The sequence below is a fragment of the Neofelis nebulosa genome, chromosome 13 (assembly GCF_028018385.1).
Source record: "Neofelis nebulosa isolate mNeoNeb1 chromosome 13, mNeoNeb1.pri, whole genome shotgun sequence".
Lineage (NCBI taxonomy): Eukaryota > Metazoa > Chordata > Mammalia > Carnivora > Felidae > Neofelis > Neofelis nebulosa.
Genome location: NC_080794.1, coordinates 772,488 through 823,650, shown reverse-complemented (window position 1 = coordinate 823,650; position 51,163 = coordinate 772,488). Strand labels below are relative to the sequence as shown.

The 51,163-nt window shown below is 44.2% G+C and overlaps 1 protein-coding gene and 1 long non-coding RNA gene across 3 annotated transcripts; both read right to left on the bottom strand.

Moving 5' to 3' along the window:
* Nucleotides 1-2,697: 2,697 nt before the first annotated feature.
* RAB4A (RAB4A, member RAS oncogene family) lies at nucleotides 2,698-49,383 on the bottom strand. 2 transcript variants are annotated; one of them, XM_058696079.1, is made up of 8 exons: nucleotides 49,090-49,380; nucleotides 23,684-23,764; nucleotides 21,355-21,469; nucleotides 16,472-16,534; nucleotides 14,552-14,706; nucleotides 12,975-13,070; nucleotides 8,543-8,679; nucleotides 2,698-4,423 (listed from the first exon to the last, which is right to left on the bottom strand). In XM_058696079.1, exons 1-7 carry the CDS (start codon nucleotides 49,118-49,120, stop codon nucleotides 8,564-8,566), a joined length of 657 nt encoding a protein of 218 aa, XP_058552062.1. In that variant the 5' UTR covers nucleotides 49,121-49,380; the 3' UTR covers nucleotides 2,698-4,423; nucleotides 8,543-8,563. The 2 variants fall into 2 exon arrangements, with proteins under 2 accessions (XP_058552062.1, XP_058552063.1); XM_058696080.1 differs by lacking the exon at nucleotides 2,698-4,423 and adding an exon at nucleotides 5,460-7,488 and having other exon boundaries at nucleotides 49,090-49,383.
* LOC131492495 (uncharacterized) lies at nucleotides 35,109-37,500 on the bottom strand. The gene is made up of 2 exons (XR_009252069.1): nucleotides 35,870-37,500; nucleotides 35,109-35,779 (listed from the first exon to the last, which is right to left on the bottom strand). It is a non-coding gene; the product is annotated as an uncharacterized LOC131492495 (long non-coding RNA).
* Nucleotides 49,384-51,163: the final 1,780 nt, after the last annotated feature.

Sequence of the window (51,163 nt, the reverse complement as noted above, 5' to 3'; positions counted from 1 at the left end):
CTCATCATGTGTCCTTCCCACAAGCACTCCTATGTGCCAGGCAGCGGGCGCACAAATGCAGCGCTGTCCCGGGGAGGTCTTAGCCCAGGAGAGGAGACAAATAAGGATAATATATAGATAAATGAAAGGTTAGACAGAAGAAAGGTTAGGACAGAGAATGACAGGAGCAGAGCATGTTTGCAGGTGTCGGGGAGGTGGGAGGGGCTTAGAGAAAGCTCCCAGTGGAGAAGTTCTGCGCTGCCCCCTATCGGGCAACAGGGCCACAACCTGACTTGGAGAGCCAGTGGGGTGCGTTCCAAGGGAGGGAAAACAGTCCATGCAAAGGCACGGCGGCAATGAGAAAGCAGGGGGCATTCAGAAAAACACGAGTGTCATATAAAAGCACCATTCTCCCCGGGGAAATGGGCGTAACATGTACTATGGGGTATGTGATGTAGATTTATGGTCATGGAAACTACTACAATGACTTTTCTGGAAAAGAGAATAATGTGAGAGACTTACTCTGACTTACCAAAACAATTCAGTGTAAAATGATTTGAGGGCCCTCCACCCAACATAAAGAAATCAGCATTTCACTTTCATACATTGTTAGCTGGTCCTTAAATATTTAGTGAACACAATTATTTCCACGTTTTGGATATTTTCCATATTTGGGGCTGCAAAATACTCAGAAACTTAGCAATGTGTGTGCTTCACACCAGCTTTCTTTAAAATGAAACTTACACATCACCCAGAAGTTACAGAAACGAGTAGTCAGAGCAGAGGCTTATCTACACAGAAGTTGAGGGACGATGTCCTCTAACACAAAGACGTTGACATTATTCCAAGTTTATGGTGTGGCTCAACCCACCTCATAGTTGGCTGGCGTAAGTCGAAGTCAAATGCATTCTTCATAATGGGATATAAGCACATTAGGATGATTTCAATGAAGTATTTCTCATGCTACTGCATCGGCAGGGGGGATACTGAAAATAACCAATACGGCAAGGTCACCAACCACTCCGATGCTATGCTGGCCGTGGGGAGCAGGCCCGCTGCCCTGCTGTCCCTGCTGAGGGACAGAGCTTCTGGTACAATCAGCCACATGCTCTGATAATACTGCATGAAAGACGTGCATTTTGCTTTTTCCACACACGGCAGAAAACTTTATGTAAAGTGCAAGGTAACAATAAACATAACCACTCTTGGCTTTGTTATCAATGTCTTTCGAGAAGTCCCCAATGCTCTGGTGTTATATAAAATCACAAACTCTTTTCAGAGATGCACACTCAACTATTTTTGGGTGAAACGACAGATGCCTTGGGTGTTTCCAAATGCTACAGCATTAAAATGTGGGGCAAAGGTCGATAAAACAAAGGTGATCCCCTGATCACACTGTTCTTTTCCAACAAGAAGCAGTATTTTCTAACCTGAGAGGGCGATGGCCGTCATTTCCTCAGCCACGGGTCTTCCTGAGCCTGGTGAGTGTTCTTGGCTAAATCTAAAAGTCTACAAACAACTCCTTGAAGAATTTCATACAACTGGGAATTAACCAAGCAACGGCTAGCTGGGACAAATTGTGACTGTCCATGAACAGGCAGAATGATTAGTCTTTAAAGAGATTCACTCTACAAGTGGCACAGAAAAAAAATTATGAAAAAATTCACAGGTGTTTTAAAGTCCTTCTAATCCTCTCCTCAAAAAAACAAAAAAAACCCCCCAAAAAACCCAAAAAAAACCCAAAAACAGATAAACTTCACAGAAAATTAAGAACCCCCTACTGGCTTGCAGTGTGAATTGCTAATCATTTAAGTTTTTTTTTTTTTTTTTAACATCAGATTCTTCACTCTGAGTAATACCACTGTTCCTTGAGACTTCAAAGACTCTTTTATAAGTCCCCAAAAATGTTTTTTATAAAAAAAAAACCATTACAGATTCCCACCCTGGGATGCTCTCATTTTCACTAAATGCTGGGCTTGTAAAATAAACAATTTCAAATCTAAATGGAGTTTAGAGTATTTTTCGAGGACGACTGAAAAAACGCTTCTCTAGAAACGTGAATTGAGAGCATCCTGAAAACGTAGTGAGTCGTGGAAAGCGTACACATAACATTTACCGGCGTATGATGTAACAACATGTATTTGGTCTTCGTCCTTGATTCCCAGCACAGAGCTCCTAAAACCCTTGGAATTTCCACGATGGGGGTGTCTGTTAATCACCAAGTGTCACTTTTGAGCACATTGGAGTTTATGCTAATGAGGTGACTTAGGGTGGGGTCCCGTGCGCCTCAGGATGGGACTGGTCACCAGAAAGACCAAACGATTAGAGGGGCTGGAACTTCCAGGCCCACCACCTCAACTCGGGAAGGGTGGGGTGCAGGCTGGAGATTGAACTCTTGAACAACAAGATGTGATGAGGTTCCAGGTTGGGGAACAAGAACACATCCTTGTGCCAGTGGTATCTGAAGTGTGTGTGTGTGTGTGTGTTTGTGTGTGTGTGTGTGTGTGTTGTGGTGGGGCAGACGAAGCCCGTAACCTGTGGGATCTGATGCTATCTCTAGGTATAGAATATTGGAACTGAATTGTAGGCCGCCCCCCTCATACCTCTGGAGAATCAGAGAACTGGTTGAGGGCGTTGGAAAACACTCCACTGACCAATATACTAAATTATCTCCCTTCTTCATTTTTCCTGAAAGGCCTTTATTAAGAACCACCATGGTTTGGTTCTCCAGCAACTTTTATTGGTCAAACGATGTGGAATTATATGCAGTACCTGTGGTTTAATTAATAGGCTCATTTGTAAACCAAGTTAACATCTTATTTTAAAAATTCTTGCTTTTGAATCAAGCGATGTGGCAGAACAGACATGCTCCTATCCCATGCAAAGAGCTGTTCAAAAATGAGCAGCCTGCAGAACTATCATAAATGAGACGCCGAATCGAACATTCTTCCAGCGAGGTCCATGTAGTAGTTCAGTCTGAAAACTTACTTCATTTTCTGACTTTTCAAAACAAAAATATTCCAGGCAATAAAAAAAAAAAAAAAGCAAAATTAAGACGCCTAAAACAGATACATACTGATCTTTTTACCCAAGTCACCTCCCAGAGTTTCTAGTGCCACTGTGCTCTGTTGATTAAATAAAACAACAAAAGCAGTAGGCAGCTTCTAACTGAAAGGCAGTGAAACCCACCAATCAGTCTGCAGCGAAAAGTCACAGTGAAAGAACATATATAAGGTGAAGAATGCTTTTTAACCTTTTGGCCTTAAATAATACTGTATTTCAACTTTAAAGAAAAGTTCTATTGTATGTTTTTTGCATCGACATTTTAAAATATTAGAACAAGTCTTTGTAATACAATATATATTACACTTCGATATACCTTATGTGAATTAAAAACATGTCAACTTGATAACCGTAGTAAGGCATTTCAGTATTCAGCAAAAGCTATACAGAAATTTCTTGATGAGTGGTATTCCTTTAATATTAACTTGATTTAGTGGGTTTCCTTAAAATGAACACAAAACAATAAAAGACTTAAAAAAGAGGCAGTGACGTCATACACCGAATCCTAGGAAAAGCACAGTAACGAACAGTGTTTTCCAGCAGGGAGACCAGACAGAGCAGCAAACGGGGAACAGGTGAGCGGCCCCAGTTATACCGTCCGTCGCATTTACCAACAGCCGAAAGCAGAATCGATTTCCTGGTAAGTTTGGGTAAAGGTAACAGAATCCTTAGTGCTGATCACAGTGCCTAAAACACAGCAGGTACTCTGGCTACACTTCCTGAATCGATCTGGACGAAGGTGCTGTAAAATCAACAGAGTGCTGGAAAGCGTCAAGTTCATGGAAAAACTCCATTTCCCATTTTATTTCCGTGTCTGAGTAACTACTGGTCTAGTATTTCAAGCGTGGGTTACGTAAACACTTTGTGGACCGTGGCAAATGGGAAGTAAAGAAGCATCCCACTGGCCGTCAATGCCAGAGTCTTCGAATACCGGGTCATCAATATAACCAACTGTGCAATGTAGCTGACAGGATGATCAAAGTACACTCGCCATCGACAGGTTTTAGTTCAGACGATTAAGAAAAATAAAATTTTAGACTGCACTGGGAGCAACGTTCTATCAGATCCTACATCAGATACCATGCTGTGGAGACGTATTGAGTAAGAGTCTATATACAGCACACAGTGAGGATTTAAACCAAAGATGAAAGGGAAAATATGGACCAGAAAATTTTTACATACATGTATACCTCTAACGGTAACCGTCCATTTAATGAGATTTATTATATGATTTGCTGTGCCACATCTACTAGCTTGCATATCACCCCAAATTAATTCTTCTTCGCAGGAATATCTACTTCTGTATAAAGTAGAAAAAGACGGTGGTAAAAAACTTCTTCTTCAAGCTCCGACAACTGTGCCCCAAATAACACCTGAACACCTAAAAAATATGAAGAACAATTTAGAAATCCGCATAACTATAAATGTGCAGACAAATACAGCTTAAAGTCCCATGGGGACTTGGTGAACAGATCTTCCTACTCCACTTAAACGTCACGTACACCTGTTAGATGATGTTGCAGGTGCATAAAAAAGTCCACTGTGGCAAATGGGAAAAGGGAAGCTTTACGAAGCTACGATCTCTACTTGCAAATTTTATTTAAAAAGCCTATTTTAGCAACAGACACATTTAGACTTCAGTTAACCCAAAAAAGTCTCCGTATTGATACAAAGGCAGAAGAATCTCTATCTCAATTACTCCCATCAACGACCACCCTTCCTCTCTTTCTAAGAGCCTAAAGTTTACATTCTTTTAAGCAGAACATTTTTTTTTTTAATTTGTAGAGTTTAATCTACCATTTCCTATTTGTTTTCTGTTTGTCTGATCTGTTCCTTACTCTCCCTTTCCTCTTTCTGCCTTCTTTTTGGTTATTTAGATTAATTATGTGTTTATTTCCTTCTCATTCCTATGTTGGTTAATGAGCCAAAACTCTTCGTCATGTTATTGTAGCGGTTGCTTTAGGACTTTCTTCTTACTTTTACTTTTTGGGAGCAGTTTGAAGTTCACGACAAAAGTGAGGGGAAAGTTCATAGATTTCCCAGTTTCCCAAATACCCGCTGCCCCTCACACATGCAGAGCCTCACCCGTGATCAGCATCCCAGACCAGAGTGGAACATTTGTTACCAGGGATGAAGGTGCACGGACACATCGTCAGCCCCCCGAGTCCACTATTTACACTACGGTTAACTCTTGATGCTGTACATTGTATGGGTTTGGACAAATATATAATGAAACATATCCATCGTTACAGTATCACAGAGAGTATTTTCACTGCCCCAAATATCCTCTAGGCCCTGCCTATTCATCCCTCCCAACCCCAACCCCTGATCTTTTAATTATCTTCATAGTTTTGCCTTTTCCAGAATGTCATCTTGTTGGAAGCATACAGTATATGTAGCCTTTTCATGGTTTGAGAGTTGTTTTTTTTTTTTTTTTTTTCCTTTAGCGCTGAATTGTCCATTGCCTGGATGTACCATACTTCAGTGATCCATTTGCTGAAGGACATCTCACTTGTTTCCAAGTTTTGGTAATTATGAATAAAGCTGCTTTAAGCGTTCACGTGCAGATTTTTGTGTTTTCAACTCCTCTGGGTAAATACCAAGAAGTGAGACTGCCGGATCACATCGTAGGAGAATGTTTAGTCTTCTAAGAGCTGCCGTGCTGTCTTCCAAAGCGGCCGGACCATTTTGCATCCCCAGTAGGGACGTATGACAGTTCTCCCGCTCCACGTCCTCACTAGCATCTGGTGTTGTGCGCGTCTTTTATTTTGGCCATTCTAGTAAGTATGCTGTGGTGGTACCTCATCGTTGTTTTAATTTGCATTTCCCTGATGACATATGATGTGCACGATCTTGTCGTATACTCACTGACATCTATGGTACGTCGTCTTTGGTGAGGTGTCTGCTAAGGTCTTTGGCCCATTTATAAACTGGGTTGTTTTCTGTTAAGTTTTAAGGGTTCTTTGTATTATTTGGATAACAATCCTTAACTAGATGTCTTTCAGAAATATTTTCTCCCAGTCTTTGGCTTGTCTTCTCACTCTCTTGATGTCTTTCCTAGAGCACAAGTTTTGTAATGGAACCCAGCTTATTGACTGGTTCTTTCGTGGATGGTGCCTTTGGTGTATCTAAAAAGTCATCATTACACTGAAGATCACCTAGGTTTTTTCCCTACGTTATCCTGTAGGAGTTTTATAGTTTTATGTTTTACATTTAGGTTTGTAATCCATTTTGATTTAATCTTTGCGAAAAGGGGGGTAAGGGGTAGGGGTGTGTGTGTGTGTGTGTGTGTGTGTGTGTGTGGTGTCTAGAGTCCTTTTTTTTTTTTTTTTGCACGTGGCTAGCCACTTGTTCTAGCACCGTCTGTTGAAAGGACCATCTTTGCTCCTTCATCAAAGATCAGCTGACTATATTGACGTGGGTGTATTTCTGAGCTCTCTGTTCTGGTCCACTGATCTCTTTGTTCATGCTTTCATCAATACCAAACTGTCTGGACGACCATAGCTGTATAGTGTCTTGAAGTCCAGGATCTATGGTCGTCCAGCTTTGTTCTTCTCCTTCAATACAGTGCTGCTTGTTCTGGGTCTTCTGTCACTCCGTGTCAACTTTAGAATCACTTTGGTTTTTCCTAATATAGATCTTATACATATTTTGTTAGAATTAGACCCAAATATTTCCTTTTTTTGAATGCTAATATACACAGTATTGTGTTTTTAATTTCAAACTGCGCTTGTTCATTGCTGGTATATAAAGAAGTGATTGAGTTTTGTCTATTAACCTTGTATCTTGCCATATAGCCTTGCCGTATAACCGCTTGTGTAGGATCTTGTGGATTCTTTTGGATTTTCCACATAGATAACCATGTTATCTGTGACAAAGACATTAATTTCTTCCTTCCCTATCTGTGTACTTTTTACTTCCTTTTTTGTCTTACTGCATGAGCTAGAACTTCCAGGATGATGCTGAAAAGGAGTGGTGAGCGGAGACATCCTTCCTTGTGTCTTGTTATGAATTGGAAAGCTTCAAGTTTAATGATGTTAGCAGTTTGCTATAGATACTCTTCCCCACGTTGAGGAAATTCCCCTCTATTCGTAGTTTGCTGAGAATTTTCATCATGAATGGGTGTCGGATTTCGTCAAATGATTTTTCTCTTGATGTGATCGGGTGATTTTTCTTCTTTAGCCCATGGATGTGATGGATTACATTAACTGATTTTGGAATGTTGAACCAGCCTGGCATACCTGGGATAAATCCCACTTGGAAGTGGCATAGAATTCTTTTTGTACAGTGTTGGCTTGATTTGCTAAAATTTTATTGAGGATTTTTGCATCTATATTCATGAGAGATACTGGTCTGTAGTTTTCTTGTCATGTCTTTGTCTGGTTTTGGAATTAGGGTAACGCTGGTCTCATAGAACGAGTAGCAAGTATTCCATCTGCTTCTGTCCTGTGGAAGAGATTGTAGAGAAATGGTGTAATTTCTTCCTTAAATGGTAGAACTCACCAGTGAACCCATCTGGGCCTGGTGCTTTCTATTTTCAAAGATTATTAATCATTGGTTCAGTTTCTTTAATAGATGTAGACTTAGTCAAATTGTCTATTTTTTTTCTTGGGTTTTGGCAAATAGGTCTTTCAAGGAATTGGTCTGTTTCATCTGTATTATCAAACTTGTGGGCATAGTGTTCTTTTACTATCCTTTTCATGTCCATAGGATCTGTAGTGATTCCCCTCTTTCATCTCTGATATTAGTAATTTAGGTCTCTCTTTTTTCTTAATTAGCCTGGCTACAAGGTTATTGATTGTATTGATCTTTTTCAATAAATCAGCTTTGATTTTGTTCATTTTTCTCTATTGATTTCTTGGTTTGAATCTCCTTGATTTCTGCTCTAGTTCTTATTATTTCTTCTGCCTACTTTGAATTTAATTTGCTCTTCTTTTTCCAGTTGCTGATGGTGGACACTTAGATGACGGATTTTTAGATCTTTCTTCTTTTCTAATTATCCATTCAATGCTATAAATTTCCCTCTAACAATGCTTACACCACATTCCACATTTTGATAAGCAGTTTTGATTTTCATTTAATTCCAAATGTGTTTAAGTTCCTCTTGAGATTTCTTCCTTGACCCACGAGTTATTTAAAACTGTGCTGTTTAACCTCCACAGATTTTGGATTTTCCAGTTATCTCTCTGTTATTGATTTCTAGTTCAATTCCATTGTGGTCTAAGAGAAGACAGTGTGTAATTTCTATTCTTTTAAATTTGTTAAGGTGTGTTTTATAGCTCTGAATGTTGTCTATCTTGGTGAATGTTCCATGTGAGCTTGAGAAGAATGTTTCAACGCTGTTGTTGAAAACACCTAATTTTAATGATACAATCACCTCTCCATTTCAACGTAGCTGCAAAAAGCGACAGCAACCTTTACAGCTAAGCATGTATAGAACGCCCAAGTAACGAAGAGTACAAGGTTGTGTCAGCCAAGATGCTGTGATGTGAGCACCTACCTGTGCACTCCCGTGCTGCTTTTAACAACCACACTCCTGAGCACTTGGGGCCTGTGCGCGACGTGGTGACCTCAGCTGTCTCAAGGCAGCATCTCCGTACTGAATACCAGAGCCCATTCTTTCTGGGTCCAGCTCACCTGAGGACCAAGCAAGTCTTCTTTAAAAGAAGTTTTTATGTTTCTGTGGTGCCCCAAATATATTCAGTGAAAAAAGCAAAGTGCAGAACACTGTGTGTAAACAGTGTTTTGAGGGGGGTCTGGGTGGCTCAGTCAGTTGACCATCTGACTCTTGATTTTGGCTCCAGTCATGATCTCATGGTTTATGAGTTTGAGCCCTGCACCGGGCTCTGCACTGACAGTGTGGAGCCTGCTTGAGATTCTCACTCCCTCTCTCCCTGTTCCTCCACCATTCACACTCTCTCAAAATAAATAAATAAACATTAAAAAAAAAACCCAATGTTTTGAATAAAGGAGTAAAACCATATACACATTTTCTTGCATGGGCATAAAAATACCTTTGGAAGGATATACAAAGAGGTGATAATAACGGCTGGCTTTAAGAAGGAGTTTTAGGGGCGCTTGGGTGGCTCAGTCGGTTAAGCGGCCGACTGCGGCTCAGGTCATGATCTTGCGGTCCGTGAGTTCAAGCCCCGCGTCGGGCTCTGTGCTGATGGCTCAGAGCCTGGAGCCTGTTTCAGATCCTGTGTCTCCCTCTCTCTGACCCTCCCCCGTTCATGCGTCTCTCTCTGTCTCAAAAATAAATAAACGTTAAAAAAAAAAAAAAGAAGGAGTTTTAGATGGCTAGGGGCCACGAGAGGGGTGTGGAGGGAGACTTTCGCTGTATCCTCTTTTGTATTTTTTGAATTTGGAATTATGTGAACGCAGTATGTACACAAAACTAAATTAATTTCCAATTAAACTACAAGGAGACCACTGCCTACTTACCAGAATGGTACGAACCCAAGTGTGGTAATATCCCCCGTGGGCGTGGCTTTAGTGAAACAAGCACTTCTATTCGTTATAGTGGGGCTCCATTCCTCATATATAGCAGGAATGTGACAGCCTCGACCTAATATCCAAATGCTTAGGTTCTTTGACCTGGCAATTCCACTCCTGGGAACTTATCCTACACACACACACACTCCGCATATGCGAAACGAGAATATAAAAGGTTATTTACTGCAGTATTATCTGTGACAGCAAATGTCCAAAGTAGACTGGTTAAATAAATTATGGCAACACAGACAACTGAATATTACATGTGCACACAAAATACGTACATGTGTACCTTAGCATATGTATGTATAGGGAAGTCTCTGTACGTTGATTTGTAATCATCCGTAGATCTAGTTAAGTACAAAAAGCAAGATGCAGCAGAATTTATAGCAGGCTAACTTTTGTGTAAAAAAAGAAAAAAAAAGAGGAGGAAATGATGGCTTTTGAACCGTATTTTAAAAATACTGCTGAAAAATTTTAACTAATACCTTTATATTCTTTCACCTAGACATAATTATGATTTTGAGGATCTCAGAAGAAATAGACCTTGAAAGTTTTATATGCGTCAACTTATGTGTACTATATTCATGGATGCAGTATTAAGGCGGCAAGGTAATTAAATAAAACCTCAGGCTGAGCTTGGCAACACTCAACACCAAGTCAATTTTAATAACATATGTTATAGAGTCTTTAAAAGTAACAGTTTTTGTGCCAAATTTCATAAAGAAAAAATATTCTGTTTTCAGATCAAGAAAATCCAGAAGGATGAAGTGTCCCTCTCTTGTATCTGGGCCCTCGACCCTCTCTCCCACTACCTCACCCAGTGCCCTACTCTCTCTGTCATGCCCTCTCCCTACCTCCTCTCCTTTACTTTCTACCTCATATTCTCTTGGCACTTAGAAATGCTAAAATGTCTTCCATCACCGAAACCTCTTTACCCCTTTGTACCCTGCCATACCAGTACCTTCTTCCTTAAGAGAGGAATCAAAACTCACTCTGCTTTCTCACTTCCTCTTTGTTCCTCATTTGCTGTCTTCTATTTTCATAATTCTGCTGGAGCTGTTCTTGATGAAGATGATCAGTGACTTCCTATTACCCACCCCTGTGGCTATTTCTTAGCTTAGTTCTTAGCTTATCAGACTGGTCTCCATCTCACTCGATCGCGAACAAGTCTTTGACTCGCTTAGTGTTTGGGCTGAGATGATACCCACTTTCCCCTGGTTCTTTCCAGACATCTCTGACCATTTCCTTCTCTTTTGTAGGTTCCTCCTCTTCTCTCTCGGTCTCCAAGGCTCTGCTTTTGATCACTGCTTTTCTCACTCTCAACTGCTCTCGGATGATCACGTTCCTTCCGTAGTTTCGACTACTCCTACGTACTGATGACTCCCAAATGGATACCGCCAGCCCAGACCTCTCCCCAGAGCTTGTAACTGCACGTGCTTGTTGTGCCAGTGGCACTGCAAAGGGAACCCATCTGAAACAGACTCCCCTTCATGTCCTTGAGCCTGCTTATCCTCTGGCTTAATGACATCTCTTTACCGAGTTACCCAAGTGTGACATCTAGTTATCCTTGGCTCCTCATGCCTTCCTGACCCCACCGCCTCACCGCCCCTCTCACCCCAAAACCAACTGCCCTACTATTTAGCGTTGGAGTCACATGACGCTGCTACCAGCGTCTAAGAAATATTTATTTCTTAGATTCATCTATATCTCCTTATCGTTACTTCCACATCCTCCTTAAAGCTTTAATCAGTCATATTTTACTTGGATTACTCAAAAATGCCTTAATTGCTCTCCTGGTCTCTAGTCCTGTTCTTTCACTCTGTCCTTGACGTGGCCGCCTACATGCATGATGTATCTCAGGTCCCGACCTGACCTTACCACTCGCTGCTCCCATCCCTGAATAGCTTCCCATCCCGTACAGCCGTGGTTCTCAATCCTGGAGGAGCGCTAGAGTCAATCACATACGAGGGCTTTTAGAAATGCTGATGCCCAGACTATGCTTCAGCCCAATTAATCAGCATCTCAAGAGGTGGGGCCTGGGATCTGAATTTTCGTGTCCCAGGTGACTCTAGTGGACAGCCAGAGGTGAGACTCAGTAACCCACAGGACAAAGTTCCAGATCCTTGATGAGAATCACTGGCCTGGCGGGTGCCTGTCTCCAACCTTCTCCTCTGCCACCCCCCCCCCCCCCCCGCCCCCACTGTAGTCTCTCTGTTCTAGTGATTTCAACTTTGCGGTCATTTTCTGCCAGTCTCAACTCCTGCTGTCCCTTCTGCTGGACTACCCTCCTCTCCACTCCCTAGGCTGGCTCATTCCTACATTTCGAAAGACTGGGCTCGGTTATCACCTCCTCTTGGAGGGACACCACCTCCGCGACCTGGCTGGGCAGGTTCCCCTTCTCTGTGCGACCCCAGGATTCTATGCGCCTCCCAATTATTGTATCCTCCACACCGTATTGTAATTCTTTTGATGTGTCTCATGAAAGACAGTTTCTTGAGGGCAAAGGTTGTGATTAATTCGTTTTTGTATCCTAGCACCTGACAAAGAACCAACTTCAGATATTTGAGTGAATCAATTAAAAAGTGAACATCTACATATAATTTTGGTATCTTAATAAAACTCAACTTTAATAATGACAACTACATACTATTTTGTCGGCTGCCTAAACAAGGGTTATTTTATTTTTTTATGTTTTTTTTTAAAAACTGTTTATTTTTGAGAGAGAGAAAGAGAGAGAGTGTGTGCAAGCAGGCGAGGAGAGGGAGACAGAGGATCTGAAGCAGGCTCTGCACCGAGAGCAGAGAACGCAAGCAGGGCTCGAATTCACGAACCGTGAGACGATGACTTGAGCCAAAGTCGGACACTCAACTGGCAGAGCCACCCCGGGGCCCCAGGTTATTTTAAACTCATTTTTACTGAAGCGACAAATACAACAAAATAACGAGACACGTTACTACCGAAGCACGCTCAGTTAGCTTCAGGAATAAACTATCCACGAGGTACAAGCTTCAAGTACCAACATCGTGCATGTACCCATAACTTCCTTAACCTCACGCAGGCGGTCCACCATCACGCCACATGACCGTGGCCCAGCAGGGCTAGTGAGCTGTGGTCAGAGAGCGAACAGAGCTCCAATCTTCCTCCTCGAAGCGATGGATCCCAAAAAGGCCGGGGTTCTGAAAGCCAACACCCACTGAGGCCCCGACTGCCCATCCTCTGTCACCAGTGGGCCATGGAAGCCACTATGAACAAGGGTGGGGTTTCACCTCAGCCATGTGCACAACGCCTTCAAAACCGTAAGTGGCAATTTTAGGTTGGCGGATGTAGAGAGAACACTCCTAAACTAAATCACTCCTGGAAAACTGAAAGGTGATACTACTGGGCTAGACAGTAAAATACGCTGAAGAAAAGTTTATTGATGGAAAACTTTTTACCTGATTCAATTTTGTTAAGTATTTTTCTTGCACATTGTACAAAGGCCTCTTCCACATTCTCCCCCGTTAGTGCACTTGTTTCCAAGAACATCAGCTCTAAAAGTGACATCAAACAAAACACGAAGCCATGTTTAGAGGACGATCACAATTCAATAACGGACAGCCTGTTCAGAATTCTCTTCGAACAGCAGGCAAAAAAGGAATTTATTACTTAGGAACCACATATTTCTGCAAATAAAATCAATAAATGTAAATACGGCTTTTTAAATGTTAGAAGACATCTACGCTTTCCTGAAAAGCGGGAGACACATTGTGTTAGGACTTAAGTCTACTGGAGAGACTGTGCGAGCTCCAGCGTTTGGTAAGGAAGCAGGCTGCTAGAGAAGGCCCAGCTGTCGACACGAGATGGAGATCCTCCAAATATTCTTCATGTCACCATGGATACAACCGAAAGGTTTTTCATTTTGGAAGGGACTACACGGCAGCTTGTCATTCTGACGGCGAAGAGGCCTTCTATGAATTAATACTCTTCGTATCCACCGGGGCGCTTACTACCCCAGTGGGGAGGCCGGCTCGCCTTGCTTCTGTATTTCTAAATGGTTTCTTTTTTTTTTTTTTTTAAATTTTTTTTTTTTTTCAACGTTTTTTATTTATTTCTGGGACAGAGAGAGACAGAGCGTGAACAGGGGAGGGGCAGAGAGAGAGGGAGACACAGAGTCGGAAACAGGCTCCAGGCTCCGAGCCATCAGCCCAGAGCCTGACGCGGGGCTCGAACTCACGGACCGCGAGATCGTGACCTGGCTGAAGTCGGACGCTCAACCGACTGCGCCACCCAGGCGCCCCTAAATGGTTTCTTTCCAAACTCACGATGGCTTAGGTTCTTCTCCCATGCTTATTTTCTTAGCACAACACCAATCTGTAAGAGTATAATTTGGTAGTCCTAGACTCCAAGGGACAATTGGCGCTAGGATATTTTAGTTCTTGACTGGTTCTAAAAATTATTTAAAATGTCTAAATTCTGATCGTTTTGTGATCTATAAGCAACCATTAATTTTATGTGTCGCTCTCTGGTGTTCTGTACGGAAAATCATAGAGGTTTCAAAGGCATCTAGAACCAAATGACTTTAATTTAATGTAACTAAAATAAAGCCAATAAGCCTAGTATCTCTTCCACTGCTTCCTCTTCTATTTAGATCTAACATTTTACCAACTTAGCCCCAAATTACATTAGAGGGGGAAAAAAAAAAGGACAGGACATCACCTGATTAGGGCCTTTAAAAATTAATATTATAAATTTCACTTTAGACCAAAGCCTGGGCTGTTCAAAGACCTTGGACTGAAAGGTCATTACACAGTATTTGCACATTTGCTTTTATCCTCATCGTAACCTGGTGGGCAGAATACAGTGAAAATAGGTTAAGTAAGTCTAAATTTACTAAAAAACAACAGGAAATCTCACATTTCTTAAGTACGGCTTAATCCTAAAATTTCAGTAGATACGGTAAACCCAAAGCAATGTTGTTACCCCCGGATCCGCCCATTTGAAAAGCGGTAGTATTAAGTAAAAGGTCACTTGCCATTTTCTTGAGCAAATCTGGAGGCTTCTAAGAAAGTAACTTCACGATCTGCGTCCAGGTCCTTCTTGTTCCCACAGAGGATGATCACAATGTTCTGACTCGCTAGCATTCTGGCATCTGTTAACCAATTAGTAAGCGCATTGTAGGTTTCTCGGCTGCATAATATAAGATTGTGAAAATAATACATGTTTTTTATAAAACTAGCAACTCTTTCCAATCATTCACACTACTCACACTGCTTTTAAACATGTCAGGGTAAGGTCAACAACCTTTAAGGTTACTCAGGTAACCTGAACGCTCAATTACACACCTCGCCATAGGGTTTGTTTGTTTTTCTTCCAGAAAAACGGCGACAGCAAGTCAGATACTCTGCTATTTGTTTTTGCCCAATCGGTGCAAAAGGAAACAGAAGTTCCTTTATTCATTTTGCTAATATTTATTGAGCTCTTAGCTCTAGGCTCAGTTGTGTGCACCGTGGGGAAGCAAGTTCTAACAGGTAGCTTATCATGTAGCAGGTCCGTGCGGCATGCTCGTACTTTGTAGGAGTTTATCACATTCTTTATAAAGACTGTGTGCATAAACTCTACCTCCCTTTCCCATGAGAAACCTGAGGCCCGGAGAGATTAATTAAGTTGCCCAAAGTCACACAAGTAGCCAGTGGCGGAGCCAGGACTTGACTGGGTCCGTCGGACTCCAGGGCCAGCTCCGCCATCTGCCGTCTTCTGTCCTGATACATTCAGGGACACGTCTGCCCTGCGGGCAGATTACTTAGCCTGACGACTCTGCAGTTGGCAAGCCGAGCCTTTCACTGCCTGAGCGAGTGCGGCAGGGCCGGGCCAGGAGCTGCCACCTCATTGCCAGTGTGCCTCCTTCCGAACACACAGACTGGGTGTCACAGCAGCAAGGTGACACTCTTTGGGCAAGTTCCTACCGGAAAGAGCTGCCAGATGATAGGGTATAGATGACATTTTTAAGGTGGTGCCGGGGGCGCCTGGGTGGCGCAGTCGGTGAAGCGGCCGACTTCGGCTCAGGTCACGATCGCGCGGTCCGTGAGTTCGAGCCCCGCGTCGGGCTCTGTGCTGACGGCTCAGAGCCTGGAGCCTGTTTCGGATTCTGTGTCTCCCTCTCTCTGACCCTCCCCCGTTCATGCTCTGTCTCTCTCTGTGTCAAAAATAAACGTTAAGGTGGTGCCGGCACACACTGAGATCAGTGCTGTCTGATGGGACTTCTGCAAGGACAAGAATGTTCTATAATCTGTACCGTCCAATTCAGCAGCCACCAGTCCCAAGAGGCTACTGAGCCCTCGAGATGGGGCAAGTGAGACCAAGGAACCAAATTTCTAATTTAATTCGTGATATGTGGGTGACAGTGCACTCAGATCCTTATGATGTGCCAAGGGCCTTAACACCAACCGATTTAACCAGCTGCAAACCTCCCAAGTCTTATGCAACTATCAGCGCTCCCTGTAACGGACCAGGACATTGAAGTCCAGACGCTACGGCACCCTCCCCGAGGACCACCCAGCTAGCCGCCCGGAGCTGCATGCGAACCCGGGCGGTCAGAGCCCAGAGCCTGGGCCCTCACCTTTCATCGACATCGATGACTTCTCATAATTTACCACACCTAAACGTTCACTTTGGGAACCTTGAGGAATGTGTCAAAGCATCAAGCTAAGAAACATAATGAACCGCTGGGGATGCTTTATCTAAAACCTCACTGATGCATTTCCTTACGTGGCAAAGGGGCGGCAGCGGCTGGCTCAGACACCTCTAAAGCCCCGGATGAAGGGGCCGAGGGGATTCCAGAAGCCCAGGCACAAAGCACACACTGCACGCAGGTGCGCTTTGGCAAGACCAGGCTCCGGGGAGCAGGGCTGCCTCTTCCACCAGGGGTGGGGATTGGGGGAGGGGGTCACGTTACCTGGTGATGTCGTAGACGAGGAGTGCTCCCGCGGCACCTCTGTAATAACTTCTCGTCACAGACCTGAAAGAGTTACACTACTCTTACTTCCGGCCAATCAAGATCCTCTCCCACTGAACACTGTCACCTATTTTTGCTTTGCAGACCACCACGGGGGGACAGGTGTTGCATTAAAACAGAAATGATGCAGACATCTGAGCGAGCGCACGACGGGCTCGCCTGTCTGAAATCACGTCACAGAAACGCTGGGGAGGTGGGGGGACGTGCAGCTGAGACAACGATGACATTTCCTAACAGGTAGATGAAGCTCTCCCCCAGCACCCAAGATCGGCTCTGAACTTACAAGGAGGGGCAAAGCGTCTTAGGGAGCCATCAGAACCCCTAGGCGGGCGCTCAGCACCCAGCACTCCTGCCCTGCTTCCTCTGGGGAGTTTCAGGCCTTCTCCATGGCCCTGCGTAGCTGCCGCCCTCTTTTCCCGGGAAAAGGGAAGTCCTCGGGTGGGAATCCACTACATCTTCCAACCGGGAAGCCACTGCCCCCACCGCCCCCGTACTCACCTTCTTTTCCCCTCCCCGCTCCTAACAAGGAAAGGCCGCTTCGCCTATGCCAACTGAGTGCCTCTGACACATCTTATCCGTTCTCACGGTCCTCAGGATTATTTTCTCTCAGTAACACGCTTTCTCCCCAGTAGTATCAGCCTCTCCTTCTCTGTTCGATTCCACCCCCCATCAGCAACATAAAATGTGCCCCGCTACGTCCCATCTTGAACGGCAAGACGTGCGGCACAGTCCTTTCGGCTACCGTCCCGCTGTTTGTTCCTCTCTGCACCCCAATTCCTCCAAAGCAGTTGTCCCCAGCAGCTGTTTCCTTCTCTTCACCACTGCCCTGGCGTCCGTGTCCGCTCCTCTGTGTCTCCGAGTCCGGCGGCATTTCTGGGTCCTCATCCCTCCACCCCGCCTCACCCCTCCCTGAACCAGCCGCCCCCCTCTCCTCCCTCACTGGCCGCTTCTCCTCCTCCAGCTCGGGGTCACACTCTCGCGAGCCAGCCTGCCCTGTTTGTACCAGAGTTCCTCGGAGCTGGGGCTCAGTCCCGGGTTCTCTCTTCTAGTCACACCTTGACCCGAGAGTAATCTGCGGCTCGGGCTACTTCTGGAAGATCCGGCTGCTGCCCCAATGCCCCCTCGTGACCGCCTAATGAACACGTCACACTTAACATTTACAAGACAGGACGTCTTGGCTCCTACCCGCCACGTCCGTTCTGGTTTGGGGGGTGGGGAACGCCACCGCCCCTCTGTTTATCAGCCAGAAAACTCTGCTTTTATCCTCAACCTTCTCCACACTGGACCCACCAGTCAGGTCTTGGCTCGCTAACTGCCGTCTCCTGTGTCGTCCATGTTCTTCCAGCTTCACCAGGGCCATCCTAACCCAAACCACCGGTCTCCGCCTGGATCCCTGCAGTCACCCACTACCACGCGTGTCCCCACTGCCACTTGTGCCCCTTGGTCCATTTTCCTGAGCAGCCAAATTCCTCGTCAACACCTACAAGGCTTCCTGTGCTCAGACGCTGGAAATGGACCTCAACTGCCAACGGTCGATGATTGAATCAACCGTGTCCACCTACCGACACCTCCGTAAGAACCCCTAAATGATAGGGTTCAGAGCGCTTCCGAGTTCATGATCACTTGCAGGGGCAGAGAGGGCAGAGCACCCAGAGAGGGCCTGGGAGCTCAGCACCCGGTTCCCACATACACTGCCCAATGCATCTCTTGGCTGTTCCTGGGTTGTATCCTTTATAATAAACTGGTGACAGTGAATGCAGTGCTTTCCTAAGTTCTGTGAGCTGTTCTAACAAATTACTGAACCTGGGGGATGTGTTGTGGGAACCTGTGAATTTGTATTTTGCTGGGCAGAAGGGAGGATGGCTTGGGCACCTAATTTAGGACTAGTGTATGAAGTGGCAGCAGGTCCGTGGGACCCCTTAGCCTGTGGGGTCGGATGCTAACTCCAGAGAGAGTCAGAATTGGAGTTGAATTGTTGGACACTGAGTTGGTATCGGAAAACTGGAGAACAGGTGTGGAAAACCCCCCGTTTGGTGTCCGAAAATACACATCACAGAACAGTCCCTATCTTTAGGGCAAAAAGGAAACTGGGGAACTTATCAAAAACAAACAAGATGACTCATGATTAGTTTGATACTTTGAAAAGGGCAGCTATTTTTGAATGTATTTTTCGGCTCTTAAACTCCAAAGGCACACAGATAGCTTGAGGCTTCTCCTTTCTACCCGTAGACCGTGCTCTGCAGGGCATATGCTTGGAGATCTGGCGGACAGGTGCAGCGTGGGAAGGGCCGCATTGTGAGTGCTTCCTGGGGCCGCCTCTCGGACTGGAGGGAGGCCTCTTCTCCACATACGCGGAGGCAACTCTTTTCTATTTTAGTTTCCAGAAACTAGCAGACATCTAGTTTCCAGAGAAAGGGGTAAGAGTTTTCCTCAAGATAAACTGAATTATATCGGCCACGTCATTCACTTTAAAACACGGTATTTTGACATGTGGTGTCTAACAAATTATTCAAGTATACAAATATAAGCATTTAAGAGTACTTTTTTTGAGGCAGTTAATGTTTCTCAAAAGTCATTTAAAGCAGAGTAATACAGGTACGTAGTTTGAAAAGGAAATAGTGCTGAAAGTCTCAACACGAAACTCCGCTGTCTCCCGCCTCACTCTTCCTGGGAGCCCCACTCCCAAGGCGAGTTCCTTCCCTTGCACTTGACTTTTTTCCTAAATGAAGTCACTAACAGAATACATGTTGAACGCCTACGTGCTATCTTCTCCTCAGGGCTTTGGAGAAGCAACAAAGAAACGCACAAACGTCCCTACTTTCACGGATCTTCGTTTCCTTTCTCCGGCATTTGCTTTCATCTTTCTGTAAGATGCTTATGAAACTATTCGACTTGTGAGTTTCAGGGCTTACTGCTTTCCTGCTTTGATAAGAATCTAGCACACTCATAACCTCCCACCCCCTTCCCTCCGTCTCCTCTTCCTCCCAGGGAGCACCCTTGCCTGCCACCGACCGGCCTGCGGTGCTTCACCGTCCTCTTTCAGGGTTTACTTCTTTGTATTGATGAAGCGTACCCTCCCGAAGTTTCTAAGAAAGAGTGTGTGAAAGATAACCTTTGTTTCCCCTACTCTTGAATATCTGAAGGTCTTCTGACTTTATTATCTATCACACTTGGTTGATAGTTTGGCTAAGTTTCGAAGGTCGGAATGGGATTTTTCATGTTGAGTTGGCAAGGTGAGGCTTCCGTATCTTCTGGCTTCTGCATGCTGCTGTTGAATGGTGAAATGCAATCCCCATTTCTGCTCCTTTAATGTGACTGTGTTTTTCTTCTGGGGATCTTTTTGTGTCTCCACTGCCTCTTTGTCCTCTGAAATTTCACACGACATGCACGCCAGTTGGGATTTTTTGCCCCATTCATTTGCATTTGGTCTAAGGCGGGCCCGATACATCTGAAATCTCATTTCTTCAGTAGAAAAATCACAGACATTGGGCTATTTCATTGGAGACGCCAGCATGTTATTATATTTAGGCCTTTCCTTTGGGGCTACTCATTCTTCTGCAGAGAAAAATTGTTTCTCCTGAATACGCACCTGGCGGCCAGCAGCCAGGGAAGAGGTGGGAGAAGAGGGCGAGGGTTCGCAGACTTTCACCGATTTCCTTCTTTTCAGTCCTTCCCTCGTCCCTGTCCTCTGCTGCGCCTTATGACTTCGCGTCTAGATCCTGCTTTAACTCAGAGACTGAACTTCTCATCGTGTGTGTGTGTGTGTGTGCGCACACATACAGAAACACTTTAAACCTCCCTCCTATAGAACCTGAAGCTTCCAAATCCTGACCTTTCTTGGGACTCAGCAGGAGGACGTGGCCTCCAGCTCCCTGGCCTCCCCCATTATGGGCACTCAGATGTAGCTTTTAGTCAGTCACCATCCACTAATCACGTACCCTCCCTTTCTGGGTGTTTGCGAGTTAATGCCATTTCTGTTATTTTATAGTCATTCCGGTGAGGGTTTGGGGCTGAGAAAACACAAGTCTGTGTGTTTGATCAGTGGTTCCAGAAGAATGATCATGATTAAAAATGGTTTCAATATTTCTGAAGCAAACAATTATTGAACATTTAAAATATAATATACTCCTGACTTTAATGAAATGAAATGCTTATAGTGAGAGTGAGTTTTACTTAACTGAATTTTAAGACCGTGAATATCCGTTCTGTTTTGACTTTGTGTATCTGTTCAAAAAACACACCTAAAATATCAATCTACTTTCTTGCTTTAGTAGTTACAGACTATTAAACATGTAACCTCCTATGCAGTGATCTGGGGTCATAATTTCAAACATCAGTTATGACTATAGTGTAATAAAAATGTGCAGGAGAGAATATTTGGTGGAACGTATACCAGCCGTCAGGACGTGCTAGTTAATGTAAAACAAAATAAAACCGCAAAAGAGGTTTTTAAAAATTCTCCTTTAAAAGTGGAAGATAGAGAAGAAATTGTTGTGCTATTACTTTGCCTTAATTTTAATCTCAAAGTATACTGCAGAATACACAATGTCACATCCTCCAAATGTACTCGCTAGTCCCAAAGAATAACTCAGCCTCTACATTAGGATGTGTTCGCTCAAAAGAGATTCTAACGCGTTCTTTAGCAAGTCAATGCCACCTGGAGAAAACAGTCCTTTAAGACAAGAAGCTGCTCTTTAAGCTTCCAGAGGTGAAGGTTCTGAAATCTGTGTAGGGGAGAAGACAACTACACATATTAAAAGGCTATAATTGGTTATTTCAAATCCAATTTTCAAATATTTTTGTTAAGTTAGAGAGAAAGCTACCTGAATCGTTCTTGGCCTGCTGTATCCCATATCTGTAACTTTACATATTTACCACCAACATTTATTATCTTTGAACCAAACTCCACTCCTATTGTATGATTTGAGTCATCTTTGACTGAAAAAGAAAAAGAACAAGATATTTAATTTTAGAACATTAAGGAAACAGGCTTACAGATTTAAACAAGTGAAATCAAGGGCTAAAGTGAACGGAAATGTAATTTACTGTAGCCTTTCATTTTTCCAACAGTCAGTTGATACGAAGCACTCACTGTTTTAAACAGAACACACACACACTTCCTCTTCTGAAGGAGGCGATAAGGCTCTTTTGCAAGACCCCCAAAACAAACCATACATTTTAAAGTCTAGGCTTGGAAATGGCTACACCACATGAGAACCACATGTACCCGTCCATGGGGAGGGCACTCACAAATGGTGACTGCATAAAATACCCGGGTGCCCCCCGAAAGGGCTTACGGCCCTCTGCACCTCAGTCAGTAATGAAGAGGTGAGAATTCCCACTATTTGAATGGATAAATATTCCAAAGAAATCAAAGGGGAGGAAAAACACCGTAGCCCCCAAAAGAAACTTGATGGACACCAGAGATGAAGGGAAAAAGAGGAAAAGATAAAACAAAAACAAAAACAAAAACAAACAAACCCCAAACCCAAAGCCTCTATGCGTATTATCGTGGATTTTAGTACTGTGTGGCAATAACTTGGAGTGAACTTGTTGGAGAAGTCAATACTCTCTGTGCCAGGAGGCGGGCAAAATAAGCAGCTTGCTAAGCCCACCCCGAGTAAGCGGTCTGTGAAGGAACACTGCTGTGGTGATGAACACCGAGGATGGCTCCACGGCCCGTGACTGGCTTCCACTTTACAGCCGTAGGGCCAAAGTCAGGGATGCCACGTGACGGGGTGCTGAGTTTCCTGGTGTGTGTGTGTGTGTGTGTGTGTGTGTGTGTGTGCGCGCGCGCGTGCGGGTGCACAAAACAGGTTCATACTGACCACACAGGCCTGTCCCAGACAGTGCGGAGCGAGTGTGGACGTTCTAGAATTCAAGCTACCGAGAAACCTCGGAGTAAAAGGCTCAAAGGGTGATGGCTAAGGTCGGAGGGCATCCTGATTACAACATGGCCACAAGAGGAATAAAGTGAAACCTTTCCCGTGATGCTCTAGACCACGCGGACTAAAACACCACACAGGTACCGGTCTCTGTGGCGAGGCCTTAAGGGGAGGACGATCAAGGGAGAGCTCGCCACAGAGAGAGGACACAAGGATTAATAAGCAGGTGGGCACTGGGCCCAATGTCCTGGGGGCCTTCTCTTCTGAGATGCTACAATGCAGTCTTGGCAACCTGTGAGGGGACCTGGGCCCCCAGGGGGGGAATATGTGTTCCACTCGGTAAGGACTGGCTCTGTGACTAATCCATGCTGGGGCCGTGTCACTCGACAGAGGTTCCAACAAGTCCTTGGAGATTGAAAATGGAAATAGCAGAATACACTTCTACAGTTTTACTCCTCAAAGCTCTTTGCCTGGATACCCTCTGCCGTCTCTTTGCCCATTTTACCCACCCCGACTTCAGCAAGGGCAGTTAATTCTGCTTCCGTGCCTTTACCCACCTGCCGCGAAACAGGTCTTTCCCCACCATTCTTTCCATGGCTCTAAGAGCACTGTTTATTTTCAGGGTCTCTAGGTCTAACCAAGTCTTTTACAATATCTCGGAGTAAAAAATCCAACCTCCCTTACCAAAAGAGCGCCAAGTCAATGGCAAAAAGATGGGTCTGTGGCCAAAAGGTCCGGGCTTGAGTCTAATCAACTACCCTCCCAAGGTGGTGGGATGACCGTCCCAAGAGCACACACCCACTTCTCTAAACCTGCGCCTTTTACCTGCGAAACGGAACTGAGGACAACAGCTGCCTTCACTGTAGTACAAGGCTGCCGAGGACCCCACATGACTGGCTTATCTACAATGTGCCGCTAGGGCTTTTTGGGCGGCTGGCTCCCTGTCAGGGAATGACATTCCTCCTTTGCCTTCCGCTTCACCATGTTGTATCTCAGTATCTGGAATGTATCTGAGTATGTGGGAAAATGGATGGTATGATAATATACTGAATGATGAGCCATCATGAAACTGAAATAACTTGACGAAAACCACAGGCATGTTGCTGAAAGCTTAATACGACATAAACTTTTAACGTTATTTTAACATATTTTAAACTATAACTCTTTGCTGAAATATATTCACAAGTTTTACTACAAACAAATCTGAGCAAGGGAGCACTCTCAGAAAAAGACATGCACGAAACACTGACCATTTGATGTCACTTACATTTTTTTTCTATAAACTGATGAAGCAAGCAAGACTTGCCAGTTCCTGCATTTCCAATAACCAAGAACTTAAACAAAAAATCTGAAAAACAAAAAGAGACTATGAAAAAAACCTTTAAAACGTGCTATGTTTATTCTTAGACTATGATTAAAAAAAAAAAGTAAGACCTGACTTGTTAACAAAAAAGAGAGGTAACTACCCTGTGAAAACAACAATACATGTGTCAACTTACCTTTTCACCTCTTGGATATTTGGCTTACATGCCAATTCAGTGGTTTCCCAAACTGTGCTCCTGGGACAACTTCCTTTCATGTTGGAAGTCTGGCGACTGTTCTTGTAATGTATAAAATTTGTCCCTTTGCGAGTCACTATTCTAAGAAATACGCATAAGCAGTGACAAGAAAAAATAGCCTAGAAATTTCAAGTGTTTCTGTACAAAAGGAAAACCCTGGGAAACTTTGAGAAGTTCACTCCTTTCCTTTTAAAAATAGGTATGCTTTCCAGAGGTGCCTGGGTGGCTCAGTCAGTTGGGCGTCTGACTTCGGCTCAGGTCGTGATCTCGCACTCTGTGGGTTCGAGCCCCGTGTCGGGCTTTGCGCTGACAGCTCGGAGCGTGGAGCCTGCTTCGGATTCTGTCTCCTCCTCTCTCTGTCCCTCCCCCACTCGCACTCTGTCCCTCTCTCAAAAATAAAATAAAAACAGGGGCACCTGGGTGGCGCAGTCGGTTAAGCATCCGACTTCAGCCAGGTCACGATCTCGCGGTCCGTGAGTTCGAGCCCCGTGTCAGTCTCTGGGCCGATGGCTCGGAGCCTGGAGCCTGTTTCCGATTCTGTGTCTCCCTCTCTCTCTGCCCCTCCCCCGTTCATGCTCTGTCTCTCTCTGTCCCAAAAATAAATAAAAAACATTAAAAAAAAATTAAAAAAAAATAAAATAAAAACATTAAAAAAATTTTTTTAATTTTTTTTTTCAACGTTTTTTATTTATTTTTGGGACAGAGAGAGACAGAGCATGAACGGGGGAGGGGCAGAGAGAGAGGGAGACACAGAATCGGAAACAGGCTCCAGGCTCCGAGCCATCAGCCCAGAGCCTGACGCGGGGCTCGAACTCACGGACCGCGAGATCGTGACCTGGCTGAAGTCGGAGGCTTAACCGACTGCGCCACCCAGGCGCCCCAAAAAAATTTTTTAAAAAGATAAAAAAAAATAGGTACGCTTCCCCCCGCCCTTGCGGATTTTTGTGGTCTTGCTTCTATCCCCTTATCTGTAACTTGTGGGAAGGACAGCTTGAGCCAAGTTTGAGTCAGCATTCCAAGTGTGAAATTTGTCTCATTCAGCGTAGAAAGAATTTCTCATTTCTTCTTTACACAGAGTAATATGTTTAATTTGGGACATTATTTTACATGAAATGGAAATGAAGACTCTCCAGTGCAATTTGTTATTTAATCAGTATGATGTGGCATCGGTAGCCCCACGATGCCTTAATAATCCATTTTGCTTTTGCTGTTAGCAAAGAACTTGAGTTATGCAGAGCCCAGGTGCTGCAGAGGACCCCTCCCACCCCGAGCCCTCCCACTTTGATCAGAACCCATCGACCGCTAGCCCCCATGCTGCTGGACTCATTGCGTGGCCCTGATGAGTCTGTACTGCAGGTTCCCCGGTTTGCACCTCTGAAAGTGTTGCCTCCATACATCTTTTCCAAACCCAGACCAAGCGCTCCGAGCCCTGGCTCCCTCTTTCCCCCAAGGAAGCTCACACAGCCCATTTCTTTGCTGAAGCTTAGCCTAGCCCTGTTTCTTAAGACCTATATTCATCATCACTCCCAGATTAAGCCGATTCAACCTCTCACGATTTCCACAAGGTTACAGGCAATGAGCTTAGTGGATAGTGCTATCAGAATTGTCGGCGCTTAAAAAGAACAAGTTTTATGCTTCTCGTTGTGTGTTTTGAAAGCATGTACATTCAGGTTCACGGCAGCATTATTCGGAGTAGTCCAAAAGAAGCATTATTTATAAATAAATGGACAAACAAAATATGGTGCATACAAACAGCGGGATATTACTCAGGCTTGAAAGTGAGGAAATTCTGACACATGTCACAACACGGATGGACCTCAAAGACATTATGCTAAGGGAAACAATCCAGTCACGACAGGAGAAATACTGTATGATTCCGTTTCTATAACGTACCTAGAGTAATCAGACTCCGAGACAGACAGTAGAACCGTGGCTGCCAGCGGCTGGGGAAGAGGGGAAACGAGGAGGTGTTGTTTAATGGAAACGAGCATCAGTTTGGAAAGATGACAAAGTTCTGGAGACAGACTGTGGTAACGGTTGTACACCAATGTGAACGTGCTAAATGCAAATGAACTGCAGACTTAAAAATGGGGGGAATGGCAAATCTTACGTAATTCTACCACACACACACACACACACACACACACTAAAACATGCCAAATCTAATCATTTTCATCAAACGGCTTCTATAACCTAAGACGTCGAAGGGAAGATGGTTAAGATTGCCAGGTTAAAATGAAAACACTGGAATCTTTCAATCTTGTTCAATATCTTCTTCTACTTAAGATATAAAGCCCGATCATTGTGCAGTTGACCTTTGAACAACTGAGTGTGTCCACTTACGTGTGGATCTTTTTTAACAGTACGGTACTGTAAACGTATTTTCTCTTCCTTGTGATATTCTTAGTAGCATTTTCTTTTCTCTAGCTTGCCTAATCATAAGAACGTGATATATAACACATACAGTATAGAAAATACGTGTCAACTGGTATTTTATGTTATTAGTAAGGCTCCCCGTCAATAGGAGGATATTAGCAGTTAGGTTTTTGAGTGGTCAAATTTATATGAAGGTTTTCAACTGTCCAAAGGGTTGGCACCCTTTGCCCCTGTGTCGTTCGAGAGTCAACCCTATAAGTTAGAAACAGAAAAGGGTGAGGGCTAAATAAAGATGCTGCCAATATGCAGGCAACAGTAAGTACTGAAAAAGAAAAGAATTTGTATACGCAAATTGAAATGTTTATGTTTTACGTCTACACAGAAAAATGAGGATCACAAATCCACGTGCTCCTGGAACAAAAACTCGTACAGCTAAACATAGACTTTGGCTTGACTCTTGTTCCACTGTTTTCTTCTCCTTTGGAAATTTTGCTAAATGTACTTTACTATGGTAACTGCTACCCGGATTGTCCCATAGCTCCAAAAGGCAAAAGGATAACATATCCACTGAGCTGCACCTTGCTGGACAAAAGATATGTAGTCTCCAGATGTAAAAGCTCCTCCAAAAACTCTTTATACTCTGTCTTGTAGCTCAAACAGGTTAAGTATTCATACTTTAGTGGAAAACCCTTTTGCTGGAAAACCCTTTTGTGTCACCATCTAGAAATGCTGGATAAAATATATCACATTCCCGCTCCCCCCCCCCCCCCAAAAATGCACAGCGGAGTTTTCAGGAAAGAAAGGAAAATTCTAGACGCTTGGAACAGAGAAGAAACAGAAAAAAAGCAGTAGCGGCCCAGAAACGGGACTGTCAGGGAGAGTAAATCCACACTTAAACACCTCATTACCATAGTGAAACTACAGACAAACACTATAAAGGCGATCAGAAAGAATGGAAAAACTCCCTATAAAGAAACTAAGTTCCTTACCCCAAACAGGAGAAGGCAATGAGGTAATACCTTCACAGTATTGAAGGAAGGAGCACAAAACCAAAAACTGTCTAATGTAGAATTCAATGCACGCAATATTATACTCAATGCCACGGTAGACTTTTGCTTCCAAGAGATAGAATAGGAGACTTTTCCCTATTCCTCCTGCTCAGTAGAACTTAAAAGCCTGGAGCTTGCTTCACATTCTGTGTCTCCCTCTCTCTCTGCTCCTTCCCTGTTCACGCTCTGCCTCTCTCTCTCAAAAATAAACATTAAATAAAAAACATAAACAAAAGTCAGCTCTCTCTGGCCATAGGACTAGGCAAGGGCAACCTAGCAAGAGAGAAAACTTTTACACATTAACTGCTCTTTAAACAAATGAAAAACAGAAATCTTCAGCAAAGAGAAGGTCTTATCAAAGAAATAAAACATATAAGGAAGAACCATCAGGTAGAAATTTTAGAATTGAAAAATACAGTAACTGAAATACATAGTTCAGCAGATGGGCTCAACAGCAAAATGGAAAGGGGCAGGGAAACAATTGGTGAACTGGACAAAATGATAGAAAAGATCCAATTCTGAACAACAAAGAGAAAATAGACTAAAAGTATATAAGTAGAGCCTCACAGACCTTTGAGACTATAAAAAAAAAGCTCTAATATTTGTGTCACTGGAGTCAGAAAAGGAGAGGAAAAAGACCACAAGGTTGCAGAGATACTCAACGAATCAATGGCTGAAAACTTTCTCAATCTGGCAAGGGACATAAACCCAGATTTGAAAAGCTGAGTAAATCACAGAGAAGATGAATCCAAATAAATCCATGCCAATGTACATCATAACTAAACTTCTGCAAGCTAAAGACAAAGAAAAAAAATCTTGAAAGCAGCCAGAGAAAAATGACAGGCGAGAGAAAATCACAGCTTACCTAATAGGGAAAAAAGTAATCCAAATGACAGCAGAGTTTTCATCAAAAACCAGAGAGGCCAGAAAGAAGTGGCACAATATTTTTCAAGGGCTGGAACAGAACTCTCTACCCAGAATCTTCTATATGGTGAAAGTGACCTTCTGGAATGAAGGGGGGAATCGAGACGTTCTTGGGGAGGGGGGCAGGAACACTACAGAATTTGTCAGCAACAGACCTATCCTCAAAGGAAGGAGGACCATGGGACACAAAACCATGGATAACTACAATAGGCTTTTTCTTCTTGTCCTGTTGAGTTTTCTAAATTATGTCTGGCTATTGAAGCAACAATGATTAGCACTGTCCAATGTGATTCTAAATATGAGTGCAGAAAACATTTCAGACAATTTTGTTAAAGGTGGGTTGCTGTAAAGGGATGTCAAAGAAGGTAAAGTTTTTATATTTCCCTCAAATGCATACAGTGGTGACACCAGTAGACTGAGATGTATATACAATGTAATACTTAGAGCGACCGCTAAACAAGCTATACAAAGAGAGATGCTCAAAAATAGTATACATAAATAAGAAAGAATTCTTAAAAATGTTCACATAAACCACAGGAACACTGGAAAGAGAAATGAAAAACAGAATAAAAAAATGGCAAAAATAAGTCCTAATATATCAGTAATTACAATAATTGGGTAATGTATACATGTAGCAATTAAATGACAAAAATTGGCAGATTAGATTAAAAATATGCCATAACTATTGGCTGTCTACAAGAAACTCACTTTGATTATAATGACCCAGGCAGGCTGAAGGTGAAAGGATAGAAAAAGCCATATCATGCAAACATTAATCAAAGGAAAGCAATATTATTATCAGGTAAAACAGACTTCATAGCAAAGAAACTGCCTACGACCAAAAGGGTTACTATGTAACGATAAAAGGATAAATCGACCAGTAAGATGCAGGAATCCACACCTTCAACTAATACAATGCTACGTCATTTATATCTCAAAAAAAAAAAAAAAAAAAGACTAGGAATCCTAAATGTGTATATAACAGAGCTAAAAAGCTTATCAAGCAAAAACTGAGAGAACTTAAAGGAAAAACAGAGAAACCCACAATTATGGTTGGAGACTTCAACACCACTGAGAGTTCTTCACAACCAAGAGAACGAGACAGAAAATCAGCAAAGCATAAAGAACAAAAACACAGTAAACCGACCGGACCCAGCTGACATTTATAGAATATGCCACCCAACAGGAGCACACACATTCTCTACAGGGACCCATCAAGTGAGACTATATCCTGGGCCGTAAAACAAACCTCAACACATTTAAACGAACTGAAATCACATACAATGTGTTCTACAACCCCAACGTAATCAAACTAGAAATCAACAAGATGAAGACAGTAGGAATAGTTCCAAACACTTGGATACTTATAAATAATCCACTTCTTTAAAAAATTTTTTTAACATTTAATTTTTATTTGAGAGAAAGAGAGGATTCGAGTGGGGAAGAGGGACAGAGAAAGAGAAAAGAAAGAGAGAAAGGGAGACAGAGACAGAATCTTAAGCAGGCTCCATGCTGAGCACAGAGCCTGACATGGAGCTCAATCCCCACAACTCCGGGATCGTGACCGGAGCCAAAATCAAGAATTGGACGCTCAACCCACTGGGCTACCCAGGCGCTCCTAAATAATTCACTTCTAAATAATCTATGATTTAAAGCAGTCTCCCGGGAAATTGAAAAAGTATATTGGGCCGAATGGAAAAAAAAACACATCCTATCAAACTTTGTGGGATACAGCAAAAGCAGTGCCGAGAGGTGAACTTGGAGCGCTAAATGCACACATCAGGAAAAAAAGAAAGTCACAAGCAATTATCTACGTCCCTAACTCAAGAACCTAGAAAAAGAAGAGCAAAATAAAGCAAGCGGGAGGAAGGAAATAATAAAGAGCAGAAATCAATGAAACTGAAAATAGGAAAACAAAAGAGAAAACCCACGAACAAAAGCTGGCTCCTTGAAAAGATCAATAAAATTGATAAACTGGCAAAACCGTAATGAGTTCAAGGAATTGAGGTCTGACCAAGGAAAAAGGCAAGACTGTGAGACGGCACAATAAACTTTTTTGGGCACACTTGGACAGCCTGCATCGGAGGGAATATCCCTCTCAGCAGGAGAACTTCCAGACAAGATGCCCAGAAGGGGAATAGGGCAAGGGGACTTTTGGGGGGGAAGGGATTTGAGAGGGGATTTATGTGTCTAGATGATGTCGCCAGCAGTCTGGTGGGGCAGCTAGCAGCTTGAGATCCTTCACAGCCCTTGAGTTTGTCAAAGGTTAGCAGACGGTGCATGTAATTTCACAGGGTACGCAAAGCAGGAAGTCTCTAAATGGCTAAAAATATGCTTATTTGGGCTGAATCTTAAGCAACTGAGTGTGTAAGAATTTGAGGTTAGTGCTGGTAGACTCTGAACTGATGTCCCAGCTTGCCAGGAGAAAGAAAACAACAGAGGGACCAATATACAGGGCCATCTTTAATCCATTTCTATAACAAGGAAAAAAAGACGACACAAATAGTCAATCTCAGGGATGATACAGGGCATGTCGCCAGAGACCCTGCAGACATCAAAAAGATAACAAAGGAATAACACGAACAACTCCATACACATTAATTCGACAGCTTAGATGAGATGGACCAATTCCTTGAGAACACAAAGTACCACAACTCACCCGACATAAAATAGACAATTTGAATGGCCCTCCAGTGACTAACGAAATTGAATCTGTAATTTTAAAACTCACAAAAAAGGAATATTCAGGCTGAGATGCTTTCACTAGAGAATTCTACCAAATATTTAAAAAAGAACACAATTCCATATAACCTCTTTGAGAAAATAGAAAAGGGAATCCTTCCCAAGTCATTTTATGAAGCTGATATTTATTATTACCTGATTTATTATACATTTTTATTTAAATATTTTAATGTTATATATTTAATGTTATATATTAAATATGTTATGTTTTATATACATATACATATTTTAAGCTTAAAAATATATTAAGTATGTATTATTAAATACATAATTGCGTATTATAAAAATATTAAAAATTTTTATTTACATAGATTACAGTGACACCAAAACCGGAAGAAGGCAGTATTAAAACAAAACATACTATAGAACGATATCTCTCACGAATCCTTAACAAAATACTAGGAAACTGAATTCAGTAATGTTTACATTTACAAATTTAAATAAAATTATATACTATGACCAAGTAGGCTTTATTTCAGGGATAAGAGGATGGTTCAATATTTGAAAATCAATGTCACTACTCTATTTAGGCTAAAAAGAAAAGTCAGCCAGCCGATCATACCAATTGGTGCAGAAAAAGCATTTCACAAGAGTCAATGCTCACTTGTGATAAAACCCTCAAAAAAATAAATATAGGACTTCCTCAAATTGATCAAGAACATTTCAAAAATTGTACAGCTAACCTTATACTCAATGATGAAAGATTACTCCCCCCCCCCCACCCCAAAGATGAGGAACACAGTAAGGATATCTGCTCCCGCCACTATTATTCAGTATCATACAGGAAGTTCCAGCCAGGGCAATAAGACATGAAAGGGAAATGAAGCCACACAGATCAAAAAGAAATAAAACTGTTCCTATTGGCAGACGATATGGCGGTATACATAGAAAATCCAAGGACTCTCAAACAAAACAACCTCCTACAATCAATAAGTGAATTCATCAAGGTGAAGATTAGAGAATATAAAAATCAACTGTATTTCTAATACTAACAGCACACACGTGGGCATCAAAATTAAAAATATAATGCCACTCACAATCACTCAAAAAATATACTTAGGTCTCAATATAAGAAAACATGTAAAGGACTTCTATACTGACAAGTATACAATGATAATGGAAAAAAACCCAAAATAAATCTAAATAAAGGGAGAGATATACCATGTTCATGGATTAGAAGACTGGACACAGTAAAGATGTCGATTCTCCCTAAATTGATACATATGTTTAATAGTTTCTACTAGAAATCTAGCAAGACTTTTCCGTACATACAGACAAGCTTATTCTAGAATTTATATGGAAAGACAAAGGAACTAGAATAGATGAAACACCTTTGAAAAAGAAGAATAAAGTGGAAGGAACCACTGTACCTGATTTGAAAATTTATTGTGTAGCTATAGTAATCATGACTGAATGGTACTGACATGAGGAGACACATATCAATGGAACAGAATCAAGAACCCAGAAATAGACGTACACGAAGTCATCCAACTGATGTTAAAACTGCAAAAGTAATTCAGTGCCAAAAAGTTAGCCTTTTCAACACATAGTGCTGTGGCAACTGGGCATCTATAAGGGGAAAAAATGACACTTGACTTAAGTCTCATGCCTTATGCAAAATTAACTCAAAGCAGATCACAGACTTAAAGGTAAAACATCATACTATAAAACTTTTAGGAAAAATTAGGAGAAAATTCTTCATGATCTATGGAAAAAGCAAAGAGTTTTTAGACTTGACTTGGAAAAACAACAATGACAACAAAAAACCCAAAACAAGCCAGAGAAGGAAAAACTGATCAAATGGTCTTCCTCAAGACTGAAAATTTTTGCTTTGTAGAAAATTTTGTTGGGAGAATGAAAAGATAAGCTACAGGATGGAAGAAAAGATTGCAAAACATATATCCAACAAAGGACTAGCATCTAGGTTATATGCGTTAAACAAACAAACAAACAAACAACAACTCTCAAAACTCCACAATAAAAACTCAAATAATCCAATTAGAAAATGCACATAATATGAAGAGATATTTCACTGAAAAGATAGAGAAATGGCAAATAAGCATGTGAAAATATGTCTCTCATCATTAACCATTCATCAGAGAAATGCAAATTAAAACCATAGTGAGGTATCACTACATACCTATCAGAATGGCTAAAATAAAAAATAGTGATAGCACCAAATGCTGGCAAGAATGTTCAGAACCCAGATCACACACACTGCTGGTGGAAATACAAAATGGTGTAGCTGCTTTGGAAAATAGCAGTTTTTAAAAACTACACGTGCAACTACCGTATCACTCAGCAATTGCACTCCTAGGCATCTATCCCAGAAAAATTAAGATTTATGTTCACACAAAACCCTGCACATGAATGTTTGTAGCAGTTTTATTTGTCATAGCCCCAAGCTGGAAACACTCCGATGCTCTTTAACAGGTGAACAAACTCTAGTACATTCACACCAGGGAATCCTACTGGGCAGTAAAAACGAATGAACCGTCGGCATATGCAGTCACCTGGAGGAATCGCCAGAGAAATACACTGAATGAAAAAGTCAATCCCAAGAGATTATGCAATGCATGATTCCATTTATATAGCATTGTTGAAGTGACAAGATTATAGAAATAAAGAACAGATTAGCAGTTGCCAGGGCCTCCAGAGGGGGTGGGGGCAGGAAGGAAGAGTGTGCGCCTATAAAGGGCAATAGATCTTTGTGCTGATAGGAATGTTTTGTACCTGCAGCTGTGGCCACATCAATATCCTGGTTGTGGTGTCTTACAAGTTTTTCGAGATGTTACCACCAGGGAAAAACACAAAGGGGACATGAGATCTCTGTAATTTTGCTTAAAACTGCACGTGAATCTATAATTATCTCAAGATAAAAAGCTTTACAAAAAATTAAACAATAGGGACGCCTGAGTGGCTCAGTTGGTTAAGCATCTGACTCTTGATTTTGGCTTGGGTCACGATCTTGTGTTTGGGGGGATCGAGCCCCATGTCAGGCTGTGTGCTGACTGCATGGGGCCTGCTTGGGATTCTCTCTCTCCCTCTCTCTCTGCCCCTCCCCTGTGCTTGCATGTGCTCTCTGTCTCCTTCTCTCAAAATAAATAGAAATTAAAATTAAAAAAAAGAGGATAACATATCAAATAATGATTCTATAAGTTTACTATGCACAGTCCTAAACTGGAAGAGTTACCAACGGATGTGCTTCAAGAAGGAAATGGTACCCAGAAGGAAGCAGGGCAGCTACAAAGCCAAGCAGTGCAGTCAGTATGTTATTTTCTGCTTGGAGATATAGGTGTTTGGCTAACACAGATAAAACCAAGCACCACAATGGGTAATGAGTTATTCTTTGTAGGTGAGAAGAATACAACTCTGTGAGGAGTTTCAGTTAATGCCCCTCCTGTTTACAAGGGGATCTGGATTTCACACACCTCCTTGTAACTGAGCGCCAGGAGACGGGAGCCCCGTGTGCTCATGTTCAACCCCGGGGTCAGGAGTACAGCCTGATGTTCTCTCTTCAGAGAGGTAGTATTTGAGGTCTGATGGCCTCATGCCCCCATGTCCATGGGTAGGGTAGAATTTGAATTGATTTTACTGACTTATTTTGTTTTTATCACCGTGGGGTTTTACTTTCTTTTTCTCTTGTCTTTGAAACTGAAGGACATACACATCAAATATAAAGTACATATACGTTTTATATGTCAAGCGGACGGTGCTTAACGGCTACAAAAGGCTTTAATTAGGAGCAGGTAACTAACCATATTACAGAGTAATTAAGGAAGGAAAAATGCCCAGGTGGGTTGTATAAGATAACCTAAAGAGAACTTGTTAAATAATTAGGTTTACTTCAAGCAGACCTGATGTAGTTTTATCATAATGGTTGCTAACTTGGGGGCTCAAAATCACAAAGAAGTTTTCTGCATCGAATCTATGATAATTACATTCACCTGATGAGGGTTTCCTTGGCATGAATTTAGCCTAGAAGTGGGGGAAAGACCATATCCCAAAGTAGAAAATCTAATATGAATATATGCTACCAATGTACTTTTAATTTTTCACAAGAAATTTAAATGTGATAATAGGAAAGGTATCACATTAAATAAAAATCAGTTCCTATTTAAAAGTCAGCAATTCAGGAACACGGACAAAGTACAGATCAGGAACAAATGGCCTCCATGCCAAGTGAAATAGCTAACAGAGAGCCAAAGGATTAACTCTATGGGAGAAACCTCACTCATTGGGGACTCGCTGACTTGTCTTTACATTCCTTTCAAGAACCTCTAACTTCTCAGACCAGAGCAGGTTAGAAGCATATATACTAAGTAGGACTGTGAACTTCAGGTACAAGGACAATCAAGTGCTCACAGCAAAGGCAACCACGGACCAGGAAATGAGCCAGGAAGTGACTCTAAGAGCACAGCACACTTATTCAGCAATTGATTGCCAACGATGACCTTGAATCTTCCAGAAAATTAAGTCATAGTGAGCAGACAAGCTGGCCTTTGCCTTCCTAGTTTCTCTCATGAGCAATGGTTTGGCATTTAAGATTTCCAAAGGTCAGAAAGGAGGCAAGGGCTGGTGGCCCGGGCCATATGACTGGTTCCACGTTTCACTTCCCGGCAGAAGAAATGTGGCATGCTGGGACAGTGGGGCCATCTGAGAGGATTCCTTGGTTTCTGGCTTCGGCAACCAGCTGGTGTGGGACACCAACACCTGGGATAAGAGACACTGAAGGTTTGGAAGAGGAATCCATTTCGTGGGAAAATAATGAGTGCAAATACAGAGAGATGAAACTTAAAATACCGGTGAGCCGACACGGTGGAGATGTGGGGGGAGCGGTGCTCCCAAGGGAGGAGGCCCCAGCACCCCAGGTGAATTCATCCTCGCCTGAGACGGGGCAAAGTCAGTCGGCTGAAGATTTAGAGGCGGGACGCGGTGGATGAAAAGTACTGACAGCCTCACAAGGAGCCTGGGCGTCTGGGGGGATTGCAGAGTATAGGGCGAACAAAGTGGAACTTCCAGGGTGATCGGTGGCGCGAGTCTGAAGACTCGAGGGGTGAGTCCAAGGTGGGAGGGAGGGCTTGGTCGCAGACAGGAAGAGAGACCTCCCTTCTTCCACGACTGCAAGAGAAGGGTAGAGGACGAGCGAGTGTGGAGGTAAGTCACTTCACGGGTTGGAGAAGGGCAGGGGAGGAGAGGTGGTTTCCTGGGCGTGGCACGTTCTCCCCTGTCTTCTACTGGACAGGAGACAAGGGGTCTAGCGAAGGTGGGGACAAAGGGCAAGATGGCCAGGATGAGAGGGCATCGCCAAGTACTACCGAGAGCCCCTTCGAAGCAGACCACAAATCCGCAGTGAGCTTAATCTAAAGAGCGCTCTGTCTGCACGGTGGCAGGTCACGTGGGTTGGGAAGCCAGGGCCAGGGATCTGCACGGTTGAAGGACCAAGAAGGGACGGGTGGAAGGAAAGGCGACGGCATCACAGCATCACGTGTGGAGAGCGAGCAGCTCATCATGTGACAGAAGGGGAGCAGGTGCCATGCGACTGTGTCCAATGAGCAGCCGGGGAAGTGAGTACCTGAGGGGGGGGGGGGCGGGGAAGAGAAGGTGCCTAGAGACGAAGTGACGAAATGGACACTAAGCTGCGGACTGACCCCTCTGCACGGACGCTGCAGTCACCCAGGAGCGGTGAGGCGCGGGGGCGGGGCATGAGACCCTACAACAGGGGACCTCGTAGAATGAGGCATAGCCCCGAGGTCATCACGTCACAGCGATGAGCAGGATTGAGTAGGACACAGAACGCAAGATGGCACGAGCTTCAAAGAGAAAAACGTTCTGGTAACGCTGGTCAGGCAGGAATTAAGCTGCAAAAGCTTGAAGTGTTGGCTTGGGAGAGAGAGATGGTTCGGGTGGTGGAAGAACACGTGACCTGTGAAGGGCAGGTAAAAATAAGGCAAGGGAGGTGGGAAAGAAGGCAAAGCCTAAAGCCCGACCCTGGTACTCTGAGTTAGATGCCGGCAGAGAGGAACCATGATGTCTGTGGATTTAACATTTGCACCACAGACTCTGATGGTTGCTCAAGGTCCGGTGACGGGCTCTGTGATTTTGCCGAAGACCTCATTTGGATCAAATCCGCTGTGGGGCCCGGGGGTGTGGATGCAAGGTAGTTAGCAGGTGAATGAGCCTGGTCAGCCACCAGCACTGAAGCTGTGAGTTCCTAGTTGCTTTCTACGTGATGTAATAACATCAAAACAGAAAGAATTCTCCCAAGGTGCAAAACTGTCCCGAAAAGGAAATCAGTGACCAGTGTGGTACACAGAGACAAAGAAACCTAATAAAAACAATCATCTTTAAACAGGGAACAAGTTTTGGATACTTCAAGCATTTTTTTTTTCATTTTATTTGTTTTACAGAGACCATGCACGAGTGGGGAGGGGTGGGGGAGTGACTGAGGGAAGGGGGGGAAGGGAGAGGAGGGGGGAGAGAGGGGGAGGGGGGGGGAGAGAGAGAGAGAGAGAGAGAGAGAGAGAGAGAGAAAGAATGAATCTTAAGGAGGCTCCACAATCAGCACGGAGCTGACAAGGGGCTCAATCCCATGACCCTGGGATCATGACCTGAGCTGAAATCAAGAGTCGGAAGCTCAACCAACTGAGCCACCCAGGTGCCCAGTTTTGGATACTTCCAAGAGTAGAATGTTCCATTTGATTCTGATACACGAGAAGATAAAATCATATTAAGAAGTAAGGGCAAGTCGTTTGTCAAATATCTCAGAGAACACTCCAACTGGTGTAATTAAAAAAGAGAAGGTGAACAGTTAATTTTTTATTGGAGGATACATACACAAAATGTTGTCTTTCTGACTTGCGACTTTGGAGCAAACCTGAATACCGTTAACAATATTTGCACATTTACAAAGATCTGTGAAAGCATCCCTTGTGAATGTTAAAGGTCTTCCACGTTGGTCTGGAAGGTATAAGCTTTGGTCCCCGTTATCCTCCACCCCCCAGTTTTACCCTGAGTTCAGAGATAGATTTTGACTCATGTTAAATGTCCATGTTTGTTTAGAACATGCAGGGGAGCAATGACATCCAGTGGCAATGTTTAATCTGGGTCACCACTGAGCGGAGATTTTATGGAAGAGATTTCTGTACAAGATATGCAGAATAAAAACCTAACTACCCTTGAGAATGTGACACAAGGCAAATTTGAGCCCAGATTCTGGCTCTACAACTCCCAGCTCTGAGACTCAGGCAGAGCACCGAACCTCTCAGTTTCCTCACCTGTAAGTGGGACATAGTGTTTACCTTACACTGCTGTTGTAAGGGTCAGAGACACTGGACACAAAGTCCAGTAGATTATTCTGCGTAGATTATTAGAACTTCATCTTTTTTGTTTTTTTAAAGCAATGTCTACACCCAACGTGGAGCTTCAACTTACAACCTTGAGATCAAGAGGTGCATCCTCGGGGCGCCTAGGTGGTTCAGTCGGTTGGGCGTCCGACTTCGGCTCAGGTCATGATCTCGCGGTCCGTGAGTTCGGGCCCCGCGTCGGGCTCTGGGCTGACGGCTCGGAGCCTGGAGCCTGTTTCGGATTCTGTGTCTCCCTCTCTCTCTGACCCTCCCCTGCTCATGCTCTGTCTCTCTCTGTCTCAAAAATAAATAAAACGTTAAAAAAAAAAAAAAGAGGTGCATCCTCTATTACTGAACCAACCACGTGCCCTAACTTCATCTTTATCCAGAGGTAAGAGTTATAATTTAGGCTCGGCACACCATCGGTTTTTCAGTAAGGAAAAATTTCCTGTACAACCATGGAAACAGAGGAGCAAGTTAATACCAGAAGAATCTTCAATCGGTACATATTCAAAGATACTGACCTAAAAGCTTCTTTGGTCATGCAATAGCTAGAAATAACACTGTTCTTGGCAAAATGTAATAGGGAAAATTATTATTGTATACTAGGTCCCAGAGGAAATACAGAGATGGGTCACTTCTTTTTTTTTAATTTTTTTTCAACGTTTTTTATTTATTTTGGGACAGAGAGAGACAGAGCATGAACGGGGGAGGGGCAGAGAGAGAGGGAGACACAGAATTGGAAACAGGCTCCAGGCTCCGAGCCATCAGCCCAGAGCCTGATGCGGGGCTCGAACTCACGGACCGCGAGATCGTGACCTGGCTGAAGTCGGACGCTTAACCAACTGCGCCACCCAGGCGCCCCAGAGATGGGTCACTTCTAACTCACAATGTTTTTATACTTGTAAACGTTTAAAGGAACTTGTTTACATAGTAACAGAAGACACTTCAAAATCAATTTTACCAATAAAGTTTTACCAGTCAATGTCTAGACTTATGGAGGTCTCCATGAAATTGAAAAAAAGATAATCCAAAATATAGACTTCCTTCTCCTTTTTTTTAATGGTTATTTATTTTTGAGAGAGAGACAGAGCGTGAGCGAGGTGGAGTGGGGGGGCAGAGGGAGAGGGAGACACAGAATCTGAAGCAGGCTCCAGGCTCCGAGCCATCAGCACAGAGCCCGACGCGGGGCTTGAACTCACGAACTGTGAGATCATGACCTGAGCCGAAGTCAGACACTCAACCGACTGAGCCACCCAGGAGCCCCTGGACTTCATTCTTATATAGTATCCTAGGTTATATACATATTTATGACAAAATTATTCAAGGTGCTAATGTACGACAAGTGGGAAAATAGCGATGGCCACCAAATAGCAACTTCCATTTCCCCCCCAAATATTACCATGGTCAAAGTGACTCTGAAGAGGAACGTTAGTCTTCAAAACACCAAATATTTTTAGCGCATTCACAAAGACCGTAAGAACTAAGAACGAGTGCAAGTGTATCCCATTTGCAAAACGACAGGAGGAATTTCTTGTTTTCTAAGAAGACAAGGGATTCTAACGTGTGTGCATACGGCCAATGTGGAAGCCCACGCTGTTTCTACTACTGTGCTGCTTTCTCGGACTGCTTCCTCACCGGAGGAGGGGAGGCGTGAAGGAACGTTTAAGCCCATCATCTTCTTCAGGAAGATCCTTACTTGGAACAAACAGTTGAAAGGGAACTGCAGCTTACGTGTTTTGGAGGCTGCGGTAGATGCTGTCGTCGCAGGTAACTGTCTGCCTAACAGCTACTCCCCAAGGAGCCAAAGGAACAGGTGAATGTGACCCCAAAGCTGGAGACAGGCATTGGTTATTTTAAGCCAATTATGGCCATTCCCAGCCCCCTCCTCCCTGCCAGACTGGATTAGAAAAACATACAGCCTTGGGGCGCGTGGGTGGCCCAGTTGGTTAACGTCAGACTCTTGGTTTCGGCTCAGGTCATCATCTTGAGGTTCATGAGTTTGAGCCCCACACTGGGCTCTGTGCTGACAGTGCAGAGCCTGCTTGGGATTCTCTCTCTCCCTCTCTCTCTGCCCCTCACCTGCTCTCTCTCTCTCTCTCTCTCTCAAAATAAACTTAAAAAAAATTTTTAAAAGAAAAATATACAGCCTTAAGCTAATCAGTGCAAAGTGTTATTACCCTGGCCACATAATGGGTCCAGGGACAGGGACTTGACCCAATGTGGCTCAACCGGGTGGAGAGGAAGAACTTTTACTCCACCAATGCAGGGAAGAGCTCCTCTTTCCTACGGATGTAAGAAGAAAGTGACCGAAGGGCGCCTGGGTGGTTCAGTCAGTTAAGCATCTGACGCTTGACTTCGGCTGAGGTCATGATCTCAGTTTCGCGAGTTTGAGCCCCGGGAGTGGGGCTTTGCGCTCACAGTGCAGAGCCTGCTTGAGATTCTCTCTCTCTCTCTCTCTCTCTCTCTCTCTCTCTCTGCCCCTCCCCCGCTTGCACTCTCTCTGTCTCTCTCTAAATAGAAAGAAAGAAAGAAAGAAAGAAAGAAAGAAAGAAAGAAAGAAAGAAAGAAAGAAAGAAAGAAGCTCGGATTACAAAGAGTAGTCATTTTATGGCTCTGCAGGGGTAAGGATGACGGTGCTACAGGTCCTTGCCCTCACAGCTGAGCTCCTCAATCAGCCAACCCTGAACACCCTCCCCACTGACAGTTATTTGAAAAAAATACTTTTCCATATTACCTCCAGCATTTTGAGTGGGGTTTTCTGCCCCCTGCAGTTGGAAGCACTCCGCCTGATGAAACGACCCAAAGGGCTCATCACCTATCATCGACTAAACAGAAACTGTGTTACGCACAATTTCAAAAATTCTTTTATTTTTGGTCATATAGAATCGGTTTAAAATCAAAAGGCGGTCAAGTAAGCCGGGATTTAGGACTAGGGGAGTTCACCCAACCACTGGCTACTTGGCAACCACCAAGTGCCAGGCATCTGAATGCTTAGGAAGCACACATTCAGATCATCTGAGACATCTGCCATCACAACAGGGTTATGTCTGCCCCCAAGTGCTCCCGGGCTACTGAGCGGGGTGCCGGTCTCCCGCTGAAGTGCCTGATGGATACACCAAAGCCTGCCCTCAAGGCTTGTTCACCTCCACGGTTGACCAACTTCCTTCCACCTGGTCGACCTGTTCTCTCCCTAGGTACATTCACCACTGGGAAGCCGTGAGGCCCTGAAGCTCCAGAAAGCCGTGAAAGTACCTCCACAACTCTCTGCCCCCCCGTGGACTGTGAACTGATTTCAGATCCGAGTTCTCAGAAGGGAAACCTATTTTTTAAAGGATGCCCTGTGTGACCTCTTCAAGTCAAGCAAACGTGGTCTGTGGAAGACGTTTTAATTAGTGTTGCGTTTATATTACACACAATGTAAAGACTGCTTGGTTTCTACCATAAAGAAAAAAAACTATGTCTTAAAGTCGGTTTTCCTATTAACCTGGCCTTTTGTTTCATACTCTGTAACTCAGAAGAAAAACGCCACCTCTCAAAAGGAATCAAATCAAAGGTGCTTTTAGCAGTCCCAGAAGGCTGTGTCCAGGAGCACCAGGGACACAGAAACGTCTCAGCAGACCCCTGCTTTCAAAGAGCTCATGGTCTCATCTTGAAAGAAACATTCTCTTTGTCGCAATTGAGATTTGAGCAAATTATAAAAGAGATATGCAAAGTCCTGGGGCACCTGGCAGGCTCAGTCAGTAGAGCATGCAACTCTTGACCTTGGGCTTGTGGATTCGAGTCCCACGCTGGGTGTAGAGACTAGTTAACAAATAAAATCTTAAAAAAAGAAAAAAAAAAAAAGATATGCAGGGTGCCTGGGTGGCTCAGTCAGATAAGCCTCCGACTTCGGCTCAGGTCATGATCTTGCAGTTCCTGAGTTCAAGCCCCGCGTCGGGCTCTGTGCTGAGAGCTCAGAGCCTGGAGCCTGCTTCGGATTCTGTGTCTCCCTCCCTCTCTGCCCCTCCCCTGCTCATGCTCTGCTCTGTCTCTCTCTCTCAAAAATAAATAAACATAGAAAAAAAAAAAAGACATGCAAAGTCCAGTGCAAAGATAGTATATATTTTATGAGGACTTCTGCAATAACAGGGCATAAGCAAATGAACAAGAGAAACAGTCTTATAACTAAGGGAGCACACCACATATAGTAACATTTTAAATGATAACAAAAGAGAGAGATACTTTGTTTTTAAGTTCCAAATTTTTTCTGCATGCTTAAAAATTCATATTTGAAAAATTACAAGCCTCCCTCTAACATACGTCCACTCGCCCATAATTTATTAGCCCTTGATGAACGGTGTACCCTACCCTGCACACCTCAATATCGTTAGCTGCTTTTTTAAGGACTTAGATGCCAAAGACACAACACAGAAGAGAGACAGAAAGAAACAAAGACTAAGATAACTACGCGTTGTCATACAGGAGCCTGCCATTCTGAGTAGTGCAGGAATGCACTTGGCTGTGGCAGAGTACAAAGCAGTCTTTCTCCAGGTGTCACAGCCATCATTATCAGGGACTTCTTGGTATTGGCCAAACCTCTCCACATTAATTTACTCTGGTTTGGGGAGCTCAGAGGGGGATTACAAAGGGAGAAAACTTGTAGTTACACGGCGTTTATTTGATTCATATGTTACACTGCTATTTATTCTTCACATTTACCCAACTTTATTCACCCTTTAAACCACAGTACCCTGCATGTCATTTTAGCTTTTAAATTACATTCACGGCTACAGAGAAGCACAAAAGGCTTCTTCAAACATACAGAGCATGGTCCATTACTAAGATCAGACTGGTAGAGAAAGCAGCGATATTCAGAGAACACAGAGCACAGAGGATTCAAAGGTTTTTCTCTCAAACTATTTTCACTGGCATGTATCCTAACGGAGTTTTCAGGAACGGGGCAAAAAGAAAATCTATTCCATTAGCCTAACCAATCTCTAGAGGGTGGATTATGAGAAGACGTTCAAGAAACAACATCGGCTTTCTCCTCATTCCAAAGAAATATTCAGAGCAAAACGCTTGCCTGATTAGATATGCTAAAAGGGGAAAGAATCGTGTTATGGCTAATTCCATGCCTCGGGGCCCAAAGCGTGAGATACTTTTCAAAACACATTGGTGACGTGGTTCTTAACAGAAGAGGTATTACTATTATTACTAAGTTAAGAAGGAAAGTTCACATTTTAGGCTTACGTGGAATTATTTTTCAAGGAGCACAAGAAGCTTTGGAAACACCATTTACTTAAATCATGATGATATTCCCGTGAAGCTGTGGCCTAAGTTGCCAGTAGTCTGGGTTCCCGGATAGATTTTACCAGGACCCCTTCTAACTCACCCCTACCGGAACCCACCTCACCCTTGCCCAGGCGGTCGGTTTCCCTTCCTGCATGCGGGAGCTACAGAGGTTGCTTTACCGCCAGTTACAAGGACGCCATACCACCAGCAGCAAAAAACTGGTCCAACCAACTACTCAGTTTGCTGTGCCTGGAGACAGGCATTGTTTTATAATCCACTAATCTTGCTTTATAATCCACTAATCTGGCCCCCCAATAACTTTCCCTTGCCTCCTCTAGGGTTAACAGTAACTTGAACTACGTTAAGGGGTCTATTTAAAAGACAGAAACCAACTGGACTCAGGAGATGGGATGATGAAGAATTAAAGATTCCAACTTTCTCTCAGGCGGAGGGGTACCAGGGACAAATAGAAGGCTGGGGAGTAGGAATGGGTTGGTTGGGTTTGGGATGCAGTGTGTGAGGATACCCCAGGCCATCCAAATGGAATAGTTAGGTATGGAGTTCAAAACAGGCTCTTAAGCCTGAGGGACTGATATGACTGGAAACAGAGATTCAGGAGTGGCAGAAGTCACACGCAAGGACTGGGACGGAATGCTTTATAGTTCAAGTGACTGTGAAAACTATCGTCCACTTTTGCTTTTCTAAAGAACAAGGTTTCCTCCTGAAATCACTGTTGCATCAGATGCTAACCAACTTGGATATACATTGGAAAATAAATTAATTAATTAAAAAAAAAATCAAGGGCAGCCTTGATCTCAAGAGTGCCCCCAAACAAACAAACAAACAAACACACCACCAAAAAGCGAACAAACAAGTTTTCAAAGGTCTGGGCACGGGAGCCATTATGTAGCATAGGATCTCGACCTTCTATCAGGTCCCCGGACCAACAGCACCTGCGTGGGCTGCGAGCTGATCAGCCGTGGAGCCGCCATCACCCCCCATCTACTGAATCAGAACTGCAACTTTATGCACCAGGGGACTCGGGGGGCCCAGCAGTTTGAGGACCTCTTGTGTAGTGTTCCCCACACTCTAGTTCTTTAAATGGTCACCCGTTCCCAGCACATGAGGAAAGGAAAACACAAACATTAGAAATGATAAATAGATTCGATTTGGAGAAAGGTCCTTCATGCCACTGTTAGACGCTTCCTTGACTGACGTTTATGTCTTTTATGAAATTCAGGTCATGGTTATTTTGGTGATTTCTCTAACAGTAAGTTATTTTATACTTTACTGGCACCACATACCTTTGAAGATGTTACTTCCTTTACCCCAAATATCCTTACTCTACTTCCCCTATTAAGCCCAAATTTCTCCATGAGTCATATTCTGACTACCAAGGCCTATGTTTTAGTGTCATGGGGACGCCATACCAAAATGCCACGAGCCGGATGGCTTAAAACTAGAGAAATTTATTGTCCACCAGTTCTAGAGGCTAGAAGTCTGAAATCAGATGTCAGGAGGGCCATGCCTTCACTGAAGGCTCTAGGGAAGGACCCATCCCTGCCTCTTGCTAGCTTCTGGTGGGTGCCCACCCCCTTTGTGGTCCTTGGCCACTGCCGTCTCAGCCTGCCCTTCGTATCACATTCTCCCTGCACGTGTCTATACCCAAATCTCTCCCCTCTTATTCGGGTAGCAGTCATTGGATTAGGGCCTCCCCGAATCCAACAGGACTTCATCTTAACCGGATTACATCATTCCTATTTCCAAATAAAGTCACAATTCGCAGGTACCTGGGGTTAGGACCTGAACGTATCTTTCGGGGGATCCAATTCAACCCGTAACGGCCTACAATGAAATATTTTTTTTAATTTTTTTTTTTAATTTTTTTTTCCAACGTTTTTTATTTATTTTTGGGACAGAGAGAGACAGAGCATGAACGGGGGAGGGGCAGAGAGAGAAGGAGACACAGAATCGGAAACAGGCTCCAGGCTCCGAGCCATCAGCCCAGAGCCTGACGCGGGGCTCGAACTCACGGACCGCGAGATCGTGACCTGGCTGAAGTCGGATGCTTAACCGACTGCGCCACCCAGGCGCCCCTGCAATGAAATATTTCTAAAAGAAAACATCTTGATAATTCTCCAAGTGATGTGGTAAATACTATAATACTGTGCTTTCCAAATAAGGCACAAAATAAAAATATGAAGACTATATTGTAATAAACTCAGCACACGACTAACAATTTGCATTCTTGTTTCATTAAACCGTGTTCGTTGTAGAAAGCATAAAGTCCAAAGTGTAGAGACTGATCTTAGATTTTTTTTCCTCAGTCTTAGCCTGCTTTAGTCCTTACTTTTTTTCCCCTAGCATTTTCTGCACCATTTATATTTTTTAGCCCCTTTTTGGCCATCATTGCTTGGGACTACCTAATCCACTTGTTAATTTTGTCTCGCAAATCTTGGTGTCAGGAATTACTTAAGGCCAATTTGTGTCACCTCCCAAGTCTCAGATGGCTGGAGTTCTTTAGCCATACTAACTGGCTTTAAGAATGCTTTGAAATCTACACTGGGGAAACACTGTTTCAGTTTAGATATACTTAGACAAGGGTTTCAAACGGAAACAGATCTGTTTTAGATTTTAACTTTGTGTTACAATCTTACATACAGTATTCATGTGGTTATTAGTTTCAGGGCGGGCAAAATGTTTACTACTCAGTCTATGGAAGAAGACATATTGCCTTAATTTGCTAAAAAGCATTAAAGGCAGATATAGCTCATCACTAGTACTTCATAAGCACTGGCTCTTTATTTTTCACCCTATTGCTGTTAAGCTACACAGAGCCTCCTTTTCTGGAAGAGAAAATAAGTATAGAGCACAAAGGAGTTTAAAGGTTAGGCAAACATTCCTTTACCAGCTAGCCAAGAGGCACACGTCTGGAAGGTGGAACCTGATTGTTTTACTTTTGGGGAACAATGCTGTGCAAATATGGTCAATGATAAATGAAGGTGACAGCTTACGACTTTTGGCTGGCAGTTTCAACTGCCACATTTGCTGTTTCTGAAACCAACTTTCTTTTTCTTTTCTTTTCTTTTTTAACGTTTATTTATTATTGAGAGACAGAGGCAGAGCATGAGCATGGGAGGGACAGAGAGAGAGGAGAAGACACAGAATCCGAAGCAGGCTCCAGGCTCCAAGCTGTTAGCACAGAGCCCGACACGGGGCTTGAACTCACAAACCGCGAGATCCTGACCTGAGCCGAAGTCCGATGCCGAACCAACTGAAGCCACACAGGTGCCCCTAAAAACCAATTTTCTATTCCATTAGTTTCTTCTAACTTTCTCTATTAGAGAAAAAGATTAAATTGTGAGTAAAAACACATTTGGATGGAATCATGACAAAAGAATACTGTTACTTAAAGCCTTATGATATTTATTTATTTCATTCTTTTAACATTTATTCGTTTTTGAGAGAGAGCGAGCGTGAGCAGGGGAGTACAGAGAGAGAGGGGACACAGAATCCGAAGCAGGCTCCAGGCTCTGAGCTGTCAGCACAGAGCCCGATGTGGGGCTCGAACCCATGAACTGTAAGAGCATAACCTCAGCTGAAGTCGGACGCCCAAACAACTGAGCCACCCAGGTGCCCCTTATGATCATAATTTAATCAGTTAATCTGTGATGCTCAAAAGTTCAATTAACTGCATCCAAAGTGTAGTAGAGATTGGCGATATTTTATGAAGGTTAGTTCATATAACACAAATGAAATGTAAAAGCTCCGTCTCCCGAACTCTTCCAGTCCTTTCTTCCTCATTCATAATCCCCACCTGGTTTTCTTATTCAGACTTTCCACCCCTCCCTAATGCTCCTATCCAGGTCAGAGAAAAAAAGTGTGGGGTAAGGAGCATTGGAAAATAAAGAAAAGCACAAGGACAACCAAAAATCGCTAGACAAGCGTATTTTCTTTGCAAAATCTCCCGACTGTGGTTCTGTACAGGGAGGACCCGACCACATGGACGAACGCGACCATTTGTGGCTCAGACAACACTTCAAAAGCCATCGGGTTCCTGGAGGATGTCCTAAGGCTTCTAGGAATGGGTGTAATGCCCCAAGGGGCACCAAGAACAGGGCAATCACAAGTCACAGGAGAGGCTGAAGGTGAAGCAAATGCACTGTGACCTCACCCCTCTTAGGGGAAAGATGGAACCTTCCATAGGCTCTCTCCACCTCGCCCTCACCTCTGTACCACTGTTTAGGCTCCCCTTATTGGAACTCCATTTCTCTCCAGCCCTGGGCATCTGCCATTCTGCCGCCCTGACCAGTTACTACCGCCTAGGCTCCCCACTCTGGGCCAGGGTTCCTCCTAACATACTTCCCGAAGGCACAATCCTCCAGGACTCCTGCCCGCTGTTTTAACTACTCATTCGTTAGTGTCCTGATGGCATTAACCCTGTATCTGCCACTAGACTGCATGCTCCGTGAGACCAGAACCACGCCTGTCGCGTGGCCTGCGGTATTTGCAGCACCCTGCTGCCTCCACCCTGCCATTCCACGCGTGTCTGTTGAAGGAGCAGCGGGCCACCACACGTGATCTGAGTCCGGGTACATACTTTTGAACTTGAACCTCTCCCTGGGATTGTAAAACTCCCAAAGTCTTAATCTGAGAACGCACAATTCCGAACAAGGAATCAGAGACTGGTAAACATCTCGAGGCTGATGCAAAGGAGACGTGCACGATATTAGTGATTTTCACCACGCAGGACTAAAACAAAGCACAACAACACAGTATATGAATTGGGAAGGCTTTCGATTACTCAAAAAAAACGATTCCCTTACAGCATCCAGGTGTGGGTGCTACAGGGGCAGCAAAGATTAAGCAGATAGGGCTCTGCTTCCAGGCTGTTCATGACTTTAAAAAGGCACATTTATAAACAGCCATAATGCAACCCAGAAAGGACTAAACACCCGAGAGACGGAGAAGGAGAGAAAAAAATGAGGCAAGAGGTCTCCGCACGAAGACACGGGTTAGTCTATCGATTACTTCTCACTGTAATCCCAGGGCAAAGAAAGGAATTCCAACCCAGGAAAGGTCATGCTGGAATACTCGAAGAACACACTGAAATACAGGCGTCGCCCTAAGTCCTTCACGGCCCCTCGCCGGGGACAACATCGCAGAGGAAAGTCTTCAACTGGCTTTCCAGACCCGGAGCTACTGAAAATTGGAAAACCCTCCGCGTGTGAGCGCGTAGAAAAGGCCGGAGGAAACTTGAGAAAGCAGATCACGTAAACGGGCTGCGCACGGCCGGGCCCGCGCCCCCGCGTCCCCGCCGCCCCCGACCTCCCGCGGCCCGGACGCGCCCCCGAGACCCGCGGCCCCGCGCGCACCCGCCCGCCTCGCCCGGCCGCCTCGTACCGTAGGTTTCGGACATGGCCGTCTGCGACATCTTGGGAGCGGCACCGCCTCTCGCCGGGTCACCGGCTGCAGCTCCGGCCGGGCCGGCGGGCGTGGGGGGCCGGGGTCGTCCTCCGCGCCTCGGTGGGAACGGCGAGCGGCAGGGGAGCGGAGGAGGGAGGGGCCCGCGGTCCCCACGGCAACGGCCGGCCACCCCGCGGCTGCGGCCCTGCCGGACTGCGGGCTCCGCGCAGGCGCACGGCCTCCGCCCCCCGCCGGGCCCGGACGGGGACTGGGAGGAGGAGGAGGAGGAGGAGGAGGAGGACCAGGAGGAGGAGGAGGAGGAAAGGGGCGCGAGGCCCGGCCCTTCCGTGGTCGCGCGTGCGCACGCAGACCGCGGCGGGGGCGGGGGGGCAGCTGGCCCGGGCCAGGGGCGGGGCCGGGGAGCGCCGGGAGGCGGGGGCGGGGGGCGCCCGGCGCGGGGAGGCGGGGGCTGGAGTGGGAGCACCGGGGTGGGGCAGGGCGCGGACGGAGGGTTGCGGCTGGCCGAGGTCGGGTTGCAGGGGTGGGGAGGGGCCTGCGATCCGCAGGCTTGTGGGGTGACCGAGTGTTGGGGACAGTGGGGTCTAGCTCTTGGGCAGGGACGGCAAAATGCCTGCAGTGGGAAGACAGTCTTGCCGGATTGGCCCTCAGCGGTAAAGACTTTGTCGTCGTCGTCGTTAGCGGCTCGCAGGCAGGAAGAGACTTCTTTAAACTATTATGGTCAACCGGGGAACGTGGTTAATGGGTAACTGGGAGGCGGTAGCCCCAGTTGTCCAGCTAGAAGACCAGCCCCTGTGGCCGAGGAGGCTGGCTTAGCCGGGAAACTGAGCTTTACGCAGACCTGCCAGGCCCTCTCCTGTAGGGCTAAGCTGGTGTCTGGAGAAAACGGTCAGAACTTAAGGTGCCCTGGTGCTGGAGAGAGTCCCCAGAAGACTGTAGACATTGGCCCTTCTGCGTCCCATGTTAAGGGAATCTGGCTTACGGGCAGGAAGCATCTCACGGACCTCAGCTTAGGTTAGGATTCGGTGGCTGGGTATTCTGATTTAAGGCGCAAAGCTGAATTCAGAATCCCCTTCTGCTGGAAGTGCAGAGGTAAATGTTTATTAGGAAGAGAATTTTGGCTGGGAGTTTGCTTCGTCTGAGCATGACCAGAGTCACGTCATATGTCCTAAGGCCCAACCTTATTCAAAAGGTATAGATACTAAAATATGCCTTGGCTAAGCTCGCAAGTAACATGCACTGTGGGGAAAAGGCTAGTAAATACGTTTTTTTCGAGTCCGTTTGGCTCCATCCTCCTCATAAATTGGCATCAGACTTTGACTGAGAACTTTCCCCTCTTCCCCAATGGCCATTTGGCTCTACATTTTACTCTTCTCTCTGATCTTAATAGCAAATAGATATCCTTGCTTCTAAATCACAGAGAAGCCCCATGCTGCAATGTTGTGAGGACTATAATCTAGAATTATTTTGCATATATATCTTGTTCGGTGGCTGAGATACTTTGTTGCTTTCTTAATTTGGTTTTCTGCATGTTAATTCTGATTTACACTCCTGAGTATAGCAGGCTAATCTGATGGAAACTATTTCCAACGAAAGACAGGGATCCCATTCTTTAAATCTAAGATTTCTGCCTGCCAGAAGCTTTTGTGGATAAGAAAGAAATCACCGAGTTACAGTGATTGCTTGGGTTATTGATTAAAACTGGACCTCAAGATCTCTGAAACCTGGACAGAGTGGTAGAAATAAAAAAATTAAGCTGCTGTTTCAAAGCTGAGAGAAGTTTTCTATTCTGTGGACCATGAAGACTTAGACCTTTGGGGAAAACTCTTTGTTTTGGAAAAACTACCCAAAGAAATCTAGTTTGCAAATAGAGAGGCACATATCACAATTAGAAAAGGAAATATGCAAGAGCTGAGGCTTGAAGGAGCCACATTTTTGGAATAGCAGTGTGGAAGGTTCTTTGCATCTCAGTAACTGTGGATCTTTGAGAGAAACCAAATTTCTCCTAAAATCTCTTCGAGACCACCTTTGATTTTGAGGTGCTGTTGATTGT

Bases quoted from the DNA above. Each gene is read 5' to 3' on its own strand.
- RAB4A (XM_058696080.1), bottom strand. From the start codon at position 49,120: ATGTCGCAGACGGCCATGTCCGAAACCTACG. The intron at 21,470-23,683 runs GTAAGTGACATC...TTTCTTTTTCAG, and splicing joins TCAGTTTATAGAAAAAAAAT to TCAAAGATGACTCAAATCAT. The intron at 14,707-16,471 runs GTAACGTGACCC...TATATTATGCAG, and splicing joins CTCGTCTACGACATCACCAG to CCGAGAAACCTACAATGCGC.